This window comes from Hoplias malabaricus, chromosome 8 (assembly GCF_029633855.1).
Source record: "Hoplias malabaricus isolate fHopMal1 chromosome 8, fHopMal1.hap1, whole genome shotgun sequence".
Lineage (NCBI taxonomy): Eukaryota > Metazoa > Chordata > Actinopteri > Characiformes > Erythrinidae > Hoplias > Hoplias malabaricus.
The window spans coordinates 23,553,368-23,625,456 of record NC_089807.1 but is presented as its reverse complement, the minus strand read 5'-3'; the positions used below and the strand labels follow the sequence as shown (position 1 = coordinate 23,625,456).

At 38.3% G+C, this 72,089-nt stretch overlaps 2 protein-coding genes across 3 annotated transcripts; both read right to left on the bottom strand.

Moving 5' to 3' along the window:
• Positions 1–14,731: 14,731 nt before the first annotated feature.
• On the bottom strand, positions 14,732–17,100 carry LOC136705044 (androgen-dependent TFPI-regulating protein). Its single transcript, XM_066678263.1, has 4 exons — positions 16,948–17,100; positions 16,711–16,842; positions 14,955–15,056; positions 14,732–14,851 (listed from the first exon to the last, which is right to left on the bottom strand). The coding sequence occupies exons 1-4, from the start codon at positions 17,098–17,100 to the stop codon at positions 14,732–14,734; spliced, it is 507 nt and encodes a 168-aa protein (XP_066534360.1).
• A 743-nt stretch (positions 17,101–17,843) lies between these two features.
• Positions 17,844–41,339, bottom strand: fam83ha (family with sequence similarity 83 member Ha). 2 transcript variants are annotated; one of them, XM_066678402.1, is made up of 6 exons: positions 41,291–41,339; positions 38,520–38,970; positions 36,973–37,137; positions 28,040–28,164; positions 22,011–27,948; positions 17,844–21,210 (listed from the first exon to the last, which is right to left on the bottom strand). In XM_066678402.1, exons 2-6 carry the CDS (start codon positions 38,961–38,963, stop codon positions 21,205–21,207), a joined length of 6,678 nt encoding a protein of 2,225 aa, XP_066534499.1. In that variant the 5' UTR covers positions 38,964–38,970; positions 41,291–41,339; the 3' UTR covers positions 17,844–21,204. The 2 variants fall into 2 exon arrangements, with proteins under 2 accessions (XP_066534499.1, XP_066534498.1); XM_066678401.1 differs by lacking the exon at positions 41,291–41,339 and having other exon boundaries at positions 38,520–39,051.
• Positions 41,340–72,089: the final 30,750 nt, after the last annotated feature.

The window sequence follows — 72,089 nt, the reverse complement described above, 5'->3', positions numbered from 1 at the left end:
AATATTTATTTGAATAGTGGGCCATTTTCTATAGTGTCTGTTGCATTCTGTAGCCGCTAGGTGGCAAAATACGAAGACAACTTCCATACTGTGGAAAAACTACACGTTTAACTTCCTTCCACGGATATTATCTCTTTATTTTCCAAAGTGTCTCAAAACTCTGAAAGGCTAATTCAAGACGCAATATAACAGACTATTAATATCCTGAAGAAATGAAGAAATTTTTCTGTGGAATTTTCATCATGGCCCTGTGAATATAGCATGTAATATGTCAGAATATTTCAAAGTCTGATGAGACAGATTTGCTTCCATATGGAACTTTATCCGTAAACAGAATCCATGTTCAGCGTTATGAGAATTTCAACAGGTAATCATTCCCTTCTTATTAAAGTCTCTGGTGTTAACTCACACAACACTGTCGTCCCGAAAGTGTCCCAAAATAGCTTTTATCAAGACCCTTGGGCTATTTTTACTTGTATGCACAAAAATGCACAAAAATGCGTCTTAAATGTGTGTACATAACATCTCACGCAGAAATTGTGATATATAAAGAAATACTTTGCAGGAAAAATTAGCATACATTTTGTTTTATCTAACTGAAATACATTCATTTGCAAATCATTTAAAATCTTTTTTGAAAAGTGCCATATAAGTTCATTATTATTATAAGAAATTAAACATTTAATAAATAAACAGTATATCGTTATGGGCTGGTAATAGTTGCATATAATTACAAGCCTAAACAGCTGTAACTTGCACAGAATCACAAATAGGCAAGAGGCGGATTCACTATCTATCATAATGTTTTTGGCACTATTAAGATCTAGCTAACTGACAAATAAGGAGACAACATGTTTTCAGAGATCATGAAGATTTTTTTGCGAATGATGATGACTGTTTAATGAGCCAATTTAACACTTTACTGCTGCAGCTACTGTCATGGCAGAGCAGGGAGGACGAGGAGATGGACATAAACGCAAGGAATTTTATTTACAAAACACAGAATCAAAATAAACACCGCTAAATACATGGAACTAGACAAGACTAAACTATGAACTAACCAAGACAGACAAGAGACAGCCATGAACCGGGGTAGACACATGTAAACAGAAGACAGAAGAGAAGCATACATCTACACACACAACACCAAACAAAGGAGCACTCAAACTACAGTGAGGAACACCTGGAGACAATAACGAGACAGAGGCAGGACTAAGGCGGGACTAGGGTGGAGACATGAACAATAACAAACAGCCATGTGCTACATGAGCACATGGCAGGATAAACAGAAGACAGGACCAGGGCATGACAGCCACATTTTGTCACTCAGCTAACTTGTTTGTTTGTAATTCCACAACTGATGGCACCAAATAACATTTGTTCTGGCATTTGTTGTTATTATTCCCTTCCACAAGTTTATCTATCTGCCTAGCTGAAGAAACTGGATTTTCAAGTGAGGGCAGAATAATAAAAAGAAAAATATCTGTGATTGCACTCTTCTATGGATGAGATACCTTCCGCAACATAAGCAAAATGTCTGCTGAGGAGGACAAAGACTTTAAAATCTACTTGTTCACGTTCATCAACGAGATCATCTAAAGGTTCTCATACATCAGCAGTAAGCTTAGCTGCTATAGAGGCTCGAGCAAAAGCAGAAGCAGCAAGAACAAGGGCTGCATAGGCACAAAAGGAAACACATGTAAAAGTGCAGCAAGCTCAGCTTAAAGTAAAAGAGTCACGCCTTGAGACTACATTAGAATCACTCAGAGGAAAAGAAAGCTGACGCTGCATTAGCAGAGGCTACTGTCTTTGAATCAGTGGCAGACATAGCTATCTCAGAACAGCTCTCTAGGAGTGGTGTGACTCAACACAGTTCACTCATCAATTCGCTAGAAAGAACAAAGAATTATGTCAGTGATCAGATGTCTTGTGCTAAAGAACCGGATAGTGGCAAGCACTATCACTGTATAATGCAGGTCAGCCTGATGATTTCCAAGCAGATCACTCATTTCCTACAGATGCCCAGTGGGCTCATGTTACACAGCAAACGAATCCTCCTCCTTGTGGCTTCATGCAATCTGAACAGGAAACTGATCTAAAGCAAACAGTGATTAAAACACCATCCGACAAACCACGTGCCCCTGGCTTACCTGATCACAGGGTGTGTGAAACTGCACATTCTCCTGTCACTGAAAAAAGGTTCAGAGACTCAAGTGTTCCTCCCTTGAGGGTGGTAGACTTGGCAATATATTGGGCACAACGGGACCTACTCACTGTGGGAAATTTTATGACAAACCTGAACACTACTGGTTTTGGAAGTCAACATTCTGCAATTCAATTGAATGATTGGAGCTAAAAACCTCAGAAGAGCTTGACTTCCTAGTCAAATGGTTCTGACCTGATTCGGCAGAGCATGTGAAAAGGATAAGATCAGTTCACATAAAGTATCCTGCGGTTGCACTCAGTATGGTATTGGCGCAAATTGCAACAGTCTTGGGGTTATGAAGGAGTTCCCTCCAGAGGACTTGGCCAAGGGACTAAAAGACTTGAACACTGACTTACGATACACTGACGATAAACTGTCTGTCTGACCTGTTGGGTTTCGCAGCCCCTGTGAGCATTCAAGGGAGGTCATTGCTTAGGGAGCTAACCATGGAGTCATTTGACTGGGATGTTTCTCTCCCTGAAAGTGTTGAAGGTGTGGAGAGATTTACTTACTGAACTTGAACAAGTTAGATTTTCTATATGTCCATCTCCCTTAGTCAGGCTCACAGGAAAGAGATGCACATCTTTTTCTGATGCATCAACAGGCACCATTGCAGCTGTGGCCTATCTCCGAACCTTTGATTCAAGTGGCAAGGCCAACTTGATTTGGCAAGACAAAGCTTGTGCCAGAGATCCAGAGATCATTGCTCCTCAGCTGGAACTTTGTGCTGCCAGTGTAGCAATGGAAATAGCAGACACAATTCATAGCGAGAGTGACATTGAGTTTGACTCAGACCAAACATTCTACTCAGACAGTAAAGTAGTCTTAGGTTACATTCACAATGAGTCAAGACAATTTTATGTGTATGTACATAATCGAGTGCAGCAAATAAGGAAATCCACTAGTCCAGAGCAATGGAGGTACATCTCAACTGACCAAAACCCAGCTAACCAAGCTACAAGGTCAGTTTCAGCTGGCAGTCTGGCTTGTAGTCTATGGCTAACAGGTCCACAGTTTCTCCTTAGAGCAGCAGAACCAAAGACACTATTGAAAACATTTGACTTAATTGATCCAGGAATTGACAGAGATTCGCCCTCAAATTGCTTGCCACTCCATCTGTGTTTCCAGAGCGCTTTGAGAGATTTTCAACTTGGCAATCGCTACACCAAGCAGTTGCAAGGCTTGTACACATTGCCTGCTCTTTCAGACAAGGGGCTAGCAGTAAAGGATTTTCTTATGTGGGAGTGAATGTGTTTGGACCTTGGGAGGTTGTTGCTCATCGCACAAGAGGTGGTATGGCTGAGAGCAAACGCTAGGCAGTTATATTTACATTCATGAACATTCAAGCCATACACATTGAAGTAATTGAATCGCTGAGTGCTTCATCCTTCATAAATGCCTTGTGATGATTCTTCTCCATCAGGGGCTCTGTGTAACAGCTTAGGTCAGATCGTGGGACTTATTTCATGGGTGCCAGCAGAGAACTGAATATCAAAACTCTATGCAGTTACAATGAAGTCCAGCAATATCTGTCTGACAGTGCATGTACCTGGGTCTTCAACCCTCCTAACAGTTCTCACATGGGGGCAGTTGGGAACGATTGATAGGCATCAGCAGGCGTATTCTTGATTCAGCAAGTCCAAGCTTTAGCAAACACTTTCTGGCATTGCTGGAAAAGAGTATCTTACAACCCTTCAGAGCAGAAGGAAATGGAAAGACAGCAGTCGAAACCTCCAGACGGGAGATGTGGTGATGTTGAGTGACAGCCAGGTTCATAGTATTGAATTGCCTGTAGGCATAATCACCAACACATTTCCTGTAGTAGATGGGAAAGTTCACAAGGTTGAAATTAAGATAGCAAGGGGAGGCCTATGCAAATTCCTTCTCCGGCCCATTGCAGAGACTGTCCTGTTACTTCCTTCAGACACGTAGGACTTTGTTGTATTTAAAGTTACTCTGTAGGTGGCATCCTTTCACACGCCAGGTGGGGAGTGTTCTGGCATTTGTTGTTATTATTCCCTTCCACTAAATGGCACACTTCCCCAATACTCCGTACCATTAGGTGGCAAAATTTCTTGTGTTTTTTTAATGGTAGGAAGGCACATTGTGAAGTATACTCTAAAAAATGCTTGGTTGTTTTTTCTACCCAACTACTGGGTTGAGCGAGTTGGGTAATTTTGCTGGGTTATTTATTTATCTCTGAATATATATAAACCCGTGTTTGGGTTAAAGTGACCCAGATGCTGGATTACTGTGTGTTCAACCCAGCATGGCCCTTTTTCTCATTTTGACTGAGCACGGGAGGACAACAGACAGAGCGGCTGTGTTACAAATTTAAGGTGAGTGCTTCTAAGTAACTATATAAATGATCGTTTATTGAGATATGTTCGACTAAAAACACTACTTTTTTGGGGGGTTTGCCATGGCACTTTAACGTAGCCGAACCAGTAAAGTAAACATAAGCATTTATAGAGCTAAAATACATATAACGTTGTTTCTCTGGAAAGTCATGTATGTTTAAAGTGTTTAAAGCACTTTGTTCGATTATGTTTTCGAAGAATTGGCCGTTACCTCACGGCCGACAGACAGCGTGTGCGTTCCAATTCACTCCATGTTCCTTCCGAAGTTTACTGTTTCAGAGCAGAAATGTTGGGGTTTACACGCAAACAGTGCAGTGTATATCAATAATGTGCGGTATGAGCATGTGTTTGAGTCCCAAACCGAAATATTATAGGCTACACAGTTTGAGCGAGTAATGTGTGTTTCAAAACCGTAGGTGACTAGTGTAAGGAGAAGTGAGCGGTTTGATATTCAGCTACTGTGCGCACGAGCGAGCGAGAGAAACGGAGCGCAAACCACTGCACAAGACTTTGTAACAAAGAAGACAAACTATTATATTAATAAATAATTACAATTTATATAATGTTATTTGTATCTATTTATTATAAATAGCTGATACATATTGAGAGTAGAGTTCACAGCTTGAAAAATGTTATACATATATATATATATTATTTTAAAAATCATCCCCTAATTATCATATGCTCTTTAGGTTATCACTGAACTGAAGACTGCTGCAGCTTCACACACCCTGTGCTTATCCATCAGCTGTGGAAAAAGATTGAACTGCTTTTTCTGGTGTAAACTGGTGAGTAAATTAATAAACTAACTCTAACGTTAGCCATATCAGTTTCTAATTTCAGAAGTAAAGCCTTTATAGAGATTAACTGCACAGAAGTCATAACACAACTGCCATTAGTAGTATTTTCTCTGATCTCTGATCTTTTTTTTTTTCTTGAAGCAGTGTCTGAGTCCATGAGGAAACAGAAGAAGCTCTTCATCTTGGTACAGGAGCGTGGTACACTGAACTGAAGGCATTTTCTTGCTGTGAATCAGCCTGCTTTGGAAAAGCCAACTCACCTTAAAGCTTACTAAATGTAATTCCTCCAAATTATTGTTTTAAAACTGAACTGGTATGGTCACACTTTGCAAACTGAAGTGCACAAATATATATTTGTTTGCTAATTGATCATTCCATGTAAAAATAAGGACTGCCAAACTTTTAAACGGAATAGTTTTTTCTTCCATCATGTTAAATTTAGTAGATTAACAACAATAATTCTGCACTAAAAATATACAGACCTGTGTTCTTTGTAGAGGATATTATTGTTATTATTATTATTATTTAATGTTGTTATATAACAATCAAAAACATGTTCTCTTGTTTTAATAAATGTTTTAAGCTACTTTAAAGGAAATAAAATTGTCTTTTATTATTGTCTTTTAATTATATTTCTGTAGTTGAGTTTGTTTGTTTGTGTGTGTATGTGTGTGTGGGGGGGGTGCATTACATGAACAAGAGTAGTACATTTGTAATTTACATATATATAACCCAACTTGGGATGTTGTAACCCAACCATGGAGTTGCTTTTTTTACTCAGCAGTTGGGTAAAGGCCCAACAACCCAGTTCCCTGGGCCAAACCCCTTAACCCAACACACTTGGGTTAAAACAACTAATGCTGGGTTTGTCCCTATTGGACCCAGTGTTGGGTTGCCAACTTGACCCAACTTGGGTTATTTAAACCCAACCATTTTTTAGAGTATACACATTAGACATGCACACTGTGGATATGCATCTTCATCCATCCTGACTGTAATCATTAATCTAAGCATTGTCTGTAAGTAGATGCTATTCTTACATGCTAAAGTTTTATATTAGTGAATTATTTGGTATTAGGTTGTGAGTTCGAGTGTTCATTATCTTCCTGGCTGTGAAGTGTGACATTTGCAATTGAGTTGTACATTATCTCAGTTGTATATTCATTACAATCTTTGTGTTGTAGTTTTACTGAGTTCCTGGCGCACTTTTCCATTGACAATGAATGACAACAGCAATAAACCTTTCCACTGAATGACAACAGAAATAAACTAATTTAAATTCAAAAGTGTTTGGACAAGTTTATCTATCTGCTTAGCTGAAGAAGCTGGATTTTCAAGTGAGTGCAGAATAACATTTTATGGGCTTCTCCGTTCATTTTCGCATGAGATAGTGGAGACAACAGAGGACTGAAAGACAAAAAAGAAACTTTGGAGACTGCGCAGTAGAAGTTGTTATTTCAGAGGTTGGAAAATTTTGCATTTTGGTGGCCTCAGGCTTGGCATTACAAACAAAAGCAAATTGGTTGAGTGATATGTGCAGTACTTTTTAGATTGGCTCACTGAACAGTCATTATAGTTTGCAAATAAATCTTCATGAACTCTGAAAACATGATGTCACCTTATCTGTCAGTTAGGTATTAGTAGTGCCAAAAAAGCCTTTATGACAGACAGTGCATTAGCCTCTTGGTTATTTATAGACCTGTGATTAAGTGCATGTTACAGGTCTAGGCTTGCAATTATCTGCAACTATTATGAGCCCATAACCATTTATTGTCTATTAATTATAATTTATAATAATAATAATAATTATTATTATTATTATCTTATACACCACATTTTAAAAAGTTCAAAATGCAAGTTTGATTAAATAAAATAGATTAAAATGATTTAAATAAAAAAAAATCTGAATAATATACTGAGTGAAATAAAACAAGCTAGAGTAAAACCATACTACAAATAAAGTAGAATGAGATAGAAAGAGCAATGTAATTTAAATTTTTTTTATATTCTGCTTTTTAAAAAAACTTATTTTATAAAAGTGTGTGTTAATCTGCCTTAATTCTTATTTAATTTTCGTTTTTTAATCTTTATTCAGATACGTGTGAGGATGGTTTGCGGTTTGCACATTTACTTGCAATTCTCTATTTTACCACATGATGTCACCAATATGCGCTCTCCTCAAGGTTATATGACTACTCGTGGCTCAAGCCTTGCTTAATTATATGCTAATTTTTGCGCAAAGTATTTTTTCTTTAAAAGTCACAGTTTCTGCGTGAGATGTTACATGTGCACAATTCAGACCCGTTTTGTGCGTACACACACTTTATAAATGAGGCCCCTGATCTGGCAGTCTGATGGATTTTGAAAAAGTATGGTGCATCATGAAGAAGAGATGACCCTAGCTGTTGAGTCTTGTATCCTGCCATGTGTATTCTTTAACATGTTGTCTTATTTCGCTCTCTTGTTTACATTCCCTGTTTTGCCCTTGTATATTGTCTTGCTTTCTTACTTAACTTCCCATATGCTCCTGTTATTGATTTTGATTTGCTGTTAGCTCCTTCTTTTCCCCAACATGGTCATGTGTTGCACTGGGGAGTGGTCAGTAGCCATGGTTACCTATTGGTTCCTGGTATTTCTTGTTTCATGCCTTGTGTTTGTGTGTGTCTATTAGCCCTTAGCCTCTGGCCTGTGGTTGCCTTGCATTATGCTTGTAATGCTTGTTCTTGTTTTTAGTTATATATTCTTATATACTATATACCTATATATTTTAGTATATATACTTATATACTGTATACCTATATATTCCCCTGTGTCCCAATTGCACAATTAATACTAATTCTAACTAGTGTTTGACATTTGTACCTGTACTACATATTGTCATATAAGGTAGTTAAGTGTGCTTGCACTTGTACTAACATGATATATGGTAATGAAGGACCACAGATTTATACAAGGATAGGAAGTGGAATAATTAGACTGTGTGTATGAGGTTGCAGGGCCAAAGATGCTTCAATAAAAGGTTCACCAGAGCGGAGCACAGAGCAGAGCATCTTCTGATTCGTTTGTAGGGTGACCATATATGAGTTATTAAAAAAAGAGGACACATGGGGCAGGTTGGCAACACAAATACTTCCATAACCATGTAATTATGTTGCCAAAATGTAATACATAAACAGATACTTGTTTACACGATAAAAAAAATGCCTTTTTGGACAGATACCTTTCCATTCAACATTTGACCCTAAGCAAATATAATAAAATAATATTTTTGTCATTTCTTGACAGTTTATTATAATTGAAACCTATTATATTCTGTTCATACCAAACTTCAAATCTGAAGCCCTGTATTAAAGCGACTTGTTTACTTTCTGACAGTGTTTTTTTAAACGTTACCAAAAGCAAGCACCACATTTTATCAACCAGAAGTAATATAGACTCGATAAATCATCAGAGTATCGCTAGGAAACGCTTAAAAATACAAAGACGAGACTATGATAAATTACCTTAACCATTTTCAACACACCCTTACTGGATCCTTGTCGTGGCGGAAGGGCTTGTGTGGTCTCATGACCTCCAGGGCTATGTCGTCGGGAGCTGTTAGCTCCCAGTAGGGTCTCCCATGGCAAACAGGTCTGGAGTGAAGATCCAGACAAACATGCTCCAAAAGCATCCCTATGAGTACACCCATTAAAAGTCAGGAGTCAGGCCTGGGGGTAGTGTCCGATGGCGAGCACCTGGTGGCCGGGCAGCCCATGTAACCCGGCCAGGCTCAGCCCGAAATGGCAACGTGGGAGGATCATGTGGGCTCACCACCCGCAACATCCAGAGTAGGGGTGCGGTGCAATGCCCATAGGGCACAGAGCGGGGGTGAAGGGGCCCCTGGCATCGTGGAACTTGTCAGCGGAAACTGGTTCTTGGTACATGGAACATAACTTCACTGGGGGGAAAGAGCCAGAGCTGGTGCGTGAGGTTGAGAGATACCAGCTAGATATATTTGGACTCACCTCTACACACAGTGTGGGCTCTGGAACCAAACTCCTCAATAGGGGTTGGTCTCTCTCCTACTCAGGAGTTGAACAAGGTGAGAGGCGCCGGGCGGGTGTGGGGATACTCACAAGTCCCCGGCTGGCGCCTGTACAGCTGGAGTTTGTCCTAGTAAACAAGAGGGTCGCCTCAATGCTGCTTCGGCTTGCAGAGAGGAAAACTTTGACTGTTGTGTGTGCGTATGCCGAACAGCAGCTCAGAGTATTCTGCCTTCTTGGAGGCAGTGAGTGGAGTTCTAGAGGGGATTTCATGCACTGACTCTATTGTTTTGCTGGGGGACTTCAATGCTAACGTTGGCAATGACTGGGAAACCTCGAGTGGAGTGATTGGGAGGAACTGACTGCCTGATCTAAACCTGAGTGCTGTGATGTTGTTGGACTTCTGTGCTAGCCATGGTTTGTCTATAATGAACACCATGTTTGAACATAAGATTGCTCATAAGTGTACTTGGTACCAGAGCACTCTGGGCCAAAGGTCAATGATCGATTTTGTGGTTGTGTCTTCTGACCTGAGGCCCCTGAGACCTGTTTTGGACACTCAGGTAAAGAGAGGGGCTGAGCTGTCAACCGATCACCATCTGGTGGTGAGTTGGATCTGATGGCGGGGAAAGCTGCCGGACAGACCTGGTAAACCCAAACGTATAGTGAGGGTGTGCTGGGAAAAGCTGGCAGATGACTCTGTCCAGATGAATTTCAACTCTCACCTCAGAGAGAAATTCTCACATGTTCCGGAGGAGGTAGGGGGAATGGAGTTTGAATGGACACTGTTCCGGACCTACATCATGGAAGCGGCTGCATGTAGCTGTGGTCAAATGCTTGTCGGTGCCTGTTATGGCGACAACCCAAGAACCCGTTGGTGGACACCCGGGGTGAAGGAAGCTGTCAAGCGGAAGAAGGAGGCTTTTTTTTTTGGGATTGGCTAGCTCAGGGAACTTCTGATTCTGCAGATTGGTACCGGCAGGCGAAAAAGGCTGCAGCTGTGGCAGTTGCTGAAGCAAAATCCGGGGCATGGGAGGAGTTTGGAGAGGCCATGGAGAATGACTTCCGGGCAGCCTCAAAGAGGTTCTGGAAAACACTCCGACAGCTCAGGAGGGGGAAGGGGACACTGTCCAAGCTGTGCTCAGCAAGGATGGTGAAACTCTGGTGAACTCGACTGAGCGTATTGTTGGACGTTGGAACATGCCTCCTGTGCAGGAGGTAGGGCCAGAAGTGTCTGGGGGGTCAGATTCCATTTCCTTGGCTGAAGTCACTGAGGTGGTGAAAAAGCTTCGCAGTGGCAAAGCTCCAGGAGTAGATGAGATTCGTCCAGAGTTACTGAAGGCACTCGATACTCTGGGGCTGTCTTGGAGGACAGGCCTATACAATATTGCATGGACCTCGGGAACTGTGCCTTTGGATTGGCAAACCGGGGTGGTGGTTCCTATTTTCAAAAAAGGGGACCGGAGAAGGTGTGCCAATTATCATGGCATTACACTTCTCAGCCTCCCAAGGTGTTGGAAAGGAGAATCCGTCCGATAGTCGAACCTAGGATTTTGGAGGAACAATGCGGATTTCATCCGGGCCGTGGACTATGGACCAACTCTTTACTTTTTCACAGATGATTGAGGGGGCATGGGAATTTGCTACTCCACTCTACACATGCTTTGTGGATTTGGAGAAGGCATATGACCGTGTTCCCCGAGAGATTCTGTGGGAGGTGCTCCAGGAGTATGGGGTGCCAGGGTCGCTCCGGCGAACCGTACAGTCCTTGTACTCTCAGAGTTTGAGTTGTGTATTGTGTATTGTGTATTGTGGGCATTGGACTCCGTCAGGGCTGTGCATTATATCCACCCCTGTTCCTGATATTCATGGACAGGGTGGCGCGGCGTAGCCTGGGGCAGGAGGGCTTCCGTCGAGGAGCTCAGGAGGTGGCATCTCTGCTTTTTGCGGATGATGTTGTTCTTCTGGCTTCTTCGCACGGAGGCCTCCGGCGTTCACTTGAGCAGTTTGCAACCGAGCATGAAGCGGTCGGTATGCGGATCAGCACCTCCAAGTCTGAGGCCATGGTTATCTCCTGGAAACAGATGGCATGCTCCCTTCAGGTAAGGGGTGAGAACCCGCTCCAAGTGAAGGAGTTCAAGTATCTCGGGTTCTTGTTCACGAGTGATGGGAAGAGGGATAGTGAGATTGACTGTAGGATAGTTGCAGCGTCTGCAGCAATGCGGTCACTGTACCACACCGTTGTGGTGAAGAGAGAGCTGAGCCATAAAGCAAAGCTCTCAATTTACCGGTCAGTCTACGTCTCCACTCTCACCTATGGTCATGAGCTCTGGGTAATGACCGAAAGAACAAGATCGCAGATACAAGCGGCCGAAATGAGCTTTCTCCGAAGGGTTGTTGGGCGTACTTTCCATGATCGGGTAAGGAGCTCAGTGACTAGGGAGGAGCTCGGAGTAGAGTCGCTGCTCCTTCGTGTTGAGAGAAGTCAGTTGAGGTGGTTTGGGCATCTGATCAGGATGCCTCCTGGACGCCTCCCACTGGAGGTATACCAGGCACATCCAAATGGAAGGAGGCCCCGGGGTAGACCCAGGACACGCTGGAAGGATTATATCTCCCGGCTGGCCTGGGAACGCCTTGGGATCCCCCAGGAGGAATTGGTGGATGTTGTGAGGGACAGAGACGTCTGGCCTTCTTTGCTCGCCCTGTTGCCACCACGACCCTGAAATGGAAAAGCAGAAAAGAAGATGATGATGATGATGATTTTCAACACATTTCTGTTCGAGACTTCAGTAAAACACTATGATGTGGAGTGGAGCTCGGCTGAAAGTGATGTAAGCACAAGTAGGTGCGCGCGGCGAAGTGTGTCCCCTTTCTGCTCTGAGCTCTGCCCCCTTGAACACTTTATCCCGGCGCGCTGCTTTTGCTCACCTAAAACAACATCATCATACGTCATTTAAGTGCACACTTCAAGAAAGGGATTATTATTATTGTAAGAATTGGGACAGGGGGAAGACTGTGGACGGCAAAATCCCGGACAGTTTTGGACGCATTTTTTTAGATCCTGAAAAGAGGACATTTCCGGCAATAAGAGGACGTCTAGTCACCTTATTTATTCGTTTGCATGGTTTCAGAAGTAAACAAGTCATAACGCCCTAATAAACTTTTCTTTCGACAAGCCCAGGGGTATGGCCGGACTGAAAGCAGCGTTTTGTGAGATTCAGAACCGCTGCTAAGCTTGACAAAGAGGATGGCGCCGGGCAAATGAGTAGCCTCATATACGCTATGGGAAGCGAGCCTGAAAATGTCTACCGTTCATTCGCATTTGATGAAGAGAGACAAAGAAATGACTTCGACAGAGTACTGGGGAAATTCGATGAGTACATTTTGCCCCGGAGGAATGTAATACATGAACGTGTGTTTACATCAGCGAGTGCAAAGACCGGGGGAGAAAGCCGAAACGTTTATTAGGGGTCTGTATAAGCTGTCTGAACATTGCGATTTTGGCGCTTGCAGAGACAAGAATATACTCGACCGAATTGTTGTGGGAATACTTGAAAAAGTGTATCACGAAGACTGCAGCTGATAAAGGACCTTCTATTCTGTTCTCTGTTGTGTTTCCGGTGTCGACCTGAGGAGGATGGGTTCCCCGTAAGAGTCTTGGTTCCTTCCTTGTTGAAGGTTTCTTCCTCCTTTGCTGAGGGAGTTTTTCCTTGCCACTGTTGCCCTTGGCTTGCTCATAGGACCTGGATCTCTATAAAGCGGCTTTGTGATGACTTTTTGTTGTGAAAACCTAGGATTTTGGAGGAACAATGCGGATTTCATCCGGGCCGTGGACTATGGACCAACTCTTTACTTTTTCACAGATGATTGAAGCGTTATATAAATAAAATTTGATTTGATTTGATTTAACACTAGCACTGACCATCGAGGCAGTCAGAGGAGGTTACTTCACAAGTCAGCATGCAAAGAGAGGCAACTGGGGTGATAGACAAGGTCACACACAAGCACAGCAAATCGACCAAGCACTACGGTAAGCCAAAAGGTGGAAATCAAGGACAGTGTGGAAAATCTGGAAGAAGAATGCACACTAAAAATGAAAATTGCCCAACTAGAATATCCAAATGCAATACATGCAGCAAATTTGGACATTGGGGTAGAGTGTGTCAAAGCAGGAAATCTGTGAGAGAGGTGACTTAGCAAGCAGAACAGTCATGTTTTCTTGGGGCTGTGAGTAAGGCAGATGGTTCATTAGAGCAATGGGCCATCAAGCTGCTGGTGGGCTCCACTCCAGTTAAATTTAAAATAGACACTGGCGCTGATATGAGCATCATTACTGAAGAGACCCACTACTCTCTTATTCCTAGAAGACCAATAGAGCCTGCAAATATGCCATTCATCCGTGTGGTGGCCCAGGCTCAGTAAGGAAATAAGCAAGCTTGTGACATCATGTCAGGTGTGCCATGAACTGAAAAGAACACAACAAAAGGAACCTCTTATCTCACCCCTTCCTGAACGAACCTGGAAGAGGATTGCAGTGGACTTTTGTGAACACCACCAGTACCTGGTAATCTCAGAATATTACTCCAGATTTCTTGAAATACTACACCTTCCCTCAACAACTAGTACACAAGTCATCAGTAAACTGAAAAGAGTCTTTGCCAGGTTTGGCAAGCGGTTACAGACAATAAATGAAATCCAAATTTCAGCTTAATTAGATTTATGAATGCAGCTGTTTAAGTAATTATTAAGTTAATTAGAAAGATTTAACAACTGTGAGAGAATTCATTATTTATTCTTAAGAAAAAGAGCAAAGTGTGATATAACTTTAATATTCATCTTATAGACATGAAAATATCCCATAGTCATATATACATCTAATCATGAATTTTTAAATATATATATTTTAAAATATATAATTCTTTTTTTGGGCAAATATTTGTGGACACTTATCTTACTATATATGGGCAAATATTTGTGGACACATGGTCCTCCAAAGTAATTTCTGAAAATAAGCCTATTAATAGGCAGCTTATCCCCTTTTCTAAGAAGGCTTTATAATAGATGTTGGAACATTTTTGGTAGGATTTGAAGGCATTCATGTAAAGGTACTAAAGTAGAATGATAAATTATGGATCATAAATATCAGGCAAACTCATTCCAAAATGTTTGGAATAGTGCCCCATTATTCTAGAGACCACTGAGTGTCTTTATAAATCTATAACTGAAATTTGACACCTTATTAACAAATTTTAAATAAACTTGGAATGGGAAAATGTCAACAAAATTTTGGTTAATTTGTGTAGTGGACCAGTAGGACACATCTAAAGAGAAACAATAGTACACTCACCAGCCTGAGTAAAGGAATCCAGCAACACCAAGAGCAGTTATACCATTTCTGCTTTTTGGGTAGATGTGTGGCTCAAGTATCACCTCTCCTAGCAAAATGGGAAGAACCAGAGAATGCTGCCATACAGAAAAATGGAAAGTTATTGGTCTCTGAGTTAAAAACAACATAAAAACTCAGCAAATGTACAATTAACATTACAACAATATTTGATCCACTAACCATGGCATGGTTTGTCCATGGAGGAAAGAAACCATCCACTGAAGCTGGGTAAACAAGTTGGCGATCATAGGTACATATTCCCCAAAACATCAGGACCACCAACTAAAGAAAAATAATAATAAAATTGTTTTAAAGTTGATTATTCTTCCAACAAGGAATTTATTTAAACATATTTAGAGATGGGCTAAAAATTTAGAAGTGGAAAGGGTTTTTGTACACCACTAACTGACTCCTCAAACCATTGATTTACAGCTCTTCACTGTTTGAACATGTAATTCTACTTAATTACATTAACCTGCAACCAATGAGTGATAAAGCTTTGTAATACTCCTATTACTACTGAAAAAAAAAGTTTTCATTTGTGTCCTTTAATTAAGTGGAATTTATTGAAGACAATTCTTATACAGCTTCAATAGCAGCTAATTTTACAGTTCAGTTAAAATCTCTCTCCATAAAATAACACCTCCTACATATGTTGTGATGTGTTTGTTTGTACATTTCTCTCAAACTAAAAACCTAAATTAACATAGCACAGGCCCCTCTGTTCTATTTTTTGTCTGTTTTTTTTTCATCTGAACCATGTGACTAAAAACAACCTATTGCCAACAGGTCAGTGACATGATTGTTCTTAAAAAGAAAATTTTAGATGGGCTATGTCCTTCAGAAATACAAATGGGGAGGGGTCCATCATTCTGTGGAAAGTTCATGGGAAAATAAAACAATTAAACAATGATCTTTCTCAACTATAAATGTTCAAGAACTTGGGGATTTCTTAATATAAAGTACATAATATCATTAACAGATTCAGAGTTTTCAGAGAATTCTCTGTATGCAATGGATTACGTCTCAAACCACTGTTGGCTGGCTGTGATCTTCGGGCCTTCAGGTGGCACTGCATTAAAAACAGATACACTTTTGTAGAGGGAACCACTGCATTGGCTCAGAAACATTCATGGTCTATAAACACAGTTCATTGCTGCAATTACAATGCAAGTTAAAAGTCTATCATACAAAAAGTAACCATATATATAAACAGGATTCAGAGACACATTTTTTATTTTTCAAGAAATGCTAATCCAAATTCTGCATTACAAGTTACAAGAGCAGTGTTAGAGTTGCTAAAGTAGTTCAAACCCATTGAAAAACATATGGCATTATGAAATTAATATTATAACAGAGAGAATTGTGTTTTTGTTTACATTTTGCCCAGCATTCCAACTTTTGTGGAAATGGGGTTTGTAGGACCATTGTAATCCAGGTATTATTGTAATATATTATTAAACATCTATGTAGAAGAAATCTAGTAAATCTATTATTTCTTGGCCATTAATGCTGAGCAGCATGTAATCATGCACAAACAAACCTACATGTAATCATTTCCAACAAATTTGAGGCATTGTGCAAAATGTAAACAAAAACAGAATGCAATGATATTCAAATCATTTTAACGTCCAGTTTATTTTTCAAAAAATCGTTTAAAATGTTGTCTGTGTAACATTTTCAAGCAAATATAGTGATTTGCAAGTCATTACATTCTGCTTTTATTAATATATAGAACAGTTTCCCAACTCTTCTGAAAATAGGGTTTGTACATTATAACGTGCATCACACTAAGCTTGAAAATACTGAATATATTGGGAACAAAAAAATAAAGTATTATTTTATCCTAATTCCTGAACCTCAGTCCTTGCAAAAAGAAATTATATTCCAGAGAGATATATTTCAAAGGGATCTCTAATAAAGAGTACAATCTCACCATTCCTAATGGAAAAGCAAAGACAGAGAACAAAAAGTCCTTCATTAGGCAAAGGAATGATACTTTGGAGCGTTTTCCCAGTGGCTGTAGGTCTTTCATAGCAGCCAATCCAAAGAACACCATCTGTACAATCTAGACAAAACATGAATAATTTTATGTTGTGTTTGAATGTAAAGTAAATGTAAAGTGTTTAAATCTAAATCATGCAGTGGCAATATACAAGTAAACAAATCTTACCAGATTTATAAAAGTGAGATATTTCCATGGTCCACCATAAGGAAAAATTCCATCTGGGAGGTCTTCTTTCTTTTTAGCAAACAGATAACTTACAACAAACACGTACCAACCAAAAGCAGCAAGATGATACAATGTTTTCACAAGGCCAGTCATATCTAAATTGAATCGTCAAATAAGAATATTAAACAGTGCCATGGAGTGTATTTTACTCTGCCTTATTAGACTTTTCTCTAGGCTTTAATGGATAAATGCTCATCTAACAGAACAAAGAACACTGTTCTGGGGAATTAGCTCCAGATCAAACAAGCAGTCCTTTGTGACATAATAAATACCCTTAGGCATTTTTCTCATTTTACCTCATAATGTTCCAAATTTAAATACATGATCTCATGTGGAATGCATAATTTCTGCATTTTTTTTAGTTCTTAGGCACTGTTCATTTTTATTCCCTTCATCATTTGCACAAAAATATTTAATTTTTAATAACCAGACTGCAAGACCTCACAATCACTTTATACCTTCTTCTTGATATGGGGCGGCACGGTGGCGCAGCAGGTAGTGTCGCAGTCACACAGCTCCAGGGACCTGGAGGTTGTGGGTTTTTGCTCCGGGTGACTGTCTGTGAAGTGTTTGGTATGTTCTCCCCATGTCTGCGTGGGTTTCCTCCGGTTTCCTCCCACAGTCCAAAAACACACATTGGTAGGTGGATTGGCGACTCAAAAAGTGTCCGTAGGTGTGACTGTGTGTGTGTGTTGCCCTGTGAAGGACTGGCGCCCCCTCCAGGGTGTATTCCTGCCTTGCGCCCAATGATTCGAGGTAGGCTCTGGACCCACTACAGCCCTGAACTGGATAAGTGGTAACAGATAATGAATAAATTGATGCAATGTTTGCCCCATGCAAAATGAAGAGAGGAGACAAATCTGGATGCAGTGAATTTCTTTATTAAGTGCTCAGGTTCCAGGATGAGGTCTAGCAGATCTAGAAGCTCTCAAAGATCACAAAAGTCTGAATTGAAAACTAAGACGCATCTACTTAAGTACCCCATTGTATGACGCTGTGGTAAAACATAAATATATTCACCAGTTGTAAGACATAAGATGTCTTAGAGTTGACCATATTTGTCTGACTAAGTTTTGAGGTATATTCTGGTTAGTGAGTGTGTTAAATGCTAATAAGAGTGGTTTAATCCTACTGTAGAAAAATTAATTTACAACACAGTCCTTCACAGCATGATTAATGTTTTGTTGCCCTGCCCCAACTTTTGTTTCTGGCATTAGTTTGAAAAAACTTTTTAAAATTTTAATTCATCATAATTTTTCCATTTAATCCATTTCAGGGTCATGGTGGAAACAGGGCAAGCAAAGAAGCCCAGGCATCTCTGTCCCCTGCAACTTCTACTGCACACACCGCACCAAACCTACAGTCAACTTCTCAAGAACAAGAACACAAAATACTTGAACACCTTCAAGTAAATATTTAAAATAGAGTTTAAATAATTTTCACATCACTGAATTGTTTTTATTTCCATTTTGCTTTTCATTCCAACTTTTCTTGCAAAAACTAGTTTGTAAATTGGAGATGTGCACCATATCAAGTGCAAAGTCAGTCCCCTGGCAAAAAATATGTAATCACTACACCTAGAGCAGGGGTCAGCAACTTTTACCACTCAAAGAGCCATTTGGACCCGTTTCACACAGTAAAGAAAACACTGGGAGCCACAAAATCCTTTTGAAATTTTACATAAAATAACACTGCATATAACAGGGTTTTTTTTTTGCCTTTGTGCTATGAATAAACAAACTATACTGTGTTGCATTTATGAAATTAATGAACGACTGTAGAAAAATGAAATAACATTTCTGCATGCAAAAAAACATTTTTAACTCCGAAAAAAAGACGTTGGGTTGACGGTTAAGTAAAATACTCAATGTCTATTTGAGTCCTTGTAGTAATGGGGGAAAAAAACGCCGAACTTAAATTATCCACTGGCAGCAAACAAAAATGCTGTCCTCTCTCTGCGTGCCATCATTCTTTTACTGGCGCCGTGCAGTCAGCTGTCAAAAAGTTCAAGAAACCACACACTGGCGGGTGGAAGTTGTGCACGTTGGAAGTTGTGACGTGTATTAAGAGCGACAAAATATTTTAAATATTAAAATATTTTAGATGTTACAAGATCGCCATAATCTTCATAGAATAACATTTTGAAAATGAACGAACCAAAATAAAATACATATTAATTAAATACTCAGTAATTATTTTCAAAAGCTGAGCCGCATCAGAGGGATCATGCGGCTCTGGAGCTGCGGGTTGCCGACCCCTGACCTAGAGGATGTTCACGCAGATTTGTAATGCCATAGCAAATATTCAAACAGTTTGAGTAAAGCTTTGGTTTATTTAATAGCTAAATGCCTTGAACAAAGTAAATTATTTGGATCAATGGAAAGTTTTTCAGACAAGGAAAAATATTGCATGTTTATTTTTCCAGAGTTATTGTTTTTGTAGAGTTACAAACATATTGATCCAATCTTGTCTAGTTTTTGTGCACCAATTTCTGATGGACACTCTTTATAATCCTTAAAGGAAATGTGTACATGAAACGAGTTGATTACTGAAAGTGAATGTTTGCTTACAATGTAATGTTAATTAACATTTCACTGCACCAATAAATACAGTTATTGGAATTTGTGGTCTTCAAACAGCTTTCTTATTTTGACCTCAAATCTCTCGCAAAATATTCTCCATCCTTCCACTGTAAGAATTCAACTTATATATAAATTTAAATATGCAAATTTAACATTTCATATAAAATGCATAAAAATACACATGATTTTTTTTTAGAGGTGGTATATGTGACATTCTGCCACTAGATCTCAGACTAGAGTACGAAAATCTCAGATTCGGAGATGCTTATTACTCAGCCTTGACCTTCCATTCAATGACACCTTCTTGCTCCTTGTGTTCTCAATATGGTGCCCAGAGAAACTGGATGTTAAACAGAGTTGAGCACAATAGAGCATTTATACCGCACTGTATATATGTCTGTTCTTGCATGTAGAGTGCTATTTGGTTGGTCACTCACTGTCTTATCTTTCGGGGAGGTCAAAACACCTATTAGCAGATATGGACACAAAAATCAAAGAACAATATACAAAGTGTGTGTGATTTAATCCTTTGCTTAAGGTGCCTTTATGCCACTATATCTTTATATAACAATGACTGCTATATTGCAGCTTGCTTGCTGTTTTAAATGTCAGATATATTGCATTTATATATTTATATACTATCCAGCCATACATAACTTTATGACTAGCTCCTTGTTTCTACACTCGCTGTCCATTCTCTCAGCTCTACCGACTACACCGGAGCACTTTGTACTTAAACAATTACAAAATGAAGGCAATCTGTTGTTCTGCATGCCTTGTTTCCCCCCTTTCACCCTGTTCTTCAAATGGTACGGACTCCCTTAGGCTTTGAAGGAGATTTTCCTTGCCACTATCACCTCACCTTGCTCACTTGGGTCTAGAAATTCTGTAAAGCTGCTTGTGGCAACACCTGTAGTAAAAAGCAATCTATAAACAAAATTGAAACAGAAATTTGACAGGTCGGCGGTCATCATGGTATGACTGATACATATATAGGCAGCAAATGAATACGAACTATTTATAACTGAACATCAATGGTCAGCAGTTAACACCATTAAATACTGTATGTTAAATGTTTAAACAAATTTAAGTCCTGCTCACATAAAAACAGAATGTGACAAACATATCATTTAACCAGTCATGAAAAAAGCTTATATTCTGTATATGTTTTCCTTTATCCATCATTTCTTTTTTAAACAAAACCATTTTGTATGTCCACTATACAACTAAGATATTGAAATATCAAAGTACTTTCCCAGAAGTTTTGCAAGCAGTATATGTTCCCTATACTTATATACAGGGCTATATATGCTCTTACACAGTTTGTGGAACCAATTGTGGAGAGCACCCTGCAGAAAGCACCCTTAATGTTTGACCCTTTTGCTGAGCTAATACTACCCCAGACTATGTGCATTTATGTAATCACTTACAGTTTCAAGCAATTTACTGTTTCTTTAGCAAACAAGCAGATTTTATATTGCAACATCCAAGAACCCAGCAGCTGTTTGTCATACAGTATCTGCATATTCCAGAATTAATACTTCACAAAAGCTGAAGTCCAGTAGTTTTCCAAAATAAAATTTCACTCTACTGTTCCTCTTCTTTTATGCTCCCATTATGCCTAAATATCAAATGCAAACAAAGCACATATTAGCCAAAAAAATAGCATCATTCATTTTTTAAATCAAACTGAAAAATATATAGAACTACTGTAAACATACTTTACCTTTAACCATGTTATAATAATAGGGATGAGTTTCCTGAAAACACGAATTATGAAATCTCAAACTAATTAGAAAGAAGTTATTTCAAACACCATTTTGGAATTTCAAAGGTGTCTTTTATCAACGTTGTAATGCATAAATTTACAGTTTTTTTATTGACCAATCTCCTGGACCAGTGCAAAAAATCAAAAGTAACTGAAAATTGATTAAATGTTTTAATTAATTTTCTCCCCGATTCCTCATATTTCATATAAACTTCCTCTGAAACATGTAAATTAGTAAAAAGTTTATTTTCTAACTGCTGCTAGAGCACAACACCACTACAGATCTGAAGATGCATGAAGGAGAGCACTAACTGCAAGGAGTTGTTAATCAAGGCTAACATGGTGCATATGATAACACCAAGGAGAGTGCGCTGTCTTTTGCTCTCATGTACTCCTGGCATCAGATGAATGAGGCATCATCTGTGATTTAATTGGCGATCTCCCAAAGATAGGGCCAATAGTTTACTGGTATATTCAAAAATATTTTGCACTCCAATAACCAGCTTTCAGGCCATTTATAAAAGGGTGTTCTTAAAATTGAATTAATACAGTATTTCACATTACAAAGTTTGGGAAACTCACACCAAAACAGTAGCATTTCACAATTTTTATTTAAAAATGAACAATTGGATAACATGAACAATTTTAATTACCTCAAAACGGCTGTAAACTTTTTTCTCTTTCCTCATGCTCTCCATCCTTTTAAGTAACTTTTCCCGCTCCTCGGCTGAAGCCCTGGAGGTCCACGTTTGATGCCTACTAGGTAGATAACCAGAATTTTTTTTATCTGTATTGGAGTTCACATTATCCACCTCTTCTTTAACAGCATGTGTGCCAGCAAGGGACATCTTTGTCATTCTGCCCTCGTTCTTTGCTGATATCTGCTCCAAAAGAACCTTTGTGTCATCCCTAAGGTTGCTACAAGACAGAATATTTACAGTAGAGGATGGACAGGGTGGCCTGTCTGCAGCAGGAGACTGCTGACTGACTAAATCAGTGCATGTTTGTAGTTCTTGAGACTGCTCCACATTGGTGCCTTGTGGTCTTTCCTTTGAATTTTGCTCCATTTTTTTATCCAGGTTCTTAGGAACCTCCACAACCACATCCCACACTATGTTTCTGGATGCCTCTTGAAGCTGTATTTGTTCTTCTGTGCATTCCTTGTTGTGCTCTTTATCCTTACTTTCAAATACAGAGACACGTGGTGAATAGGTAATATCCTGATCTGTTAGGTTCTCTCTATCAGACTGGTTTAGGGGTTGGAAGAGTTCTGACGAAATAGTATTTACATCATTATTAAATTTTATATCAGCACAGCACTGTGTACAGGTTAGCATTTGGGCCTCAGGTAGTTCTGGGGTGGAACCTTTTTGAATTGGGTGATCAATTGAGCTATATTCTGAAGTTGTAAGGTTACTAACAAGATTGGATTGAGAACAGTCATTCAGTGAGTTAAGATCTGTCTTAGTAGTGTCTGAGGTTGCAACAGAGAATAAGATACTAGTAGCTGGTTCAAAGTTGTCAATAGTTGCAGTCACTGCAATACAAGAACTAGTTTTTACTGTATTATGCTCTGCAGGTGTGCTTGTGTCTGCTTGAGTAGGGCTGGCAACAAAGACCGTCTCCACTGTACTATTTGCACACAAGCCTGTTTCTGATGCCGTGCTGCAGATAGTTGAAGTTACATCTGATAAGGTTGTGTTAAGTGGTAAAGACGACATGTCAGATTCATGATGTCCAGTGATTTTATCTATTTGCCATGCGCTTGTGACTGGGTCAGTTTCTGTTATTGTGAGGCTTAAATCTGAATTAGATTCTGGTAAGGGATTGTCACCTAAGCCAGTGTTCAGAGAATTTGGTTTGGCTGAGAAATCCTCAGGGAACAGAACATTTGCTGACAGTGTTGTTGCAGAATCATTATCTTTTTGAGACATGTATTTGGAAGTGATGTTGATTGATGTGCAATTACTTGTTGTGGATGATTCAGAAATAAAACCAGATTCTATTGTTGTTGGACACTGTGATGGAAGATGAGACTCTTCAGTGCTGTTACTACATACAGTCTCTGGTGACAGAAGTCCTGAAGTGGGTATACTCATAGATTGTTTGTTTCCTGCTACAGTAAGAGGGATAGAATCTTTTGTGTCAGGCCTAAAGGAGGAGCCAGAAGTATGTGGGCCAGAATCAACCTTTGTCAGTGTAGATGGTGCCAGTGGTTTAGTACCTGTTAAATTAGTGCTGGGACAGAAGCAAGGCTCTGAATGGATGGAAATATCTGATTTAGTGTCAGGTTTAGGACGACTCACTGTTTCAGTGAAATATAGGGAAGGCCCTACCATGGGTTGTGGTGAAGAACCAGTCTGTTTTAGAGGGAGCTGTTGGGAAAGTCCCGTCTCTCTTTCAGTGGGATGTTGGGATAGACCAATGTCTATTTCTAGGTAATTCTTGGAAAGACCACTTTCTGATGCAGATTCAGGTTTAGGAGGACTTGCCATTGCAGTGCAAAGTTCAGTTTCTGTGGGATGCTTAGATGGGTCTGAACTAAGGGATTGGGAAAGATCTGTCTTAATGTCTGCTGCATTGGGAGGCTTTTCAATGGATGGTTGGGAGGCAAGAGTTTCTTTCTCAGGGAGGTGTTGGGTGGCACCAATTTCTATTTCCAGGGGATGATGGGAAAGACCACTTTCTGATGTAGATGCAGGATTGGGAGGACTTTCCATTGCAGTGAAGGTCCAATTTGCAGGTTTGGAAGGTCCAATTTCAGTGGGACACTCAGAAAGGCCTTCACTGAAGGATTTGGAAAAATCTGTTTTGCTGTCTGCTTCAATGAGAGGGGCTTCTGTGGATTGTTGGGAAGTATCAGTTTCTGTTGCAGGGGGAGGTTGGGTAGTCTCTTTTTCAGTGTGATGTAGGAAAGGACTAGCTTCTATTTGCAAGGGATGCTGGGACAGACCACTTTCTGATGCTGATTCAGGTTTAGGGGGACTTGCCATTGCTGTTAAAAGTTTTGAAGGTTCCATTTGAGCCGGATGCTTAGAAGGGTCTGAACTAAGGGAGCGTGAAAAATCTGACTTACTGTCTGCTGCATTGGGAGGCTTTTGAATGGATGGTTGGGAAATACCAGTTTCTTTTGCAGGGGGATGTTGTGTAAGACCAGTCTCTTTTTCTGTGTGATGTTGCGAAGGACCAGTTTCAATTTCCAGGGGATGCTGGGAAAGTCCACTTTCTGATGTAGAAACATGTTTGGGGGGACTTGCTATTACTGTAAAAAGTTTGGAAGGCCCCATTTCAGAGGGACACTTAAAAAGATCTCCACAGAAAGACTGGGAAAGACCTGTCTTGCTGTCTGCTACATTAGGGGACTTTTCATTGGATGGTTGGGAGGTACCAGTTTCTTTTGCAGTTGGACTTAGGGAAGTATCAGCTTCTTTTCCAAGAGTTTGAGAAAGACAGAACTCTTTTTCAGTGGGTTGTTGTGATGGACCAGTCTCTTTTGCCATGGGATTTTGGAAAGGCTCAGTCTTTTTTACTGAAGTATCTGTCTCTACTTCTGCTGGATACTCTGACTGATGCAGGGAAAGACCTGTTTCTTTGGCAGTGGGGCAATGAGAAGCACCAGTCTCTTCTGCACTAAAACATTGGGAAAGACCACTATGTATTCTTCGGGGATGTTGGGGAGGACCAGTCTCTTTTGCTGATGGGTGCTGGAATAGCCCAAACTCTACTTCAGTGGGATGCTGGAAAGGACAGTTCTCTTTTACAGCAAGACATTGAGAAGGACCTATCTCTTTTGAATGTTTTGAATAACTTGTCTCTTTTGTTGTGACATGATGGGAAGATTTGGTGTCTTTTACAGTGGGTGAGAAGGACTCTTCTGTAGTGGGATACTGAGAGAGGCCAATGGTTTTTGCAGAATGATTCTGGTTACTGTCTCTATTTTCATCTTGGCATGCTACAGGGGGATGTTCATTGGGAGCAGTCTTTTTTGTAAGCATATGTTGTCTAGTGTCGGTCTGTGGAGCAAGGCTTGTCTTGGCTGAAGTAAAACATTGGGGAGGTTCAATCTCACCTGGAACAGGATGTTTGGAATACCCTGTCTCTGTTGCACCTGGATACTGGGAAGTAATTTTGTTTGTTTTATCAGTTTCTACAGAATAACAAGAACTTGGCTCCATGCTGCTGGGTTTAAGGGGTAAGTTAGCCCCTTTGACAAAATGGGAAGAAAGGGAATCTGTAAGATTATGCTTTAAATGTTTCGGTGTGAGAACAGCTGGTAAACTAGAAGCGTCTGAATTATTAATACAGGGTGATTTTGTCTTTGGGGATATAAACTCAGAGCTCAACTGGGTCTTTGTACATTTGGGGGCTGTAATTTCTCCTGGGCTTGTATCACAAATACTCTTGATTTCTACTTTATTTGAAGATGAGTCAGTTAGTTGTTGCTTAAGCTTTATTTTTTCAGCATCTGTGGCACTTGTAGGCATTGCTCTACAAGGAGTGTAAGACTTAGAAATATTTTCTTGTGTCATGATAATATCGGGGGATAATTTGTGCTTCAGAAGTTTATCAGGTAGGTTTTGTAAATTATTTGCCTTAGTACAAGAGTCCTGAGAAGTTTTAAAAGTGTCCAAAGGCAATTTTTGTAGAGATGTAGGTATCAGGGCTGTGGCAGCCTGTGGGTTTTTTGATGTGTCTAAACAATCTTTTTCTTCAACTGTGTCAATGGGGTGCGACCTGTATGGCTTATCGTGTTCTTTGTGGGCACTGTCTTTGGTGGCCAAGCTTGCAAGTTCAGCTTTGCGTTTTGCAGCTAACTCCTTGAAATATCTCAGTCTACAATCAGGATCATTCATATCAATGAGGGGCACTGATCTGTGCAAAGTAGCAGTTGGGAGTTGAGTTGTTTGAGAATTTTCTGCAAGGGCATCTTGAGGTTGAACCTTGGTGTAAGAGTTTGCTTCTTGTTGAGAATCCTTTGTAAGAAGTTCAACAGACTCATCTTTTTCTCCCTCACAAGTTTCTTCTTTTCTGTGCATGTTTTCAGAATCAGTCTTAAGAGCAGGATCTGAAGATGTGTCACTAGATTTTACAAGATTACTCCATTTAAAAAGATCTCTCGTTGCAGCTTTCTTTTTCTCCAACATATTAGAAACAACAGTACAATGTTTTGATGGGTCATCCCCATTGTCCTGGCTAAGGGGATTTCTAATATCTTCTAAAGTGTTAAGTTCAAGATTAGAGTTAAAAATCAGTGAGTGCCTTAATCTTGAACTTCTTTGGAAAGCTAGATTGGGCCTCCTCCTCACAAATTCTTCACAAATCAAATTTGTGTCTTTGGATTCTCTGTTTTGCAGCTCTTCTGATTTGTCACCTTCCGTATTACAAGATGACTCTGATGTTGTTGGCGGGGTTGGTTTGGCATTTGTCGAAACTGTCCTGAAATCTAATGGAATGCCAAGTCGTTTCTCTGGCTGAGTTAAAGTGTTCAATGGCTGAACAGGTAAGTACATCTTCTTAGAAGTGGGAAACCTGATGATTTCGCTATTGTCTTGTCTTGCCTCTGTAAATTCTGGCTCATGTGGTCTTCCCTGCATGACATAGGGTACACAATCAGACGAGTCAGTTCTTTGAATATCTGATATGTCCTCCTGTTCTGGGGGCTGAAGTGCAGTAAGATAGGAACTAATCCTCCAGTCTCTTAAGTCTCCTTTTTGGCCTTGTTTGTGAAGTACTTTTAAAAAATATTTTGATTCTGTTGGGTTTGGCTGTGTTGGAGATGTCTGACATGTGTAACTTTGACCCATACTGTGTCTCCTGTGAGTTGATTGACCAGGCACTAACAAATTTCCAGCAGGTCCTGTCTCCACAGCAGAACACGTATGTAGGTATCTCTGTACATGGTCATAATCACCAAGGGTTTCTGAATCATCAATCACATGAGGAAAATCAGGTCCTGGGAAGTGATCTAATTGATGGTAGCTGTGGTCCCCAGATTTTCCATAAATATGATAGCTAGGGTCTGGGTCTATCCTCTCACTGAAATATTGTTCCCTGGGAAATTGGGCACTCTGGGTTTCTAAACCCTCTATATTTTGCTTTTTGTTTACTGTACTAATTGGAGGATAATGTGGTACTCCTGGATACACATGCCTTCTGAATCCACCCATTTCCTTTGTGTGCTGGACTTTCATAAACCTTCTCTGGTCCAGGTAGGAATGCTCCCCTCTAAATTGTTGATGGTCATGTGTTGGATGAAAAATATGCTCATCTTTGGAACTGAGGATTGTTTCACTTCTCCTAAATGGCAACATTTTTGACTGTACATTTATATGATCTTCAGATGCATGTGCAGGCCATTCTACATGCATGTGTTCAATGGCTGGATATTCTCTCTTATATATATGGGGGGTTTCTAAGCTGTGTCTTACAGGGATGTTTCTGTAATCTTCCACAAATGTCACAGGATTTTCAATCACCAGAGGCTCTGAATGGGCATAAAGAATTCTAAACTCTTCATCAAAGTTAGCCACAAGTTGTCCAGTAAATACATGAGCTAAGTAGCGATGAATCTTCTCAAAACACCACATAAAGCTGCAAAAATGAAGAAGATTAAATGAAAAAAAAAAAAAAAAACAATTTTGTTACTGACACAATTTTACAAATAATGTCTGAATAATGCTACCTGTAGTTGCCACTGAGAACAATTCTACAGTCCACCAGCACAAATCGATTCATCATCTGACCTTTGAATGATTTTCCTGTATGGCAAAAGTAGGTGCTTCCAGAGACAATTCGAATTCGCAGGAACTAAACAGAAAATAGGAGATAAGTGATATAATCCAACACCAGATAACATTTATTTCCTGCAAATGATATGCATCCATCCATCCATTATCTGTAACCGCTTATCCAATTTTAGGGTCGCGGGGGGTCCAGAGCCTACCTGGAATCATTGGGCGCAAGGCGGGAATACACCCTGGAGGGGATGCCAGTCCTTCACAAGGCAACACAGACACACACACACACATTCACGGACACTTTCGAGTCACCAATCCACCTGCAACGTGTGTTTTTGGACTGTGGGAGGAAACCGGAGCACCCGGAGGAAACCCACGCAGACACGGGGAGAACACACCAACTCCTCACAGACAGTCACCCGGAGCGGGAATCGAACCCACAACCTCCAGGCCCCTGGAGCTGTGTGACTGCGACACTATCTGCTGCGCCACCGTGCTGCCCAAATGATATGCAGTTAAAAGCAAATTTAGAAAAGAAATCATTTATCTTTATTTATCTAAGATTTACAACATTACAAGCATTAATCCCAATATACTCTATAAAAATCACTACCTAATCTAAATTCAGAAGCCACATATACCAACTAAAGTGCTGTAGACAATAAACAATATTTGTTTGCTTATGGTGAAGGATGCAAATGATTAATACTTTCTGCATATTCAGGAATATAGAGAGCAGCTTGCTTCCACACCAAAAAAAAATCACATATACACCAGTGGCGAATGCTGGTCTTTCAAGGAGGGGAAGCTCAATTTCGCTCAATTTGTGTCAGTTTATTTATAGATAAATTCTACCCTCCGTTCCTTTTCAAGAAAATGATCTGTGACCCTGTCGTACCAACAAGGTGCCTTTTCCAGGGACTTGACTAGTGTCCTCTCAATGGCCAGCAGAGCTAGGCTGCTTAAATGGCCTTGGCCCATGTGAAGTGTGTCCGCCTGTGCTCCCACAGATCTTTACACCAAAGGATCGCTGATTCGCTGATTTCGCTGTCAATCAAAAAGGGATTCAGCCTCAGACAAATCATCCAATCACCATGCAGAAGCTGAGCGTCCGGGCCAGCCGAGGCCAGCCCACTGCCCCATAGACCCCCAGAGACACTGAGTGTCCGATGGGCGGGACAAAGCCCAGCATTTATCCAAAGACTCGTCTCGTTTCGCTACTGAAATCTGTTTAAATCACTGAAGCTGCGGGAAACATTGAGAGGAAAGCTGCATCTTTACCAGTGATAAGAAGCTGATTCTGAACAAAAGTTGAGCACATGTATGTAGATACATGTTTTAATGAAGCATGATACAGTACTCTACATTCTCTTCACAAAAATATTCGCTACTGTTGATAACAAGCATTCTAAATTTCTACAAGTCTAACTGTATGTCTTATGTTCAAATTCAATTTCTAATTTCCTACATATGTTGGACACAAAATGTGACAGTAAATAACTGAACAAAACAAACTCAGAATATAATTTCACGTGCATATTTTAAAAATTAATCTGCATTAAACTAATGACTTTTTTATGAGTAACTAATGAGTATTTTTTATGACAAGTGGAAAACAAACCCAGATACAATCTGGAAACAAAACATATGTTACTGTCAGGTAAACAGGCCCTAATGCATGTTGAAAACATTAGGGGATTTATATTTCTTGTAAAAAAAAAAATAATAAAAAAAAACACTGAAATTAAGAAGACTTTTTTTTTTACAACTAAGTTTATGTTTTTCTATTATTACTGATACAGTACAGAAAAAAAATTACCTTTGTGTACTGGTACCATATTGATCCATATTGACCATATTGGAGTTTTTTTCTTTTACTCATTCAAGTATCACATTAAAATTGAATTAATGCCTCCATTTTTGTTGGGTAGATGCCCCAACAACAGATTTAAACTCCGGTCCTCTATTTGGGGAAACAAACAATATGCAAGAATGGACTTAATGCAGCGCCACTAAGGAAGCCTGAAAGCCTTAATAATAAATATATAAATGTAAAAAATGTCTTGAACCTCAGACCTTGGGTGTAAGGGGGAGTCAGATGTGTTGTGCTGAAACCCAAAGTAAATCCATATTTGGACAGGACTAATTTTACGTGGGAGCTGGTGTTATGTCATTTTACCATCGGACGTCACTAACGTTTATAGTGGATTGGCACTTGATAAATATCTTGGTGAAAACAACAGAGATGTGAGTGGTTAATCAATTCACGCACATCTGTCAGCAGAGTTGACTACAGTTCTGTCATGTCTAATCGCACAGGATTAATGTTTATTAATATTAATATTAAGAGGGTTAATATTTTTCAGGAGGACTTTTTTTAGCAGACTTTACTTATTCATTTTGTTTAAAAACTAAAGAGGAGGACAAAGCTCAAACAGAGAGGACAGGGCTCAAAACAAGTGAAAAGAGATAAAGGAAACCTGGTAGAAAGCTCTCGCATTAAGATGCTCAACCATTTTGCCAGAGCTCAGAAACAAAAACACAGAAATGTGTGTTTGTTTTAATGTTTATGAAGCCCCATAGCAAGGGGCTTTTGTCCTTGAGGTTTATTATATTTCTGTGTGACCAGATGGCTTGAATCTCACGTCTAATGAGGAAGATCATGCTTAATATAAAACATACTGAACAAGGTTATAAAAGGTCTATTTTGATAACAGATATATAGATTTCACTAACTAAACTACAAAAAAATATATAAAAAAAAACATTTTCTTATCTGTACTCCAAGCTTCTGGAGGTGGTGTTTCTTGCTGTCATACATTGCAACATCTGATACAAGCATTTTGTTAACATTTTATGCCCCTTTGGCATCTGAGTGGAACAACATATATTCTAGCTCCAGAGCCCACCCAGAAACACTGGGCCCAAGTATATGAGGTACACTCTCACCTCATTCACTCAAAAATTCACATCAGAAGGCAATTTTGAATAGCCCATCTCAACTGCCAATATGTGTTTTTGGACTATGTGAGGTGAACAGAACACCCAGAGAAAACGAACACATCAAACTCACAGACAGTCACCTGCACTGGGACTGAACCAAGAACCCTGAGATCCTGGAGCTGTGAGAGAGTGACTCTAACTGCAGAGCCACCAGAACACTCACAGTGTAACATAAATATTTCATAAATTTCTCACTCTTATTTTTACTATTATCAGAAGAACATAAAGGACATTTAGGTACTGTCTTCAAGAAATTGAGTGTGTTTACATACACTTAATAATTAGATAACTGCACGATCTGGAAATAATTTAATTTATGCTTTGCAACAGCGAAAAATAAAACAGAACTTCATGACAAACTTCCTGCTTTGTCTTCTTGTAAACGTGTTGCTAGTCTCACATTGCTAGAATCTGGTACCTTTCGCGCTTATCGTGGCCAAGAACCACCTACCACTGCAGGAAAAAGAATTTGACTGACACAAAAGGACTGATCTCAAATCTGCAATTTTGTCATGATGTGTAGAAGGAGACAGATAGAATTCAACTGGCAGAATGCAATGAACGTATCAGACTCTCCCTTTACTGGTGGATGTACCAAGCTCTTAGATGCATATTCACAGGGAGAACAGGGGTAAGGAAGTGATATACTATTTTATACAATTTTTAGATTGTTATTACATCTGTATGCATATGCAGAAGGAAAAGCAAAAATTAACCACAGTATGAGTATACATGCATAATCAGATAACTGCAGGAATCTGATTGACAAAATTTACATGCACTTAATAAAAAACATTTTAAGTGGAACAGTCTCACACCATCAAGTGCAGCACACCTGGCTGGCAAACTAGGTCTTATAATGCAGATTACAAAGCCACTCCTTGTTTGCCCATCCCTGCTGAATTTTAATCTACCACACCAGGATGTGATATTCCCTCTCCATCAGACCCAATGGACCTAGATGTACTAACTGACTACTTAGAAAATACCTGTCGATCTACTTTAGAAAAGGTAGCACCACTTAAACATAAAAGTATAAGACAGAAAAAGCTCGCACCATGGTATAATGTACTTTAAAACAAACATCACGGAAACTAGAGTGGAAATGCCGATCAACCAAGCTGGAAGTCTTCCATTCTGGAAGGACAGCCTTATAGAGTATAGAAATGCCCTTACTAAAGCTCGCTCAGCATATCTGGCTTCGCTGATCTCCAATAATAAAAATAATACGAGAGCACTGTTTAGTGTGTTTTCCAGAACTACAAAAAATCAAGCAGGTTCCGAACAACTAACTCTCACCAGTAAAGATTTTATGGACTTTTTTCATAATAAAATTAAATAAATTAGACAACAAACTCAAGCCACAGGATTAAATCCGACCTGGCTGCCACCCAATGTGAAGGATATAAAACATAATGTAATTGTAAAAGAAAGACTTGAAACCTTTTACCCACTCCCACAGTTAGAACTAGAGAAGACTTGATTGCACACTTGATGCAATTCCCACAAAAATGCTCAAAGAAGTACTACCAGCTATTACCAATCTTCTTTTAACTATAGTAAACTCATCCCTTAGCCTGGGCCATGTACCCAAAGCTTTTAAACTAGCAGTTATTAAACCTATGATCAAGAAACCAAATCTTGATGCTAGTCTAATTACAGGCCTATTTCAAATCTGCCATTTCTGTCCAAGATCTTAGAAAAAGCCGTGGCCCAACAACTTAGTTCATATCTACATAAGAATCATATATATGAAAAATTCCAATCTGGATTCAGGCCACATCATAGTACAGAGACAGCTCTAGTCAAGATAACAAATGATCTTCTTCTTGCCTCTGATCAAGGCCACGTATCCCTGTTGGTGCTTCTTGACCTCAGCGCAGCCTTAGATACAATAGACCACAATATTCTCCTAGAAAGGTTAGAAAACATGGTTGGAATTACAGGGACAGCCCTATTATGGTTCAAATCTTACTTAAGGGAACGTTATCAATTCGTAAAAGTAAACAATCTAAATTCAAATTATTCTAAAGTAAGATTTGGATTTCCACAAGGCTCTATTTTAGGACCATTATTATTTACATTATACATGTTACCGCTAGACACAGTTATAAGAAACCATGACATTAACTTTCACTGTTATGCAGACGACACGCAATTGTATATTTCAGCCAAGCCCGATGACAAACACAGATTAAAGAAAACAGAGGACTGTGTAAAAGACGTGAAAGGCTGGATGTTGCTATGATGAAAGATAACAAACCCGTTTATTATGCTCTTTGGCAGAGGGGAGATCAAACAAAGTGGGGAACAACTGTGGGTGATAATTCAGCTTTATGGCTGTGGCGCCTAAACGGCAAAGCGTTATCTCGTGTGAAAATCAACAGATGGCAGCGCTGACTTAACTCGAGTTGACCTCCGGGTAACCCATCCGCACAGGACGAACAGCATGGACCAACAGCGACCCCAAGTGGACGTTTGCGAAATCGTGTTTCGCCCTACTGACTCCTAGATGCACACCGAGCAACGAGTGTTCATAAACATTGTTTTATGCAAATATGTATTAATGTCAGCCCCTTTTGTTGTCCTTAGATGAACGTGTACCAACCAATGAAGTGATGTGTATTACTGTTCCAATCATGAAAGAAAGTTTCTGTCTCTAAATAAGAAAACGAATTAATATCTTCTAACATAATATTGTAGTGGGATGTAATCATAAAGTACCCAAGATATATACATGTAGATGTTTGATATTAATAATCCAGGACACATATTATGCTATACCACAAGTACGTATAGCTAATTTTTATGTTATTCAATTTTGTGTATACGTGTATCTTTTCTCTCTCTCTGAAACGTGAAACAAGTCACGTGAGCCTCAGACCCAGGATCCAATCAAAGGAAGGATACCTCCCAGTTGGGCGTGACCGCGCCACCTCTGAAAAGAGTGTGCCCAGACCACGGCGCTCACTTCTATACTTCTAACTATACTCTGCTTCTGCTCTTCTCTTCTCCGACATCTTCTCTCTCTACTTTGTGCGCTCTTACGAGCTCTCTCTCTAATTATCAACCTCTCCAAGCGAGACGTTTATCTTCCTTATGCCAACGAAACAAAGACTCTAAAAGGACCTCACTCAGCTTCCCAGGAGACGTCTTGCGCTAGCTAGAGTGTGAAAGAAAATTTACCAGTAACGTCGAGTAATTCCGAATAATCCTTTGTTCTTTTATTGTATTTATGTTTTATAATACAGCCTCCACGTTTACTCAGATCACAGAATACTGGATTTTTAATTGTTCCCAGAATTCAGAAGGCCTCAGCTGGGGGAAGAGTCTTTTCTTATAAAGCCCCCCAACTCTGGAATGATCTTCCAGAAAATGTTCGGGACTCAGACACAGTCGCAATCTTCAAATCTAGGCTAAAAACTCATTTGTTTAGTTTATGTTTTGGTAGTTAATGCTCCCCCATAGATACATAGATAAAGGCGGCAGATCTGGGGTGTCCATGGACACAGGGAATTATAGTAAACTGAGACGCTGGTGCTTTCATCCCGCCGCTTCACGCGATCATTCAGGTTTGTTGACGGTGGAGCGGAGGGATGCCTGTGTTTCAGGATGCTCCCGTGTCTGTGTGTCCTTCTGGTTCTCTCCTTTTAGTTAAAGCTGTCATATTCAGATCTGCCGGAGTCATTAGCCACACTCTGGAAATGTTCACATTTTCTGCTTTACAAACACCAAACAGTTCAAAATTCATTCCATCCCTTTACATTTTTCCGAGTAAACGACTGCCCTGTCTTACTGGAATTCTGTGAAGCTGCTTTGTGACAACATCAGTTGTAAAAAGCGCTATACAAATAAATTTGATTTGATATTCAGATAACATGCTATTTCAAGAGATAATTAATTTTATTAGGTTTGCTAAGTTAAGGTTAGACCAACATTCTGTAAAGTATTAGATCATCAGGAGCAGGGTTGGGCATTGTTGGCAATAATTACTGACTACTGCTCTAATAGAACATTTTTTCCTTAGTGTAACACCTTCAAACATGAGAGTGAATTTAACCTTCTAAAATAATGCACAATGATTACTAGGTAACTGCCTGGTTGTACATTTACATACATTTTGAGATTTTTTGTCATTGTTCCCCAGAATATCATGAATGCACTGGTCAAAAAAGTAATATAATACTCAAAGGAGACATCTGCAATTATTCTCTCTGGTTTGTTTACATTCAGAAGTATAGTATATTTTAATGTGGAATGGTTAATTCATTCATTAATTCATTATCTGTAACGACTTTTCCAGTTTAGGGTCGCGGTCCAGAGCCTACCCGGAATCATTGGGCGCAAAGATCACACCCTGGAGGGGGCGCCAGTCCTTCACAGGGCCACACTTACACTCACACATTCACTCACTCAAAATACTTTACAAATGCATAAATGTTAATCCACAAATTAAACACAAGTCACATATATGTTTCACTAATCACACAAATTTATACATCCCAATCTGTCTCTCTCAGTCTGCAATTTGTACAAATACAGTTACATTCATAAATACATGTTTTTGGTTTTCATAGATATATCACTATTTTATGTGAAAATAAATGCATACATAAATACATTTACGTTGTAATATATTTTTAAAGTCGAAGTCTAGAATTTACAATTTATTTGTAAATTGTAGAATCTTTGGATTTTGAGACTTTCCTTTCGCATTTCACCCGATCCAAATACAAATGCAGCCTGATCCACAAATGTGGCCAGCAGGCGAACAAGCCACTGCTGGGTGGCACTGTTGTTTTAGGACATGGGGGCCAACTTTTATGGAGACGCATTTGCGCAACATTTATTGTGGAAGTTCGAACAAATATCCCCCAAGCCCCTGAATTCAGCTTCATATCACAGACAGTTGGGAGCATGGGATCACTGTGAAAAGCTTTTGAAGGTGCCCTCAATTTAACGACATTAAAATCCAGCGAAACTTCTCTAATTTCGCTGCAGACTAGGTTTGTCAAATAAAATACGTTAAAATCATCCCGTATTTGGACTAAAACCATGTTGCTTATTGCACTGATATGGAACCGATATGTTTCGTAATTTTGAAATTGGATTGTTAAAACGGGTGATTTGTTTCAGACAGATGCTCTCCTTCAGCCGGAGGGAGTGGCAGATACCCCACGGCTCCGAAACAGAATATGCACTTCTCATTGGTCATAACATTTATTTAGCCAATCAGCAGCCAGAGTTTACTGTCAATCATTTACTGCGGCAGCCAATGGAGTCATAGTCCCGCCTACAGTGGGTTGTTTTCCCTGGGCCCTTGAGTTGTTTAGTTTTGTAGTACTTTCAGTAATGCAGTTAGCCATATCCTGAATTTGGAGAGTTAAGTAATCCGTTAAACAAAAATAAGTCAATATTACCCACCTATGGAGCAAAAATAGAGCAATATTCTCATTTTGGTTTGTGCTTTTCAAAGTTTGGAGATCTCTCCATTGTCTCCACATCAAAATCTCCACATGCCAAAGTCTAGAATACCGAGACAGTTTTTTTATATTTATCCGTTTACTGGCACTGGGGTTTCGTAAACACATTAGATCGGTTTCCAACACGCAAACAGATTGGAGAGCTAACAAATATTGAGGAAACATCCTCAGAATATTATAAAAGGTGTTTTTCGATTAAAATCATGAACATTACAATTAAATCTTAAGTATCAAATTAAGTAATGTAATAATGTCACATTCTGGACTTATATAGCAACTATAGCAACTTCTATAGTTTCTATCTCTCCCCATAGCAAAATATGCTTTGTTAAAATGTGATTCATGTTAATGATTAATTCGTCAAATGAATAGGGTATTAGACAAATACTTACTTTAATCTCATGCAGATTGACCCTACAGTTGTTTGCCATTGCAACAAAGTGGTGAGAATTCATCTCATCCAAAAGAATATAAACAGCCACATTGCGCATTGCTGCATTGAGGATATCAGCAAAGATGTCAACATCTGTAAACATGTCCATTGCCACGGCAACCACCTTTGGTAAATACAAAATGAAAGGCACTTCATTCTTCCCTATTACACAATACAACAATAAATCAGTTGTCTCTTCATGAACATATGTGACTCAAAGCATATACACACATGGAAAACTAGTACATGTTTCATTACAGTTTACTGTGTGTGGGGCCATTTATATTCTTCAAGGTGCAATCAAAGTAAATTGAAGTTTAATAGTGTTTTCCCAGGGTACAGGTGTATACAAAATGCAAAGATATAATTACAAATATAATGCATTGAAATATTGAAAACAATTGTAACTCTATACTTCATAGAGATCATTACAAAGACAACATATTATGCATTGAAACTTAGAAATTGTTTAAGACACCCATGCATTGTGTACTAATGCCTCCATGCCCTCATGGATGCTGGCATTTGGACAGTGCATCAATACCATGCCCTATCCTTTTTGCACAGAGTATGTGATATCCATGGGTTTTCTTGTGAGAAAATTGTGAAAAATACTATGTTCCACTTCACCTTAGTTTATCTTTAATGAGCTCAGGCCCAGAGAAGGCAGCTGTGTTACTGGATTTAGTATATATTGTTTCATCTTTGTATGGTACACTTTTAATTTGCATATGTTGATGCAGCCACAAACGGTTTTCTCACACATTGCTATTTGGAAGTGATCCTGAGCCCATGCTGTGATTTACACCCCATGTAATGTTGTTAATGCAGTGACACATTAGGGCCCAAAGATCATAGCCCAAGTCTTTGCTTATTTTCTGTTGTGAAACTTCATTCTTGAATTGTTGCACTATATATACTACTGCACATTTTCAGAGTGGTGAACCCCACCCCATCTATAATTTTGAAAGATTCGCCTTCATTGTGATGCTCATTGTATACATACTCATATTATTTAAATTTTGCTAATTATTAGTTATGACAAGTTTTACACAACTTCATTAGAGTTGTGTCCCAAATTTTGAAACTTGCTACTGGCATCAAAATCAAATTTGGCATTTATTTGTCAAAAATCAGTAACAGAAAGTACTTGTCTTTTCAATATATTGTCTTTGTAATATTTTCTATTAAATATAGTTTCAATGATTTGCACATCACTGCAGATTTGATATACAATATCCTCAGTGACTCACGCTTGTGGAAACGGCTGTATATATTGATAAGCTTATGTTACAAAGTACAAAACCTTATAAACATATTGGACTCAAGATATCTGAAGTCAAACTAATTAAAAAATATATAATTGCAATGAAATGTGGGGCATTTATATTCTGACTAATGGTACTGAACATTTTCTTTGGGTGTACCAAAGTTAGATAGTTTAAGGCTTTTCTCCGAAAGCATTAGTGTGTATAACTAAATAACAAATTTAGTAGAAAAACCTACTTGTTGTGCATTTTTAATCATCCTGCGAACTTGCTCCTTGATACTTGGCATTTCAGGATCAGGAGGGTTGACCAGTGTTGTAATTTCTGTGGGTCCAACAAATCTTTGTGGTGGTGGCCATCCCAAGTCAAGGCCTGGGGCATCAAGATCTGACTGAGTTGGCCAGTAAGTGTCTGAGGAACCATCACCTTCTCCAATCATGTATTTCCTCTCTGGCTGTGCTCTCTGCAGTGGCCCCTGCAACCTACATTTGATGTACCCAATCTCTGGCTGAGATAAGAAGTCCACCACATTTGCTTCATGTAGAAACCCATAGTAGCCCTCTATACCAGCCTCAATTAGGGCATCAATAGCTAGACGATATTCCTCACGGTAGTGCGGAGGCAAATAGTTGGGGTCCAGAAGGTTGTCTCCAGCTGAGGAACACTGAGATCGACGAGCCATATTCAGCCTGGTGGAGTAAAAGTAAATTGCACATTCGTTTCTTTTTTTGGTTCTTTTCATAGCTTTCTATATTTTGTTTATTCCAAAAACTCAATATCATTCATTAATTAATTTTCTGTAACTGCTTTTTTTACATTTTATTGAGTAAATTAATTCACTACTGGAATCCTATTTCTATGAAGTGTAGTGTATAAATAATTTTTTGTCAGGTATTGCCAGGTACATTTGGTCAAAGCAAAATATTCCCAGATTTGGTTTTACCTGCTAATTTACCCACTGAATTGACCCTAGAATTAAGGGCTGTTAAACAGTTTTTCTCTTTTTGTTGTGGTCATGATTAATTTGAAAAGCACTGCTCTCCGATTGTCTGTAAACTGTGAGAGACTGCTATGGTTCACACACAATCTGCATGTCCAAAAAAACTGCTGTGAAACCTGACCCAGGTGAAGAAGCATTGAGGCATCCAACAGTATAATGGCCCTGTCACTTTTATGCAAATAAGCTGTTGTCAGTCATGCCCCACCCATCCCATGTTTACGCTGATCATTTACCAGACTATATGTTCAACACTGAGTAGGACCCAGAACAAGAAGAAAAGGAGCCACCTACACACAGAGCCGGTTCAGACATTACTGGGGCCCTAAATTTAATTTTGAACTCTGTGCCAAAATGTGACCATTTCTTGACAGTTGCACCTGATTTCCACTTGTACTCTCCCTACTTTTTTGGCTTAAGAATAAACAACCAGCCATATACAGAACAAAATGTGGTGTAAACAAACAAATCCAGGTGCCTGTAACTGCTTCACTGTTTAAAGTGTTTAACAAAAACTTTAACTATGCCGGTGTTAGTGTGTTTGTGTGAATATAGCCGCAGCATTTAATGTGGAACTGAAATTTTGAAGAACTTAGGTTTTAAAATTTTAGACTGTACTGGTGTGTTTGGTGAAGTTTAAACGAGTACTAAACAGTATAAAACATCAGTATATGTTCACTATTCAGTTTCAAAGTTTGGTTCATGGCACTGCGAGGCTTTTAATGTCATGGAGAGCAGCTGTTATATTCCTGTGGTTATATACATAGACAGTTATCTATTAACAACTCAAGAACAGTCACAGATTTACCTCACTGCTGTTCCTGCAGCATAAACGCATGGAGTCTTTTTTTCCTCTTTTCATTTCCTAAAGTATTGTTTCTCTTCATCTTCTGATTACTCTCCCTAACTTAAGATGAGGGGGCACTTGTTAAATTGCGGGACCCTACACAACGTGCGTAGTGAGCGTATTGGCCGTTTTGGCTCTGCCTGCACAAATACCTTTACGAATGCAAATTTTATGCAGATTTCCCTAGTGTGACATTACAATAAAAGAGCCATCCAAATGACTCGTAGAAGCATAAGATTCCTGACACCAAACTCTTTCAGCTGACTCACAGAAAACGAATTTATGTTTTTTTTTTCATGCTTGGATTGTTTATAGGAGCAGCAGAGATCCAAAACCATTCAAAAAGTGAGTTTTGCATTATATGTCCCCTTTAAGTAACTACCCTTGCTGACATTTTTTGTTTGTTTTTCGTTCACCATTTTACCTATTTGTTTATTTATTTATTTATTTTTGCCTAGGCATATATTTTCATATTTATTTCTGTATTTCCTTGTCCTTATGAAAATTAAGGAGTTGTCAATTATGTCAGTGTCTCCTCATTCTTTGCAAGCCTTGCTACATCATGAGTTGCTACTAAAAGGCTTTATACAGGATATAGCCAGAGACCTAAGACACTTGACACTTTGCTGACCTGGATGTAAATCCAGTTGCAAAAATTTTATTTCTTCGTGTGGAGTCTGTGCCTGATAATTTTTTCCATAGTTTTGACTCCACATTTTTCAGCAGTTTGGAAAAAATTTTTAGTTTAGTTTTTTTTAGTTTGTTTTTGTTTTTTATCTTGCAAAATTCATACATCTCCTAACCAAAATATGTTCTTCTCACACACTGCCTGTAGATGCTCTGAACCATTTGGTAGCTTAGAAAGTCTTGTAAGCTGAGCAAGTAAATCTGAGCTGCTAAATAGAGAATGCCCATACCTACAATAAACCACTCTCCCTCTGGTCTTCACGTCATGTAAAAAACCTATTCAGCATGAGCATTTTTTTACAACGATTCTTTCCTATACCTAGTACTGTTCCACTTCCTGTCTTGACAAGTAATTGTGTTTACGTATATGATCATACCAAGCCTTACTGCCACTGTTCCTTTTTTTTCTTTTTCAGTGGTCGTACTTCTTGTTCTTCCATGTAATATCCTGTTTGTTCCTGCCTGTTAATGCACTTACCTTGAAATCCTTGTCTGTCTCTGCTTTTCTGATATGTTCTTGTTGGAAATGTCCTATGAGACAACACTGCACATGAACTCTATTGCCTAAAACTGTTAATGATGATTACTTGAAATTTCCCAAATGGTTACGTGAAAATTAATGATTTCGTCTGAACTGAAGGTTAAAATATAATCAATTAATTAGCATGGTGACAAACTTTTTTTGTCCTTTTTTTAAAAATATAATTATAATAATCTCAATTGCTTTAAACTGAGTATATCCACTGTTGGATATGTTTGCAGTTAGACAAATGATAAATGTTTTCAAATGTTTAAGTCTTATCTTACTGAATGTAAAAATGCTATATCTATGGTAAGGTTTTACAAAGATTTTCAATAAACCACTCTCCCTCTGGTCTTCATTTCTAAGCATGAAACTGAAAAACACTCTACATTATCATATTATTGTACAAACAAATAATAAAAATATTAAATGCAATATTAATCAAATGGGATAATGTGTTCATTATAATGGGATAATATGTGCTGAACAGAATATTATCTCAATTAGAGTGCAGCGTAATAAAAACATCATTAGTTTTTCATAAAGCGCTACTGTATTAGGTGATGGAAAGAACAATGTTTGGTAAAAATCCGCTGAGATGTTAAAACCCTAAGGCTTTTTGAGGAGTTAAGAAACAGATATCTAGTGTGTCTCGGGACAAATCCTGCCTACAATAGTTTAGCATAAATAAAATTGTAAAAAAAAATAGCTCTGATTAAGATCACTAAATCACCTTTCGTAAACTCAGACTATGATTATAACATAGCAATTAGTCACGGTTAACTGTTGTGGGAAAAGAAATGCTCATAAGTCAAAAAACTGATCTGGTTCAAAATGATTTAATAACTAGCTACATCGTAAACTGAACCGCATGGCCTAGCATTTGTTGTGGTCACGAAATTGTCTAAAAATGGTGAACTAAGGATAAAATAAACGCTCTAATTTTAAGCTTTACTTGGCAGTTCTCACTTGGTTCGCTTTAATAAAATGGATGTGTCCCCACAAACAAATGAAACCTAGGCTACGTTCAGACTAATTCTATTTCTGTAAATAACCCGTATTAAGTATGTTCTAAAATATTTGTACGTATGTAACAGTATTGTAGGTCGGCGATAACTAGTGATAACTTTTAGCTACTGCTTAAAAAAGCTCTTAGCCTATATAGCGGTGAAAACATGTTACAATAGTCGCAATGAAGCTAACATGAACTGTAATAAAAAGCATTATAAACGTGAATAACTAAAAGTACGAGCTTATCCTACCACAGGGGCGATATTATGCTTCATTCGAGTTAGTCTCAGCCGCTGACGAAACGCTGCATTCCGCTTATAGGCAGGACTCGTCTTGATAAAAACACGTCTCAATCGCTGTGCCAGAACCAGTTTGTTGTCGGTATGTCAGAGAAGGAGAGAAGAAATATCTTGCCTGTTTTTCAGTCTCTGCTCTCCCAGTGCTCTGAGTGTTTACAACAACAGCTCGCACTTTCTGGTTAGGGAAAGGAATTGTAGGCGTTGCTTAGGGCGCTTACGTTGTTAAAATCGAGCTCAGCTTGAAGTTTCATACTTCTAGCAACTTTTAAACGTCGAAAATACAGTTTCCCTACGTGTTACACACATTTGTTCGCTTTCTGGTTAATATGTATTCACATGCTTATTACTTCTGGACTAAATCACGTACTTGCACTCCAGGATTTGGGTGCAGGGATATCATGTTAGTTGCACAAATATGGCAGCTGTTTGATTAAAATGTCTAGTTTGCATGTGCTGTAGAGGAATTATAAGTCTATCCTTGACCATAGCCTGCAAGCTGTAAATATGTGTTTATGAATATGTTAGTTGTTTATGCACTTTATTGGTTTTCACAAGTTTCCTTCTGCATCTGATAATACAAAGCAATACTGTAACAATTAATAACGCTCACTGTTAGGTCTGATTCTAGAATCCAGACTACAGTCCAGCAGTAATATTCGTTTAGCTTTCTGCCAGAAGGGGCCAGTAACCATTTTGAATAAACAGAATCAAGGTCAGTGTGGAATGTGTGTTTTTTTAATGCTCTTTGACTTTGGCTTATGGCAAAAGGATTTGGCATGTTTTGTTAACTCACACCTGTCATAAAATATATGTAGTTAGAGTTTAGATTACATTCTCCGCTACTGACTGGTTCTCCCATGCAACAAGGCCACTCTAAATTCAATAATTCAACAACGCCAGTTTTGTTGCTCTTGGACCACAAATAGCATGCAAAAAAAGGTATATATATTAATTCATTATCTGTAACCGCTTATCCAATTCAGGGTCGCAGTGGGTCCAGAGCCTACCTGAAATCATTGGGCACAAGGCGGGAACACACCCTGGAGGGGGCGCCAGTCCTTCACAGGGCAACACAGAGAGACACACACACTTTTGAGTCGCCATTCCACATACCAACGTGTGTTTTTGGACAGTTTTGGACTGTGGGAGGAAACCAAAGCACACCCACGCAGACACGGGGAGAACACACCAACTGCTCACAGACAGTCAGCCAGAGTGGGAATCGAACCCACAACCTCCAGGTCCCTGGAGATGTGTGACTGTGACACTACCTGCTGCGCCACCATGCCGCCCTGCCTTAGAATAAATGTAGAGGCCAGAAAAATTCCTGGAAAAGATGGGCACTGAATTTAAAATTAACTTGATTCTATGATGGATATCACCATATGGTTTGTGGAATACACAAATGCATTCTTAGGATAATTTCTATGAATTCATTAATTATGGAACACTATTGAAGGCATTGATATTTTCAAATTATGTGAAATAACAATAACAGCAAAAGTGGGGACAGTATATAGTCCCCTATTTGTGTTTAAGAAAGCATTTACACTTTAAGCCATAATTTGCCCATCCATTCATTGGAAAAGCCTGAATAAAAATTAAGAAGAAAGAAAAAGAACTGCACGGTGGCGCAGCAGGTAGTGTCGCAGTCACACAGCTCCAGGGGCCTGGAGGTTGTGGGTTCGATTCCCGCTCTGGGTGACCCTCTGTGAGGAGTTGGTGTGTTCTCCCCGTGTCCGCGTGGGTTTCCTCCGGGTGCTCCGGTTTCCTCCCACAGTCCAAAAACACACGTTGCAGGTGGATTGGCGACTCGAAAGTGTCCGTAGGTGTGAGTGAATGTGTCTGTGTTGCCCTGTGAAGGACTGGCGTCCCCTCCGGGGTGTATTCCCGCCTTGCGCCCGATGATTCCAGGTAGGCTCTGGACCCCCCGCGACCCTAAATTGGATAAGCGGTTACAGATGATGGATGGAAGAAAGAAGAAGATGAAAACACCTTTATTGATCCCCTTGCTTCTTTGCATTTGACTCATCTGTGGTAGTGAATACAAACACACACTAGTGAGCAATTCTTCACACGCACTATGGCAGTGAACACACACACAACCAGTGCAGGAGGGCTGCCAACTCCCTCTGTACCTGGGGCACAGTTTGGGAATTAGGTGCCGTGCTCAAGGGCACTTCTTGCCGGTCCTAGGAACTGAAATTCTCTAACCTTAAGGCCACGGCTGCCCCAAAAGAGCCCTGCACTAAAATTAATACTAAACTTGCAAAATGTGAGTTAAGGGCAGTTTGGCAGATATGTTCACTTCAGTAATGGCTTAGAAACAGCTCTGCAAGCTCGCACTTGATGAGTTCCCATCCTCTGACACACACTTATTTATGAATAACTCAATTGGTTGTTCAGCAACAGTCACTCCTGTGCCTGAAGCTGCTTCCTCAGCCTTTATCTAATTTGGCCTCGCCAGAGAATAAGAGAAGTTTGCAGGGAATTTGGGGGATTTTTGTTTCTTAAGGGTGCCCTTCCCTTGGATCATTTGTTAGAAGCGCTCATTCCTATGTAATGATTGCCCTTATACATCACAGTGAGAGGATTGGAAGTAAAATGTAAATGTATAAAGTAAATGTCCAATTATTTGTTGTTGCACACACATGGGGCAGTTGGCAGCCATCTCCTGTGCCTGAGAGGCAGCTGGAGGTTAGATGCTCAACCTCAGCCATGGGTTGAGTGATGAGGACAGTGCTGTTTCTTTCCTAAGCTCCAAATTTACCTCTTCTCTAGCCATTAGGCCACAGTTGACTACATGACTACATTAATTAAAACAGCCATAACATCTACTTATAGGAACTGTATAGAATTAATTTCCTAAAAATGTCATAATTAATTAATTCATTCATTCATTATCTGTAAACGCTTATCCAGTTCAGGGTCGCGATGGGTCCATAATTAAATTATATTTAAACAAGTTTTTTTATTATAAAATTATTTTTGTGCATTAATGTTAAGTTGTGGAAAGAATAAAAGTACAACTCTGCCAGTTCAACTCAAACCTTTTTACTGGAGCACTAATGCAATCACCCACAGAGCTTTATTTATTCCTCTCTCTCTCTCTATTCCCCTTCTTACATTTGGTCATTGACTGCCCCCTAGTGAAGGTTCTAAATCAAAATACTAGAAGAACACAACATATTCCTCTCACAAAATAACTGTACTGGAGCATCAGGAAACAAAATGTAATCAGTTCCAACACAAGTATCTTTCCTTGTTTTCTCTTTGTTTTGTGACCTCCTATAACACAAGCTTATTAGTTTGTGTGACACCCTTTTTGTTTAAGTTACATAGTCTTTCAGCCAGGTAGGCTCCCTTCTAGCATGCTGTTTTTCAGTTCTCGTGCTGACAGTATACTTGGACTTGGCTGTTGTTATCATTATGCTGTTCAGCATGCAGGCAGCATAGCCAAGTGTGAGGCATCCCATACACGACCATCACTTAGTTGGTAACTGTGAGGTCCACTTTTCCTTGAAATTTGAAGGGGACATGAGAACCTTGATTTCCCTTCTTCACATGAATGGGCTTCCTCACTCGTACAAAATCTACTTCCTTAAACTTCTATGTTCTGGCTTTTTTTTGGAATCTGTAAATTTTCTTTTTCTTTTTCTGTCCTGCAACATGTCTTTTGAGTTCCTTACATTTCAGGCTCATTTTGGATTCTGTCAGAATAGTCAATTTTGTTCTCATTTTTATCCCAAAGTGAAGTTCAAATGGGGAGACCTTTGTTGTTACATGATGAGTGGCTCTATATGTTTGCAAGAAAGTTGTGATGAATTGCTTCCAAGGCGTCCGTTCTTTTTCCGCTGTAAGGGAAAAAGAAAAAGAAAATGGAAATGTCTGGAAAATGTAAGGGAAAAAGAAAATGTTTAATGTTTAATGTTAAATCTTTCTACAGCACCATTATCTTCTGGGTGGTATACAGAAGTGCAAATATGTTTCACATCTCTGTCCTGTAAAAAAAGATGTGAACACAGATGACAGAAACTGGGGTCCTTTATCTGTGACAATTTCCACAGGATTTAATTTCTGACTGAAGATATAGCTTAGGAAAGAGGTAATAGTGCATGCAGTCACTTGCAGAGCAAAGGCAACTTATGACCACTTGGAGTGGTAATCCACCAGTGTAAGTGTTTATCTGTAGTCGGCAAGACCAATTTCAAAGGGACCCACAATGTCTAATGCAGTGGTCCTCAAACGTTTTCTATCATTCCCCACCTCTGCCAAGGCAGGTGCAAGGAGGTAGGACTGAGTTTGATATTAGGGGAACATATTTGCTGAGTCAAAGCTCACCCCATACCCAAAATATTAGATAGCTATAAGCTGATTCCTGTAGATAAGGCAGTAAAATACTGCATTTATAATGATGTGGAACAGCATTTGATTAACTTTAACATTAGAGAGTGAGACTGTGTCCCAAACAACACACTATGGAATTTTACATACTACAGTTTGGGACAAGGCCAGAGACTAACGTTAACTTGCTGCATGTTTAGAGCTCATTCTCAACCTGAACACAGCTAATATTTATGTTCTCTAACTCTCAGATCCTCCTCTGTTTTCCTACCAGTTATGCACAAGCCACTTTTATAACTGTAATTAGCTGTTATTGTTATCTGTTGTGCTCTGGTTACTGACCTTAAGGCCAGAGCAAGAGTAAACACTAACTTTATAAACCAGACTTTGACGGTGAATAGCAGGCCAGTGAAGCTGATGATTGGAGCAGCTTTTTATTTGAACAGGTGCCTTAATGAAGGCTGAAAGATCCTGTATCCACAATCAATTAAAATGGCTGTGTACCAGATGAGGTACTTATTTCAATAGAATTAATGCAAATTAATGCATTTTTATTGTCACTACACTGAGACAATGAGATTAAAGCAACTCCTTACACAGTGCAACATGTACATAAATACAGAAAATGAGAAGAAGAAAAAAATGCAATGTCAGTAGGAGGTTGAAGTCCCAGTTTTACTTCCTAAGGACTCGCAGAACGTGTAGCCGCTGACACTTCTTGATGACTGCTGTTGTCCGTCCAGATGTTAGCAGAGATAAGGATGTAGAGAAACTGGATGGCGCAGACCCTCTCCACACATTCGCTGTAGATGTAAAGAGGAGCTGGGTCAGTGCTGTGTTTCCTGAAGTCGACAATAATCTCCTTGGTTTTCTTGGTGTTCAGAGCCAGGTTATTCTCTGAAAACCAGTTTGCCAACTTAAGAACCTCCTCTTTGTAAGCTGCCTCGTCTCTTTTTAAGATGAATCCGACCACTGTGGTATCGTCAGCAAACTTGCCAATGAGGTTGTTATCATGGGCTGGACTGCAGTCGTGGGTGTAGAAACAGTACAGGAGGGGGCTCAGCACACAGCCCTGTGGGGAGCCAGTGTTCAGTGTGCGAGTGGAGGAAAGGTGGGGTCCAAGTCTCACTGTCTGGGGCCAGTTGGTGAGAAAGTCTTTTATCCAGGCACATGAGAGAGGAGGGAGGCAAAGAGTGTCCAGTTTGTTGATAAGAATGGACGTTTTTGTTCTACCTACTCTCACATGTACAATAGTACAAACAGTACAAACAATACTACAAGCAAATTTGTTTGGAGCAGGGCCTGCATTTGTCATGTATAATACAGTAGGTTTGGACACTTTAATTTCTCTGACATCATGCTTCTGGGCAGAGCAACACACTTTTACAAAATGCCCAGTTTTCCCACATTTTTGCAAGTCTTGTTAAGAGCTGGACACCGTGATGTAATGGTAAATGCGTCACAGTGGTAGCACCTGCGTGCTGTTTTCTGACTGGTAGCTCTCTCTTTATGTGTACTGGTAGCACTATGTGGGGTGTAAGGTTTCTTTTTGAAAAGTAACCTCTGGAATTTCTGCTGGTTTCGCCAGCTGACTGGTATTGGCAACAGCATGTTCTACTTGGCTAGCAATCTGCACCACTTTCTCTAGGGTCAAGACTTGCTCAAGTAATAAATGTTCCCAAATGCGGTTGCTGTATGCCTTTTCCACAATTTGGTCTCGGAGCATTTCCTCCTCTTTATCTCCAAATGCACACAATGAGAGAAGGTCATGCAGAAGCTACATACTGTGCAAATGTCTCGTCTTTTGTTCTCTCTGCCAAAATGTATGCCTCTCAGCAATGACATTAACCTTTGAAATAAAATGTGACTTTAGGGCAGAAAGAGCAGCTGCATATGTTGTACCACTGTTGGTCTTTGCACCTCCGTGCCAAGGCAATGAAGCAAAGTAGCACGTTTACGGGTATCTGACCATTCATTTCCCTCTACATGAATCACAAGCAGATAATTCGCCGGCTCACCTGGACACTGGAGAAATGGTGAAGGCAGGTGAACAGCCATCCTCGTCACCAATTTGTCAAGTTGTGGAAAGAAGAAAAATACAACTCAGCCAGCTCAGCTCAAACCTTTTTACTGGAGCACTACTGCAATCACTCACAGGGATTTTTTTTTAATTCTACTCTCTTTTTTCCCCTTCTTACATTTGGTCATTAATTGCCCCCTAGTGAAGGTTCTAAATCACAATACTAGAAGACAACAATTAATACAAACGTTGTGCACCATACACATAGCAATGTGAGCTGAAACACTTCTTATAACTTTCACATAAATTTGCCCTAAACCACTGTTGACTAAATAAGTGGGTATGTTCAGCTGTGTTGGTCATAAAATACTATGAGATATAAACATGAATGGTCAGTTTTGTTCAATAACTTTAGCTCAGACCTATTCAGCATGAGCATTGTTTTACCTAGAACTGTTCCACTTCCTGTCTTGACAAGTAATTGTGTTTACGTATATGAGCATACCAAGCCTTACAGCTACGGTTTCTCTTTTTTTTCAGTGGTCATACTTCTTGTTCTTCCATGTAATATCCTGCTTGTTCCTGCCTGTTAATGCACTTACCTTGAAATCCTTGTCTCTGTTTTTCTGATTTGTTCTTGTTGGAATTGTCCTATGAGGCAACACTGCACATGAACTCTACTGCCTAAAACTGTTAATTAACTTATTTTGGCCTTTTTTTTAATAATTTCAATTGCTATAATTGAATATATCCACTGTTGGAAGTAAGACAAATAATACATATTTTCAAATGTTTACGTCTTAACATACTGAATGTAAAAATGTTAAATTAATGGTAAGGTTTTAGAAAGCTTGTCATGTTGTTTACATATTAATGATAAATATGTCATTACCATTGGTTTTGCTTAGAATTTAATCAAAAATAGATTAATTGTTCCAAATAAATTTTAAGTTCTCTACTGATGATATACTAAGGATGATGTACTAAGCTCCATTATGTTTACTTTCTTTTTTTTAATTATTTATTTGCAGCCTTTTCTTCTGAATAAAATGCAGAGTAATAAGATGCATCCTGGTAATGTTATTGTAAAAAATATTTTTATGGCCTGATACACTGTTATACTGAGAGGTACAGCATGAGTTAAAAGCAATGGTGATTATTGTATGTTGTTTATCTTTGTCACAACCCTGCAGTTTCACATCACATGTGTGGAGTGCAAAACACTTCACTGCATGAGAAACCAGGTCAGAGGTTCTTAGGTAAAATGAATTGTAGTTAAAAAACAAAGTTGTTAGATTGAAAATGTCTAGAGCAGATTCCTAAAGGGATTTGATATAATTACTATAATGCTAATTATTACTATATGCTTTTTATTTTTATGTTCCCTCCCAAGCAAAATATATATGTAACACATCAAAACCATATCCTCACTACTGTCACTCATCTCACAAAGCATTATTTTATACCAATTTAGACAATGTGGGATGGATCCCCCTTGGTTGCTCCAAAGATTTTTCCTCTAGCATCAAGGGTGTTTGTCCTTGCCATTGTCACCTTTGGCTTGGTTACATGGGGATATTCTTTTGTAATTTTTTTTAAAAATCTTGGATTCTGTAAATTGCAACACCAAAATGTTGTAAAAGGCTCTATAGAAATATATTTGACTTGAGTATAAAGCTTTAATGAAAGCCTGCCACAATAATCACATTACTGACTTATTAAGAAAATGTCCACATAAAGTTTTTTTTTAACTTCATATATAACCCATAGCGGCACGGTGGCGCAGCAGGTAGTGTCGCAGTCACACGGCTCCAGGGGCCTGGAGGTTGTGGGTTCGTTTCCCGCTTCGGGTGACTGTCTGTGAGGAGTTGGTGTGTTCTCCCAGTGTCCGTGTGGGTTTCCTCCGGGTGCTCCGGTTTCCTCCCACTGTCCAAAAACACACGTTGGTATGTGGATTGGCGACTCAAAAGTGTGTGTGTGTGTGTGTGAGTGAGTGAATGTGTGTGTGTCTGTGTTGCCCTGTGAAGGACTGCCGCCCCCTCCAGGGTGTATTCCTTCCTTGTGCCCAATGATTCCAGGTAGGCTCTGGACACACCGCGACCCTGAACTGGATAAGCGGTTACAGATAATGAATGAATGAATGAATATAACCTATTTTGAAGAGGAATATGTTTTGCTGATTGTATAAAGATGTAATCGCTGAGTGGGCAATCGGTAAGGATGCAGAAATTAGAGAAATTCCACCAATTCTATTTATTCCGTCTCCCAATGTACATTTACTTCAACGGATATGTACATGTGTGTGTGGGTGGTTCTAGAAAAACAAAATAATTTCTCTTAACACAATAATATTGAAAAACATTACTGAACACAATTAAGTACTAAATTGTGATAGATTGGGTTATGGAGACCCTGGTATCAAGGGAAATGTCTTACTGTTTCTGGAATAATGTTGTACCAGTTGATTATTGATTTCGGATAAACTGCTTAGAGAGTCAGAAATGTCTTGGAATATCTTACCATATTATGACATTCATTGATACAGTTTAATAATTTATTGTTTGACTACATTTTTGTTTTGCTGACATCTAGTAGTAATAAAAGTTAATACAAGGAGCATAGCATAACGGAGTCAAATAATGGAAGAATTAGAGCAAGCTAAAAAGATAGCATTACAGTATTCATCACGGTACACACACACACACACACACATATATATATATATATATCAAGCCATACACAGACAAGCATTGTCTACCTCTCTGGTAAAACTGCTCATGATTTGCTATAATTGATTCCATAAAATAAAGATTATTTTTTATATTTCTTTTCTATATTTGCTTGTCTTAAACCTAATACTGTGAGAGAAAAATATTTTGTGCATGAGTTATCTGTCCACCTGGTGAGTCAATACGAATGAGGATGAATGGGACCTGGGACAACGGGGAGCTGTTTAGTGATCGACCGATATATCGGCCGACCGATTAATCAGGCGGATTTTTTGGCATTTTTATATAATGGGCATCGACCGATATATGAGCGCAAGAGGCCGATATTTACACAATGCACACAAGCAATGCTGTGGGCAGCTCCGTCATTTTGGCTGTTAGCACCCCTTGCGTCCATTTTGTCATCTTACAGGTGTAGTGGAGTATGGACCGAATAAAGAAATGTAAAGTTCTGAATAAAGACTCTCCACTCTGAATAAGGATTTCTTGGGAGAGGACCCCACATTCCACAGACTGTGTGTGTGCAAAGACCCTGCAGTCCCCCACACACACACACCCCCTCAGGCACACACATAAGGTCTGCATCAAAGGGCTGACCAGGACGCCTGGCCACGGCCCCTTCCTCTCTTCAGAAACGGAAAGATAACAAGCCAGTTTATGATGCTTTTAGACCAAAAGAACATCAAACAAAGTGGGGAATAACTCTGATTAACAATCCATTTTATGGCTTTGGCGCCTAAATGGCGAAACGTTCTCTTGTGAAAATCAGCAGGGGGCAACACTGACTGAACTCGGTTTGAACTCCTGGTGAACCATCCGCACAGGATGAACAGCATGGATCAACAACGACCCCAAGTGGACGTTTGCGAAATCGTGTTTTGCCCTACTGACTCCTAAATGCATACCGAGCGCAACGAGCGTTTATGAACATGTTTTATGCAAATCTGTATTAATGTCAACCCCTTTTATTGTCCTCAGATGAACGTCTACCAACCAATGAAGTGATGTGTTTTATTGTTTCAATCACGAAAGAAAACTTCTGTCTCTGATTAAGAAAATGAATTAGTATCTTCTAGCATAATATTGTAGTGGGATGTAATCATAAAATACCCAAGATATATATATATATATATATATATATGTAGATGTTTGATATTAATAATCCAGGACACTCATTGTGCTATGTCACAAACATGTATAAGAATCTTGTGTATACATGAATCTTTCCTCTCTCTCTCTCTGAAACGTGAAACAAGTCACATGAGCCTCAGACCCAGGATCCAATCAAAGGAAGGACACCTCCCAATTGGGCGTGACCGCGCCACCTTTGAAAAGAGGGTGCCGACTCATTTTCGCTCAGCTCGACTCTCTCCGATACTCTCTCTGATACTCTGATTTCTGACCTTGGTCGCTCTGACCTACTCTCTCTAATTTCCGAACTTTCTCTAGTTTCTAACGGCTCGTACGCTCTCAACTCTCTCTCTGCCGTTTTCGAAGACCCTTTCATGTCGCGCTCACTTTCTTCAAGCGACGCTCTTCCTCTTCCTTACGTCGACGAAACAAAGACTCTAAAGGACCTCACTCAGCTCCCAAGAGACGTCTTGCGCCAGCTAGAGTGTGAAAGAAAACTACCAGTAACGTCGAGTAACTCCAAATAATCCTTTGTTCTTTTTATTGTGTTTACGTTTTATCGCCCAATCTAAGTTTAATCTCACGACTGATCAAAGCAGGTGAACTTATTCGTGGCCAGAGTAAGAAACACCGCCAAGATAGAAGAAAGTCGTAGAATAAGTATAAGCCTATTGAATCGATTTTCAGTTCTGGATCTGCAGGAACTAGCGAAACTTTTCGTCCAAAACGTCCATATGGTTGGACCCTCCTGCTCAGGACAGTGAGCCAAAGAGAGAAACCTGTCGTCTGCATCACCACGCTCCGAGTACGCCCGAGGCAACTCGACCGACGAGCAAATAACTCCACGCTGACCCAGCCTAAAAAACTTCCGTGGGAGAACTGCGGAACTAAGCGAGACGCCATCACTTCCAGGACCTCAAAGAGCCTCTGTACCCGGCGAGTAGTGGAGAATCGACGAAAAAGTAAGCTAAACCTACGCATTTCCAGAGCTGAAAATTGAATTAAGTCTCTTGATAAGTTTATGCGTTAATTAAATCTCAATTAGCAACACATTAGTCACAAGTCATATCGCCTAGCTTATCTTTAAATTCAAATCGGCTTCACCTGCGTTGATGCCGTGAGGTTTTAAGATCATGCAATGTTAAGTAAATATTCTTTTTCTTTTTAATAAATATTTACATTATTTGAAATCAGTGTGTGGAGTCTGTCCATTAAAAGTCTGAAGATCCTGAAGAACTCACGTAGCTAGGCCATTATTCATTCTCAAACTACTTGTTAATGTTTTAATTACTTAAGTCAATTATAAAAATTTAATTATTATCATTAGTCAAATATCAGTAATCATAAGAGTTTGGATAAGGTCAAACGCTACAAACACAATATATAAATATATATAATATATATATATTTATATATCACGGTGTATACACAACATACACTACACAGGCAGACATCATTGAGCACAAGTACAGGAGTACAAGCCTCCAACCTATAGCTGCATGCCGTCTCATCAGAGAAAATGGTATGAATTATATTCTCTTCTTCAGCTCTCACTATTTGTTTGGTTTTCATAAACTTTTCACCACTTAATTTATATTTCAGGACCTCTAAATGGATTACAAATTTGAAGGTTTTTCTGTAAAAATCAGTGGCGGATGCTGGTCTTTCAAGGAGGGGAAGCTCAATTTCGGCCTACATCATAAAATGTGTCGGTTTATTTATACGTAAATTCTACCCTCCATTCCTTTAAAAAAAATGATCTGTGACCCTGTCATACCAACAAGGCGTCTTTTCCAGGGACTTGACTAGTGTCCTCTCAATGGCCAGCAGAGCTAGGCTGCTTAAACAGCCTTGGCCCATGTGAAGTGTGTCCGCCTGTGCTGCCACAGATCTTTACACCAAATGATCGCTGATTCACTCATTTCGCTGTCAATCTAAAAGGGATTCTGCCTCAGACAGATCATCCAAACATCATGCAGAAGCTGAGGGTCCGGGCCATCCGAGGACAGCCCACTGCCCCATAGACCCCCAGAGACGCTGAGCGTCAGATGGGCGGGACATAGCCCAGCATTTATCCAATGACTCGTCTCATTTCGCTGCTTCGCTATTGAACTCTGTGGACGCTCAGCGTCCACACTGTTTAAATCACTGCGGGAATGATTGAGAGGAAAGCCGCGTATTTACCAGTGATAAGAAGCTGATTCTGAACAAAAGTTGAGGGCGTTGTAGCGCATATTTATTCAATGACATGTACACACCACAGTATATATTTGATCACTTATTTTTTGACATTTTAGGGGAAGCTGAGCTTCCCTTCAGTCTTAGAGCAATCGCCCCTGGTAAAAATAAATCATGATAATGTCTCTAGTTTATACACTGCTTGAGGAATGGGAATATCAGCTTTACGTATTGGCCATCGGCCACTACTGCTGTCTAAAAATCGGCATTGGCATCGGCCATCAAAAAACACATATCGGTTGAACACCAGAGCTTCTATTTGTAATTGTGATTTATTTCTGTTTTTGCTGGCAACAGTTGTTATCCCAGGGTCCTGTGAGGAGTTTGATGTGTTCATAGGTCTGCATGTGTTCCACAGTCCAAAAACACATTACTGGTAGGGGGACTGAATATGTCAATTTTTTCAAAGTCATGAGTGTGTACGTGAATATGTGACTGCGACCTGTCCACCCAGTAAACAAGGAACGTCCCTGGACGTTCAAAAAATGTCTAAAAGTAGTCGGTCCGTCAAGGACATTTTAAACGTCAGTGAACGTCCAAAATGAATTGAAAACAAGTCAGTTATTTCAGGTCCAATTTACAACATCAATGGACGTCTGAAATGCGTGAAAACAAGTCAGTTATGTCGGGACCAATTGACAACCTCAATGGACGTCCGAAATGCGTTGAAAACAAGTAAGTTATTTCGGGACCAATTAATAACGTTAATGGACGTCTGAAATGCGTTGAAAACAAGTCTGTTATTTCGAGACCAATTGATAACGTCAATGGACGTCCAAAATGAATTGAAAACAGGTCAGTTATTTCGGGACCAATTGATAACGTCAATGGACGTCCAAAATGCGTTGAAAACAGGTCAGTTATTTTGGGACCAATTGATAACGTCAATGGACGTCCGAAATGCGTTGAAAACAAATCCGTTATTTCGAGACCAATTGAAAACGTCAGTGGACGTCTGAAATGAATTGAAAACAAGTCAGTTATTTCGGGACCAATTGACAACCTCAATGGACGCCCGAAATGCATTGGAAACAAGTCTGTTATTTCGGGACCAAATGATAACGTTAATGGACTTCCGAAATGCATTGAAAACAAGTCCGTTATTTCGAGATCAATTGATAACGTCAATGAACGTCCGAAATGTGTTGAAAACAAATCCGTTATTTCGAGAGCAATTGAAAACGTCAGTGGATGTCCGAAATGAATTGAAAACAAGTCAGTTATTTCGGGACCAATTGACAACCTCAATGGACGCCCGAAATGCATTGGAAACAAGTCTGTTATTTCGGGACCAATTGATAACGTTAATGGACGTCCGAAATGCATTGAAAACAAGTCCGTTATTTCGAGATCAATTGATAACGTCAATGAACGTCCGAAATGTGTTGAAAACAAATCCGTTATTTCGAGAGCAATTGAAAACGTCAGTGGATGTCCGAAATGAATTGAAAACAAGTCAGTTATTTCGGGACCAATTGACAACCTCAATGGACGCCCGAAATGCATTGGAAACAAGTCTGTTATTTCGGGACCAATTGATAACGTTAATGGACGTCCGAAATGCATTGAAAACAAGTCCGTTATTTCGAGATCAATTGATAACGTCAATGAACGTCCGAAATGCGTTGAAAACAAATCAGTTATTTCGGGACCAATCATTGGACGTCCAAAATTCATTGAAAACAAGTCCGTTATTTCGGGATCAATTGATAACGTCAATGAACGTCCAAAATGACAATAACACTATACAGCCTTCACACTATGACCTGTAGTCTATTCAGCCTCCAATCCCTATACCACAATCATGTTGAAATGCAGTAGCAACAAATGTGCTTAAAATAAGCAACAAACCTTTTCATCTAGATTATCAAGAATGGCCTGGACATCTCCTCCAAAGGCTGCCAGTTTTGGCACATGTGTCCAGTGCACCATGCAACTGACTCTTCAGGTTGATGGCAGTTATTCTACGAAACTCACTGCATATCTAGAGAGAGAGAGAGAGAGAAGAGTAAACAATAGAGAATACAGATTATCAGTCATTATGTACAGAGCCTGTACATTTCTAGACAAACACTGGTTCAGTTGATAATAGTTAAGCAGGGATCCAGACTAAAACCATCCCATCATTCCAAGGCCAAATAAATAGCCCTCTTTTGGGACGCTTTCATGACAAGTGTTGTGTGCGATAAAACTTGTTGCCTTTAAATAACATTACTGTGGTTGGACAATGCTGTACGCTTCTTGGTTAATAAGTAAATAAGTAAAAAAAAAAATAAGTAAATAAATAAATAATCCAAACAGCTGATGATTTCGCATTATAAGAGTTTGGGAACTGTTTGGGGAAAAAAGTATCATTTTAGACATGTAAACTAGATTGGTTCACACTAGGTTTTGCAGTGTGAAACAATCCTACAAAAACTATAAAAAGAAAAATATGTTGAAATAGGCCAGAGTCACAAGTACAGCAAACAAACACACTACTCACCTGACTCTCCAAGAACAGTGCTGGCCATCATTCTTGAACCAGACCAACCAAAGGTTCCTGCTTTACAACCTCCTTCCGCCGTAAAAAAAAGGTTCACTCCAACTCATGTTTGGAACCTTTTTATCTATCTCAGCCCTCATTGCCTTTCTCTCTTCATCCAAGGAATCCTCACTCAGCCCTGCAGGGTTATATCGCAAACATCTTTGTAATCACAAAGCTCACATTTGAAGGTAGAACTTTGGTGACATGTAGATACTTTACTATGACATTTTGAAAGATGACATCTCAAGGAACCAGCTGTTTTAAAGGAACACACACAACTGGAGTGAAAACAGGGCCAGCGTGTACCATGGAATCCGTGGCGTACTCTGTGGTGCTTCAACCGAACATCCGGGTCTTGGCTTGTAAAAGAGCAGATTTTCCACTTCATCTAATGTATCCCTTTTTCCCTTAAAAATGAAAACAATATTAGTGTTAGTATTGTCATTGTACACAAGTATAGTTTTTAAATGCAATTACCGAACCACAAACGATGTAACGTTATTTAATGTGTTTGTAATTTATTTACACACACACATAAATATATATAAATAAAATACACACACACACACACACATATATATATATATATATATATATTACATTTAGCTAAATGTTTTGATAAACAGACGTTGCTACGTATAGTGTTAGGTATAGTACTAGTGCTGTTACACACCTACGAACTTTTTAAAAGCAAAACAAAAAACAAATAGTAGGTCTGAACACTATTTAAGCCTATTCCTAATGTGGAAAAGTAATGAGAAACGTTTTTACCAAACTGATTCATGTCTGTGCATCTGTTGAACCGATTCAGACAATACCGCTATTTTTGTATCTTTTACGGAGAGGCAGTATTAACATGGAAAGGCATTGGCATCTTACGTTCGCGTGACGCTGGCACATGCCAGTGACATCGGCACCTTACGTACGGGTGACAGTGGCATCTATTTTTTTTTTTTTTTTTTGCCAGTGGCATCGATTTTTTTTTTGACAGTGGCATATGCCTTTGTTTTGCGCAAATGCAGATGACATTGACATCCGTTTTATGACACTGGCATATACTCCACTTCATTGTTGAACATCTGCCAGTAAGTTTAGCTAGCATTTGGATGTTTAAACTAGCTATATATTTAACTACTCAGTAAACAAGGAACGTCCCTGGACGTTCAAAATAGGTTTAAAAGTAGTCTGTCCGTCAAACACATATTTTAAACGTCAATGGACGTCCAAAATCCATCTTAATAAGTTAGTTAAGTGGTGACCAATCGATAACGTCAGTGAACGTCCAAAACGCGTTTTAATACAAGTAATTTATTTCGGGACCAATTAATAACGTCAATGGACGTCCAAAATACGTCTAATAGTCGTTTTTTCAATGTCTGTGTTTGGTCGTCTTTTCAACGTTCATTTTCAACCTTAAGAGAACGTTGATGGCAGTCATTACGTTATTTCAACGTCGAATCAACGGCTAATTGTTTACTGGGTAGCACACGTATGCTACTAGCATGTAAACGGACCAAACAAGTGACATGCTACAAACATAGCATCCCTTATTCGCACACAGTCCACTGTCACTGTGTTCATGGACAAGTGAACTACAAGTTCTTCCCAGTAAGGGGTATACGACACTCCTCAAACTCACCACTTTCAAGATGTCCACATACCACAATGCTGCCAAGCAACATTACTACTGGACTACTAGATAAATTAAAATTTAAGTCTTTATGGCACGTGAAGCTCTAATAGCCTTGTACAACACTGCATGTCAGATTCTGGAAAGCTGACGTTTCAACCAAGACAATGTATGACTTTCTGATGAAGGCTCATAATATGTACTGACATCCAATTCTACTGACATATAATCCAGATTTCCCCTAAATTTCTCCTTTACAATAAAGCCCATGTGTTTATTTAATGACTTCTTTTTAAGTCTTTAACTTGTCCACAAAAACATGGCACTGTGAAAAGATCTGACAGAAAAAAGAATTCAACATTATGTAATTACTACTGAACATTTAGTTTAGCTGTACAAGTCATCAAAAGTCTACAAAAACAACAGATCATAAACAGCACATCATTTTTTAAGTTTTTAATCTCAATAATAAGACAATCATACTGATCACAAAGGAACATTTTGGCCATTAGTATTTCCTCAGCATTTATCAAAATAAATATACCATTATTAACATAGAAATTCAGATTAGAAACAGACTGCTTACTATTGCTAGCATCTTTAAAAAAAAACAGAATACTTGAGATGTTTTTTTTAGAGATGTGGTCCTGGGTGCACTCATCACTCTTTCTACAGAATGGACAAGTACTGTGAGCCTGGATGTCATGAAACAGACCATCAAGTGTTTTAAATGTGTGTCCTAAAAAGCAAAATAAATACAGGATAGAATTAAGGTATCAATGTTAACATGTCAGAGACTTGCAGCACCAGAACGCAGGCACACTAAACCTTATAGTATAGTCCTCTGCCACTTTTAATAGCATTCCTATACAGCATACAATACACGGCATTTAACATTACCTGTATAAAATAATATAAATAATAATGGTAGCTACACCACTATTTGTACTCATTTAATACGTAATAGTACAACACACCTACCGTGCAATGTCCCCATATTGTTTTCTCGTTCTTCTTGAGAAAGACCTTTGGCCCCTAGATGATGCCAGTGTTCAATTTTCTGATTAGGCCTAGCAGGGTTGCTACCTCAATTTGAATTCGAAAATTTTAAAAAGTAATGTTTCATTTAATACACTGTCATATTAGATTTTCACTCTATATACACACACACACACACACATACATATATATATATATATATATATATATATTACTGCCTCTCATGTTATCGCACGGCAGCATTGTGGTATGTCGACGTCTTAAAAGTGGTGGTTTTGAGGAGCGTCGTATACCCCTAACTGTGAAGAACTTTTAGTTCAATTGTCCATGAACACAGTGACAGTGGACTGCGTGCGAATAAGGGATGCTAAGTTTGTAGCATGTCACATGTTTGGTCCGTTTACATGCTAGTAGCATACGTGTGCTAGTTAAATATATAGCTAGTTTAAACATCCAAATGTTAGCTAAACTTAGTCTACTGGCAGATGTTCAACAATGAAGTGGAGTATATGTCAGTGTCATAAAACGGATGTCAATGTCATCGGCATTTGCCCAAAACAGAGGCATATGCCACTGTCACAAAAAAAAAAAAAAAAAAAAAAAAATTCGATGCCATTGGCACATGCCACTGCCGATGCCTTTCCATGTTAATACCGCTACTGCTTTTACGGCTTAATCTTGTAATAACATCCTGCTGCCTTCATATAAATGATATCAGACTAAAGGAGCGTTGTTGTAGACAGCTTCCTGAATTTTCCGTTCTACCTTAAACAGCTCAGCAAACACTGAGGAGGCTCAATATAACGTTACCTATTCCAGTATATAAGGTGGAACAGAAAAAAGCCAGCCAACAAGATGCCAACTTAACATTTTCAAAATAGAACTTAAAAGAAATCGCTCAGGCGTGTTACACAGCCTGTTTGAGTCTGTTACATTGGGCATTTGATTAAATGAAACAAACGGCTCATAATCAAACTTTCCATGGCTACCGTCGAACTGCGGTTAAGCCAGCCGCCGTTTGAGAAAACACGGTTAAACTAGCCGCACGTCAGATTTTAGTGCGCGTTTACTAGTGACAAACCGGTAATACTCAATGCGCGTGAAGACCTGAGCTTATGCCCTTCATTTTAAAGAAAGTAACAGTATTTAACCGGTTTATATATTGGTCATTTCTAGTAAGTAGTCCAAACAATCAACAGATATCAGTTCAGGGTTTACTACACTATGTATCTATGAAGTATGAAGTGATTTTACTGTATAGTTTTTATGTAAATGACATTCAAAATCCCTATAATTGTCCATTGTTTTTAATGTTAACTCAAGTTTACTGCTTTATAAAATAATTATTTTGAATAAGTAGTCCACACAACCAATATATATCAATTCAGTGTTTGCCATACTTTGTACCTATGACATATGAAGTGATTTTACTGTATAGTTTGTATGTAAATGACATTCAAAGTCCCCATAATTGTCCATTGTTTTTTAACATGAGTCAAGTTCACTGCTTTATAATATAGTCATTTCTAATAAGTAGTCCACACAACCAACAGATATCAGTTCAGAGTGTACCACACTATGTACCTATGACATATGAAGTGATTTTACTGTATAGTTTTTGAGTAAATGATATTCAAAATCACAATAATTCTCCATTGTTTTTAATGATGACTCAAGTTTACTGCTTTATAATATGGTCATTTCTAATAAGTAGTCCATACAATCAACAGATATCAGTTCTGTGTTTGCCATACTATGTCCCTTTAAAATATGAAGTGATTTTACTGTATACTTTTTGAGTAAATGACATTCAAAATCACAATTTTCCATTGTTAATGATGACTCAAGTTCACTGCTTTATAATATGGTTATTTTGAATAAGTAGTCCACACAACCAACAGATATCAGTTCTGTGTGTACGACACTATGTGCCTATAAAATAAGAGGTGATTTTACTGTATAGTTTTTGAGTAAATGATATTCAAAATCCCTATAATTGTCCATTGTTTTTTTAACGAGTCAAATTCACCGCTTTATAATATGGTTGTTTCTAATAAGTAGTCCATACAACCAACAGATATCAGTTCTGTGATTGCCATACTATGTACCTATAAAATATGAAGTGATTTTACTGTATACTTTTTGAGTAAATGACATTCAAATCACAATTAATCTCCATTGTTTTTAATGATGACTCAAGTTTGCTGCTTTATAAAATAGTTATTTTGAATAAGTAGTCCACACAACCAACCGATATCAGTTCAGGATGTACCACACTATGTACCTATAAAATATGAAGTGACTTTACTGTATACTTTTTGAGTAAATGACATTCAAAATCACAATAATTATCCATTGTTTTCAAAGATGACTCACGTTTACTGCTTTATAATATGGTCATTTCTAATAAGTAGTCCATAAAACCAACAGATATCAGTTCAGTGTGTACCATACTATGTACCTATAAAATATGAAGTGATTTTACTGTATAGTTTTTAAGTAAATGATATTCAAAATCCCTATAATTGTCCATTGTTTTTAAAGATAATTCAAATTCACTGCTTTATAATATAGTCATTTCTAATAAGTAGTCCACACAACCAACAGATATCAGTTCAGAGTGTAAAACACTATGTACCTATTAAATATTAAGTGATTTTACTGTATAGTTTTTGAGTAAATGACATTAAAAAATCCCTATAATTGTCCATTGTTTTGAACATGTGTCAAGTTCACTGCTTTATAATATGGTCATTTCTAATATGTAGTCCACACAACCAACAGATATCAGTTCAGAGTGTACCACACTATGTACCTATGAAATATGAAGTGATTTTACTGTATAGTTTTTGAATGACATTCAAAACCACAATAATTCTCCATTGTTTTCAATGATGATATAAAGCAGTGGACTTGACTCATGTTAAAAAACAATGGACAATTATGGGGAATTTGAATGTCATTTACATAAAAACTATACAATAAAATCACTTCATATTTCATATATACATAGTATAGTAAATCCTGAACTGATATTTGTTGGTTGTATGGACTGCTTCTTAGAAATGACCATATTACAAAGCATTGAACTTGACTCATGTTCAAAAACAATGGACAATAATGGGAATTTTGAAAGTCATTTACTCAAAAAGTATACAGTAAAATCACTTCACAATTTATAGGTACATGGTGTGGTACACACTGAACTGATATATGTTGGTTTTATGGACTACTTATTAGAAATGACCATATTATAAAGCATTGAACTTGACTCATGTTCAAAAACAATGGACAATTATGGGAATTTTGAATGTCATTTACAGAAAAACTATACAGTAAAATCACTTCATATTTCATAGGTACATAGTGTGGTACACACTGAACTGATATATGTTGGTTGTATGGACTACTTATTAGAAATGACCATATTATAAAGCAGTACAATTGAGTCATCATTAAAAACAATGGAAAATTATGGGGATTTTGAATGTCATCTGCTCAAAAACTATACAGTAAAATCACTTCATATTTTATAGGTACATAGTATGGCAATCACAGAACTGATATCTGTTGGTTGTATGGACTACTTATTAGAAATGACCATATTATAAAGCAGTGAACTTGACTCAGGTTAAAAAATATTGGACAGTTATTGTGATTTTGAATGTCATTTACTCAAAAACTATACAGTAAAATCACTTCATATTTCATAGACACATAGTATAGTAAACACAGAACTGATATCTCTTGGTTGTATGGACTACTTATTAGAAATGACCATATTATAAAGCATTGAACTTGACTCATGTTCAAAAACAATGGACAATTATGGGAATTTTAAATGTCATTTACTCAAAAAGTATACAGTAAAATCACTTCATATTTTATAGGTACATAGTGTGGTACACCCTGAACTGATATCTGTTGTTTGTGTGGACTACTTATTAGAAATGATCATTTTATAAAGCAGTAAACTTGAGTCATCATTGAAAACAATGGAGAATTATTGTGATTTTGAATGTCATTTACTCAAAAAGTATACAGTAAAATCACTTCATATTTTATAGGTACATAGTATGGTACACACTGAACTGATATCTGTTGGTTTTATGGACTACTTATTAGAAATGACCATATAAAGCAGTACACGATTCATAATTAAAAACAATGGAAAATTATGGGGTTTTGAATGTCATTTACTCAAAAACTATATAGTAAAATCACTTCATATTTTATAGGTACATAGTGTGGTACACCCTGAACTGATATCTGTTGTTTGTGTGGACTACTTATTAGAAATGATCATTTTATAAAGCAGTAAACTTGAGTCATCATTGAAAACAATGGAGAATTATTGTGATTTTGAATGTCATTTACTCAAAAACTATACAGTAAAATCACTTCATATTTTATAGATACATAGTGTGGTACACACTGAACTGATATCTGTTGGTTGTGTGGACTACTTATTCAAAATAACTATTTTATAAAGCAGCAAACTTGAGTCATCATTAAAAACAATGGAGATTAATTGTGATTTGAATGTCATTTACTCAAAAACTATACAGTAAAATCACCTCTTATTTTATAGGCACATAGTGTTATACTTATTAGAAATGATCATTTTATAAAGCAGCAAACTTGAGTCATCATTAAAAACAATGGAGATTAATTGTGATTTGAATGTCATTTACTCAAAAAGTATACAGTAAAATCACTTCATATTTTATAGGTACATAGTATGGCAATCACAGAACTGATATCTGTTGGTTGTATGGACTACTTATTAGAAACAACCATATTATAAAGCGGTGAATTTGACTCGTTAAAAAAACAATGGACAATTATAGGGATTTTGAATATCATTTACTCAAAAACTATACAGTAAAATCACCTCTTATTTTATAGGCACATAGTGTCGTACACACAGAACTGATATCTGTTGGTTGTGTGGACTACTTATTCAAAATAACCATATTATAAAGCAGTGAACTTGAGTCATCATTAACAATGGAAAATTGTGATTTTGAATGTCATTTACTCAAAAATATATATGTATATATAAAGTATACAGTAAAATCACTTCATATTTTAAAGGGACATAGTATGGCAAACACAGAACTGATATCTGTTGATTGTATGGACTACTTATTAGAAATGACTATATTATAAAGCAGTGAACTTGACTCATGTTAAAAAACAATGGACAATTATGGGGACTTTGAATGTCATTTACATACAAACTATACAGTAAAATCACTTCATATGTCATAGGTACAAAGTATGGCAAACACTGAATTGATATATATTGGTTGTGTGGACTACTTATGGAAAATAATCATTTTATAAAGCAGTAAACTTGAGTTAACATTAAAAACAATGGACAATTATAGGGATTTTGAATGTCATTTACATAAAAACTATACAGTAAAATCACTTCATACTTCATAGATACATAGTGTAGTAAACCCTGAACTGATATCTGTTGATTGTTTGGACTACTTACTAGAAATGACAAATATATAAACCGGTTAAATGCTGTTACTTTCTTTAAAATGAAGGGCATAAGCTCAGGTCTTCACGCGCATTGAGTATTACCGGTTTGTCACTAGTATACGCGCACTAAAATCTGACGTGCGGCTAGTTTAACCGTGTTTTCTCAAACGGCGGCTGGCTTAACCGCAGTACTGTCGAGGTGGCAAAGTTAGCTAACATAACAATGCCACTGCAATTTCCCTCACATATTCATGGCTTTAAGATAGTGTTAAAACTAGAAACGCAACTTTAAAATGCTTTGTGAACTAGTTATTTACCTCAATCTTGAACTTCTCCAAACTTCGAGCCACAACAAAGAGAAGTCAACCGTCCTTCGCGCGTCTTCCCGAACCTCCCACTGAGCATGCGCATGCCTAGAACAGAGCATGCACAGGTTTATCTTGATCAGTAACTTTTCCAAACAAATTTTCTCAACACATTTTTTTATGTTGTGCCTACAGGTTGATCAGAACAATACATTTCGAGTTAGATGAACTATTACAGAATTGAGTTCTATTCTCAACACACTATTTCAAGTATAATCAACTAAATTTGAAGATTTTTTACAGTGCATTAATCACTAGCCCAAAATCACCGCTACTGCCTAATAAAGGATTAGTGTATGTGGAATTATATATTTTACATTACATTACACCAAAAACCAGCCCTGAGATTGAGAATGTATTTTAACCTACTTAGCTAGTACCGTAATGTGTTTAAACAGTTTTATTTCTTATTTTATTTCTTATACTGAGGTATGCGGTTCTGTGTGACACAAAAACCCACACAAATGCTCACATTGTCTTGTAAAATACACCATCATAACCACATAATTACTCAAATTAAAATAACTCATGTATGAGCGATTGTTATGTCATTTCAATGTTTGCTATGTCAGAGGAAAAAAAGAGCTAGCTAAACCGGTTAGCTATAAAGTTTGTCATTTGAAAAAAAAAACGGTTCAATATTAGGTATATAACGTATAGCAGTTTAAAAATAACATACGTAATATTAACGATGTTAACTACATTTGGGCGATACCAAAATACATATGTATCCGAAAATATAAGGTTAAATTGAAATACTTACGGGATGAAGCTGTTCCCTGAGGCCGGTGAGAGCTGCTCGCGCGCCGCGGTCACAGAAAAGAGCGAGAATCTTCTTCTTCTGTGTTTTTACAGCGGTTCGCTTACCACCTTCCGTTTTCTCATTCAGAGTTCATTCATTTTAAAGCTGTCGTCTTCAAAAACTTAAATAACAATTTCCTCCCTTCCGCACGGCACCGTCTCCTTATTAACCCTATTTATCATAATCATTTCTGTCGTTCGTGTCCCAGTCATTACATCAATATTCTAAAATATTACAATATTAACAGAGCTTACCTATAACTGTATGGCATTTAACAAGTTAAAATAATGATTATTTTATTTAACATTTATTACATCGTTTTCCAGACATTTACCAGTATTTTCTTTTATTTTTAGAGGTGGGCCAAATACGATTAATATGCAGTATTTAATAAAATGCTCTGATCAGTGTAGTGTGCTAACTGCAATGGCAATCGCCTCGCCAGCCGACAGTGCCAACGTACAGCCAGAATTGGGCCAGACGCGAGACGGCAGCCAGCCGACAGTGCCGAGCCTGAGCCAGAATCGGCCCAGATCTACCTTGCCAGCTGGGGTGGATGTCCAAAATGCGTTTTAAACAAGTCAGTTAATTCGGGACCAGTTAACGTCAGTGGACGTCCAAAATGTGTGTTATTTTTGTGTAATTAATAATGTCAGTGGATGTCCGGAATGCGTTTTAAATCAGTTAAAAGAAAGAGAGAGAGAGAGAGATGTTGACTGAGAGAGAAAGATAGAGAGAACGTGTGTGTTTGAGAGAGAGAGAGCCCCTCCCCTTCAGATAATGGTTACTCTGAGTTTGAATACTGCGCCAAAATAAGTTTCAGTGGATCATTTTTCAACGGTTTGTGGAAGCAGGCATTACTAAAACAGCGGAGGAGGCTCATATAATCAGAGGTAAAACGTACGAGTTTTAGGGCCACAGCGGTAAAAAAAAAACAAGATTCCGAGATTAAAGTCGGAATAATTCTGAGAAAAAAAGTCGGAATAATTCTGAGAAAAAAAGTCTGAATAATTCTGAGAAAAAATCTCAGAATAATTCGCTGCGTGTAATGGAGCAGACACAGTGTAAAAGTGTAGAACTCCGGCGCCCACGAAGCTCCATCGCGTTACGGCTCGGACTCGTACAAAAAACTAAAGCCTTTATGCATCTCAGTCAGGGGCTGCGTCATGTCGTGTGAATGCGTTTAAAAAATAATTCATGCATAAGGCTTTAGTTTTTTGTACGAGTCCGAGCCGTAACGCGATGGAGCTTCGTGGGCGCCGGAGTTCTACTCGTTCTGTATCCATCATTTTCGTGATCATTAATTGTATCGTGAAACTACATGCCATGGGTTCGTGCACTGATTCAGGGTTTAAATACTAATCACACTGTGGCCCTGATGTGGAAGGGAAGAGTGTTTATTCCTGAAATCTATACCATAGCAGGACTTAAGCAACACATTGCATTCCACAGTTACACTGTGTCTGCTCCATTATACGCAGCGAATAATTCCGAGAAAAAAGTCGGAATAATTCTGAGAATAAAAGTCGGAATAATTCTGAGAAAAAAAGTCGGAATAATTCTGAGAAAAAAAGTCGGAATAATTCTGAGAATAAAAGTCGGAATAATTCTGAGAAAAAATCTCGGAATTATTCGCTGCGTATAATGGAGCAGACACAGTGTAACTGTGGAATGCAATGTGTTGCTTAAGTCCTGCTATGGTATAGATTTCAGGAATAAACACTCTTCCCTTCCACATCAGGGCCACAGTGTGATTAGTGTTTAAACCCTGAATCAGTGCACGAACCCAGGGCATGTAGTTTCACGATACAATTAATGATCACGAAAATGATGGATACAGAACGAGTAGAACTCCGGCGCCCACGAAGCTCCATCGTGTTACGGCTCGGACTCATACAAAAAACTAAAGCCTTATGCATGAATTATTTTTTAAACGCATTCACACGACATGACGCAGCCCCTGACTGAGATGCATAAAGGCTTTAGTTTTTTGTACGAGTCCGAGCCGTAACACGATGGAGCCTCGTGGGCGCCGGAGTTCTACACTTTTACACTGTGTCTGCTCCATTATACGCAGCGAATTATTCTGAGATTTTTTCTCAGAATTATTCCGACTTTTTTTCTCAGAATTATTCCGACTTTTTTTCTCAGAATTATTCCGACTTTTTTCTCAGAATTATTCCGACTTTAATCTCGGAATCTTGTTTTTTTTTATCGCTGTGGCCCTAAAACTCCGTCGTACAGAGGTAAGTGATATTTAATCTTAATAAAACTTTAGTTTCACTCATTCTGGTAAAGTATAAGTATTTAAAGAGCTCTAGCAAAGCTATGCTAGGTTAGCATCTAAGTGAAGACAAGTGAAGGAGTAGAGGAGGATAATAGTTAACCCATTCTGTATAAAAAAAATTCAAAGTAATATTACATTATTAACAGTAATATTTTTGACATTTATTTCAGCAGGTCTGGGTTGCAGTTACGAGCAAGCCACCTTGCTAACAATGTGAATGTTAACCAAATATCCAAAGAAGTGCTGGGCTGGAAAGTAAAAGCATACAATACCATTTGTGCAGGCCACATTTGTGCTTTTCCAAATATGTGAAAATCATCAGATGAATGGTACTTTTATCTGAGGTTGTGCGTACAATATCGATGTATTGTACTCTGTTATTACTTTTACTTAGAATATCAATACATATAATTTTAATCAGGTGCACCAAAACATTTATATATGATACAATATTTTGTTAGACTGACAATTTTTTTCCCACACAGGTATCCAACTAACATGGAGTATGTTCATGTTCCCAAAGATTTAACTGTGAAATTTGAATGTTGTGGGGAACACTAATGCAAGTATGTATTTTATTATATTGTAGAATTAGTAATAATATTTTAAAACTTATAAGCGGTCATCTGATTATTAATGAAAGCATACAGGTTTTGAGTCAATACTGTCCATCCTCTAGCACACCTTGCATATGTCACTCAAGCAAAAGCTAGAAAATGTGCCACTTTTCAATGTTGCTGAGATCTGAAGGTTTCAGTAATTTTGTCAGGCAAGGAAGTCAACAGATGCCATCTACAGCATTGTCACCAAATGCCCAGTGCTGGTGGCAAGTGAACCAACATCATATAAGTATTATTCTATCTTTTATAATTCTGAAAATATTATATATAATATTTATAATATTATTATAATATTTATAATATAATACTAGATATATATATATATATATTAGTTTTTTACTGTAAGACCATTATTAATATTATTTTGTCTAATATGGTTTCCTTATTCTAGCTTATTTGCGCTACACTATTGTCTTGATTGATTTAAATTATTAGATTATTATAATGAAGCGTTCATCTATTGTGTTCTGCTTTGTTTTTACCGTTGTCTGATGAGGTTGATGGAATCCATACTCTAACAGGGAACAAAATTCACCAGTTCACCGATGGATTTACAGCTGTACTCCCAAAAATAAACATCGCCACATTGACGTTGAGATGAGAGAGGATTTCAAAGAAGTTTACAGGTTGTTATTTCCTCTTCAGGTGGATTTTTATTAATTTAAAAATTGCTATATTTTTGATTTTGCCTTTTTACTTAAGTAATTGTTTTGTACACTGTTGATTATGGAAGCTTATCCATATTAAAATTAAAATGTAATATACAAAATGGCAATAAAATTCTAAGTTTGAATTTCCTTTTTGTACATGCAAGTTTTATCTCAAAATTACAATTCAATAATTTCATTTACATTTGCAATTTCATAGACTTCTATTGACATTTATGTTTTTTAACTGAAGCTATATTGTGCATGTTTACAACTAAATAAACAGCATAGAAAGTCATTATGAATATTTGTGTGAATAATTCTGGTACACTTTAGTCACCACAGGGTACAAAATGGTTTGTCACTGGGGTGGTATATATAAAGCTAATGTTAATGATACATTTTAGCCCCTTATGGTTCCAAGTATTTTAACTAGTACAAAAACATGACTACATAAAAGAACACTGAAAGGTACTGTATTGTACCTAAAAGAGGTACAGCCCCAGTGACAAGCTTTTTACACTCTGTACTTTGTACTTTTTTCAAATCTGTAATTAATTTTCTTAGTATGTAAATTTTGTTTCATTTACATGTTTAATCGAATACAGAATATTAAATTTTTATATTTTTTATATTTTAAAATTTTTATATTTTCATTAAATATATATATTTTAAATACATTTATACATGTAATTGTGTGCCATATTTGAGTAACATATTTTGGGCTAATTACAAAAATTTGCAAATATGTTTATAAATATTTTGTTTTTACCTATGGGTGTAATGTTTTTTTCCAACCAGGATTGTGAACTGACAGGTACAATTAAATACTAATAGTGTTACATAATGGAAACTATTAAAGAAATAATGGTTAAACTATTAGGAACCATTAAGTGCTAATGGGTTACATGATGGAAACTATTAGATGTAGACACCATTAAAAAACAGTCTGAACCATTAAATTCTTAATGGAACCTACTGTACTTTTAAAGTAAATTTGTAATGTGACTCTGTTACTCGTCTTTTCAAAGTTTATGTTTGGATGTCTTTTCAACTTTAATTCACTGTTTATTGAACGACATTTAGATACATGATTTCAATGTTGAAATAACGGCTTTAAAAGGACGTCTTTAATGTGACTTTGTTATTCGTCTGTTCCACGTCAGTGTTTGGACGTCTTTTCAACTTTCATTTCTAACCTTAAAAATACACTGGTTGAACGACATTTAGGTACGTGATTTCAACGTTGAAATAATGGCTTTAAAAGGACGTATTTGGTGTGACTTTGTTAGTCGTCTTTTCAACTTTCATTTTCAACCTTAAGAAAACGTTGATTAGACGACAGTCAAGTACGTTATTTCAACGCAAGGTGTGTTCCTGCCTTGTGAATCTGGCTAGGCTCTGGACCGACCAAGGCTCCGTACTTAAATTTTGTTGGGGCTGGGACAGATTAATAGTATTTCAGTTCATTTTAATGGAGAATTTTAATTTGATATACGAGCAAATATTAAACTCATAAGTCAAGGTATATCAGTTCCACACCGCAGTAAAGTTGGCTCAGCGTTCGATATTCGCCAGACATTCACTCACGAATATTCTGGTTATGACT

What these genes read in the sequence shown, in the direction of transcription:
- LOC136705044 (XM_066678263.1), bottom strand. Translation starts at nt 17,100, where the DNA reads ATGACTGGCCTTGTGAAAACATTGTATCATCTTGCTGCTTTTGGTTGG. An exon ending in ATCTCACTTTTATAAATCTG is followed by an intron (nt 16,843 to 16,947) that starts GTAAGATTTGTT and finishes TGTTTTGTCTAG; the next exon opens with ATTGTACAGATGGTGTTCTT. An exon ending in CATGGACAAACCATGCCATG is followed by an intron (nt 14,852 to 14,954) that starts GTTAGTGGATCA and finishes TCTGTATGGCAG; the next exon opens with CATTCTCTGGTTCTTCCCAT.
- fam83ha (XM_066678401.1), bottom strand. Translation starts at nt 39,023, where the DNA reads ATGAAAAGAACCAAAAAAAGAAACGAATGTGCAATTTACTTTTACTCC. An exon ending in TCAATCTGCATGAGATTAAA is followed by an intron (nt 28,165 to 36,972) that starts GTAAGTATTTGT and finishes TTTTCTGTTTAG; the next exon opens with TTCCTGCGAATTCGAATTGT. An exon ending in GTTCTCAGTGGCAACTACAG is followed by an intron (nt 27,949 to 28,039) that starts GTAGCATTATTC and finishes TCATTTTTGCAG; the next exon opens with CTTTATGTGGTGTTTTGAGA.